The 72,089-nt window shown below is 46.3% G+C and overlaps 1 long non-coding RNA gene across 5 annotated transcripts; it reads right to left on the reverse strand.

Annotated features, from left to right (window-relative positions):
• Positions 1 to 5,055: 5,055 nt before the first annotated feature.
• On the reverse strand, positions 5,056 to 43,192 carry LOC149351731 (uncharacterized). Of its 5 annotated transcripts, none has more exons than XR_016290640.1 (5): positions 43,056 to 43,192; positions 41,167 to 41,321; positions 39,182 to 39,302; positions 33,252 to 33,370; positions 5,056 to 5,226 (listed from the first exon to the last, which is right to left on the reverse strand). It is a non-coding gene; the product is annotated as an uncharacterized LOC149351731 (long non-coding RNA). The 5 variants fall into 5 exon arrangements; XR_016290641.1 differs by having other exon boundaries at positions 33,252 to 33,379; XR_016290643.1 differs by having other exon boundaries at positions 41,095 to 41,321.
• Between the last annotated feature and the right edge of the window lie 28,897 nt (positions 43,193 to 72,089).

The raw sequence follows: 72,089 nt of genomic DNA on the forward strand, positions 1-72,089 counted from the left end.
TACAATACGAGTTTAGTTTCTCATTGCTAATCGATGTTCCACCGCAAACTCGGGAGGAACGGCTCGCAGTGCTGTTCGCATTTCATTCTTTCCTGACAACACCGAGACGACGAGCTCTACTTGTGTTAGCCCCAAGTTCTCGCAACGTAGCTGGTTTACTTGCGGAGCCTCGCTGGGGACTATTGGGCGCTACTGCCATCGGTGTCGCACCAGTGACAGTGCAACGTGTAAGGCGGGGGGAAAATGCGACGAAAGCGCCATCGATGTTGTAAATGTCACTGCAGCCAGCCATGTACAACTTTTATTGCTCGTCCGTAATCCGTACGTTGAATGACCTGACTCAAAGAGAATCAAACAAGAATCACAATTGGGGGATTTTGATAGTTAGTGTAACCACAAAGATGACCTAGGTCGAAGACTGTTAACGCCGCTGAAATCTTGAAAATGAGTATGTCGCCAATTAAAAGCGGTCACAGGGCTCATTTTCCGCAACTATATCCTGAGCTGTGTGGATGACCATCTCGAAGGCCTGTATTAGAAATGAAAATCGTACAAACCGCTGTTCTTGCTCAGGTTTAATGAGCAGAGTGCACTTGTGACAACGAAAATTTATCTGACCGTTCCTGTGGAGTCGCTTTCTACCATTTACTTGGCAATGCGACGTTTTCTGGGCTCTGTGTTCTGGTAAAGTTCGCAGATTCTTTTTCGTTATTTCGAAGAACAGACTCAGACAATCATTAGATGTTCCCCCTGTCCTCCCTTCTGTACGCTAATATCCATATTCAAAGACGGGTCCCTTTCCAAAACGTACATGGAGTCTGAGTCATTACTCTCGTCGTCATCTGTTCAGCAGTTCACGCTCGAAGAGGACGACAAAGGTGCTCTTTGAAGCACTACTTAAACAGAGTGAGCGAAGGCGGAAAGGTATATCCGCCGGCTAAAGTGTCAATAAAAGGCAGTCTTCGTCTGGGCAATCGCTGTTATACACTCGTGAGGATTATGCAGACTGCTTCACTACGAAAGACGTTTTTAAAAATGGCAGTTTCGAGTTAGAAGACCGCTTTCTTCAGGAAAGCGCTGTCAGCGGTGGCGTGCACCTATATACAGCAGGCAAGTTAACTAGCATTAAATAGTTAATCTTTGAACTACTAAATTTAGACTCTGCATTTATCGAGAGGTCTGCATCCAACCGTGAGTAAAGTGGCATTCACACGATCGAGAATTCATCATCAGCTGCAATAAAACTGCAGCTGATGATCATCTGCAATAAAGCGAACAATAAAAACAATCCTAATTAGGGAAGAAATTAACTAAACTTTTGCTAACTACTACAGTATGTGGAGTTTGAAGCCAGGGCAAAACGATGCCTCATTAGTTTTCATGGAGGAAGTAAAGAACTCAGGAGAGGCGGTTGGGTCACAGTTTTCCTAGCAAAAGCGCGTGACTTCCAGCACGTTTTTTGGGGTGCAGCTCGGGTGTAGCGAGGGTGTGGCGTCTACGTGAGTATAGGTGTGCCGACGGGCGGGGGAAGCGCGAGCCCTTATGTCATGATGCAGCGGTGGCGCCGCCGGTGAAATCTCGGTTCGCGGCCGCTTCCTCCGGCCTTTGCTATGCATGTGTGAAGCCGATTAACTTCACTGTTACTATCGATATTACTGCGATGTATGCGATATATATTGAGAGTAAACTGCATAAGGAAAAAAGAGAGAGAGGTGTGCATATTATAGTGCCAGGGATGCAGAGTTTGGACTATCGGAGTTGTTCAGCTCGGCCGTAGGTACAGCATGTTTTCCCCTGACTGCTGTGTTCTGTAAGGCTCTGCCCTGTGTAAAAGTTCAACCGTCATATTATGGCAGTCTTTTGTACAGTTTCCTTCTGAAAATGACAACCGCATCACGTAACCGTAATCCACGTATTTCAACGAAATACATGCTTAGTGCATTTACACGATGAACAGGGATCTAGCAAATTGGAAATGATCGATAGAATATTAGCTTATATTTAAATTCGATACTGAAGCGAATGAGTAAACGAACAAAGTAAAGTAACTCATGAACATAGGAGCGTTTATCAGCACTTGTTTATCAGTTAAGCGCACGTCTCAGCGCTACGTTTCCTCACACTTTAATCACGCGCTGTTTTTACTTTTATTTTTCAAGGAGGGGGGCCTTAGCTATGAATGAAATGAAGGCTTGCGATAGACTGAAGTTTGCTGACACGATTTGTTAGCTGGTCTGATATGCTGCTCACATCCCATCTCATATGGCACATTTGAGCCACGGGCAGTGATTTCCCTACACTCCATCCTCCATCCCCGCCCTTGCCTTCCTGAATTAAGCCACCCGCTTATTTCGCAACCAATTTCTTTTTTTTTTGCACTTTCTCACGAGTGTTAGAGTACGATTAAACGTTACGCGACACATCAACGACACAAATAAAAATAAAAATGACTGCCGCTTCTCCTCTACCTCCAACACTCCCCCTCTCCCCTAATTTCATTTCCTTGGGAAACCCCTCGCCGCGGCAAATAGCTAAGTGGTCAGGCAAACTCGCCTATATACGCTTTGTCACACTAGTCGAGCGAGCGAACGTGCAAGCAGTCGCGAAGGTGTCCATTTGAAGCAGCAGGTGAGAATAGCAGGCTTCCCATTTTCGCGCAGGCTGGCACATGGCCGCGGCCACAACTAGAACGGTAGCGCCGGTCTCAAAAAACGCTCGCATTCCCCATAGCGTCTGTGCTGCATAGCATGCCACGTAGAAAATGATTTTGGTAGACTAAAAGCATTGCCTTCAATGACAAATGTGTTGTCCCGTACGTTCGGTGAACTACTGCTCGGAGTTGCATTCAAGGCGACGTCCAGTACATACAGTTTTGCGCATATCTTCATCGTGAAGACTTCAAAAAGTTTTGTCGCCTCAAAACAGAGCTTGCGCATTATGCTAACTTTTGACTCGTAGCAAGTTTTACAACGGTACTTACTTGATATAGCCGCGAACGATGGAACTCCGTAGTCGTCTGCGCCGAGATCGACGAACTGAAACGCGCGCCAGCGGCGGGTTGCCGCAAAGGGCGACCGTAGCGCCATCAAATGACCTGCGCAGCTTGTAATGCTGACCTCGGCGCCCTTTGCGTTGAGACGCTTTTCTAGGCATACAACAGATGGCGTCACAAACGCCCTTTGAAGAAAAACCAGAGTTGGCTTTTGGTTCGTCGATTTTGAGAGAGACGATTACGTGTTTGCATCATGCGCGGCTGATTCAAATTCTTCAATATTCAATAGAATATCCAAATTCTGTGCGCAGTTTCTGCGTTAAAGAGCCAGCGGTTGAGGCGAGAAAATTTTGTAAAGTCTCACAATACTGTACTTAGCCACATGACGGACAACTCGCATTTTCTAAACAATTTTGGACACCATAGCACCAAAGCAATGGAAATTTAAGCCTCTTACTCACCAGTTTTAAGCTGACTGTAAGTAGGGACCCTACTGTAAGGTTCTTTTTTTGTTTTTACGATAAAGCACCTGGTCTGTTGCGAAGTGCACTGCGCTAGAGCGCTGATGGAAACAGACGAAGATAAAGTAGCGGTTGTCTCTTACTTTTAACGTTTCATTGCCAAATAGTGAATATCTTCTACAGCGATATAGTTAACACAGAAACAGAAAGTTACATTGTAAGCCATAATTGAGGTGAGCGAAAAGCCAAATGCAACCGCGGCGAGTAGCAGCATCGCAGACGATCCGTACCCGAGCGCCGGGTGGAAAGCAGCGGCGCTAGATTTGTTATCACGAAGCGGTGGCGCGCGGAACTACGCTTTATCCCATACCGTTTGGCACACCTACTCTGCCTACTCATCTAGCCACCGTAGCGAGGGCCTCTCCTCAGTTTTCCTTCTTGCATCTCAGTTTTTGCCCCGAAGAAAAAAAATCCATAAAGCTCTGCGGCGCAAAGGAGGTCCAGCGCTTTTTTAAGAACGAAACCGAAACTGAGCGCGTGAGGCGCGCAGAAATCTTGATGTAAATGCCATGTCGTTGACGGCTTCTCTTGCCTACGGTGCCCTATTTGAAGTTCCAGCTGCCTACGCTACTGTAGTGTTCTGGCGAAAGGAAAAGGGCAGTCATCGCTAACTGCGTGGTCGTTATTTATGAGAGCACCGAAACGGAAGAAAGTGCATGTCGGAGTATTCTAGAGCAGGCAGTTCGAATTTGGCGCCTTAGCCATTGCCACACGTCATCAGTGGCGGTGCGCTTTAATCGAGTTTCCTGCGCGCTTGGACATTATATAACAGGCTCTAGAACTTCTAAACTGAAAATTTTCCTCCAGAGTTAACAACAGGTAGATTTAATTGTTCATTTATTTTTGTTTTATTTTTTCTTTATTTCAAGATACCCCTAAAGGCCCTCTTTACGAGGGTATTACATAGGGGGTGGTAAAAATTAGAACTTGAATATATAGAAGGAACATCTAACATGCGTAACAGGGCAATAAAAGAAGCAAGAAAAGAGCAATAACTGGTAGTCAGCAAAAATCGAAATTTGGAGGAACAAGACGCAAAATAAATAAAAAGCAAAAAAAGAAAAAACACAAAGATTACAACCTTTTTGTTATTCAGCCGCAGCTAATCAGTCGCATTTAAATGTATGTGGACTTGGTCAAGATGACTGCCGACAACAGTACTCTAGTCGGGTCCTTGCAGAGTGCACTGTTGTCTTTTAAAGCGAAGCAAAGTTAGGAGAAGCACCCTGTACACTCAATAAAAAAACAACAAAAAAGTGAAGTACTTCAGGGCACAGGACGTTCCAAAATTTTATTTGAATGTAATATGCTTCCATTTCTGTCGCTTCAAAAGTTTTTGCCAAGGAGGCAAAATGTTCCGACTACCTATAGTAACCCCCAGCACTATGTCCTTGAATACAACAGTAGATACCAGTTGTAGAATCAGGGATTGCTTTCGTAATAGACCGCCTCGTCTGGGAATGAACCAATCCATACCTGCAGTTTTAAGAGGTAAAGATTACTGGCATAATAAATGGAAGTGTGAAAAAGAAGAGTTTTATTTCTGTCAGTTGGTGCGTTTATTATGTACCCTTGGAGAGACCGAGCCACTGTGTAGGATCTTGCAGCATGTTGAGGCGTAGCCAGCATCAAGAGAGCGGGGCAACTTCTTTGTCCGCAGGCGTAGCGTGGTGTCGGTGCATGGTGGTAGCAGAACCCGTCACAGTTGGCACACTACAAGTTTAGGACCACACGAAACAAGTTTGTGACAATGATGAAAGCTCAAAAAGGGAATTTCACAGGGATTGGATAGAATGGGTCAATGGAAACTCGAAGACTCTTGAAAATTGTGGAAAAGTTTTGAGAAGCCCACAATTATATTACGCACTTTCTAAATCAGTGGACGGAAATAGTTGAAACTTTGAATAATTCCTCAGCTTCTACAGAACATATCTAGCTATGATGCTACTGAACTTAAATTCTAATATGCCGAGCATGCCTAATATTTTGCTGTGTTTAAAATGAACTCGGAGAAACAGAACCTATATTTTAAAAAAATGCCCAAGAAAAAAGTAACAGGTCTTGATGGTTATTTGAAGAGATTTTTTAAACTTTTGGTGTGATTTTGTGCTGTTTTTAATCATTCTTTTATTGCTTCTAAATATCTTCACATTCTTATGACAACAAAGGTTACACCAGTATACAAGGATGGTGACCGTAGTAATTCCAACAGTTACAGGCAAATTTCTCTTATTAGCATACTTAATAACATTCTAAATAGAATTCTTGGGCAGAGATTTAAAAAGTTTATTGAGAACTATGGTATCCTCTGAGAATAAAAACATGGATTTAGGCCGAATCATTCAACTTCCACTGCAGTGGTATCATTACTCATATAAATAATGCAGTATAACATGACATGATAGCAATAGTGATATTTTTTTATTTAAAGAAGGCATTGTCATTTTATTATCAAAGCAAAATTAAAACACTACAGCTTTGGGTATAACATTTCTCACCTCCTTGCTAGTCATGTTATGCTAGTGAGTGAGTGAGTAGAAACTTTATTGATTGCTAAGATTTAGCCTGCGGTGGAGGTCTTCTTCAAGTCTTCTCTTCAAGTCTTGAGGTTGCCTCCTTAGCCTTGGGTGGTCCCCTAGTCCAGGGCTCCACTGAGTCTGGCCACCTCGCTTGCGTGTGCTATGAGTGCCCTTTGGGCCTCTAGCTCGCAGCTGGTGAGCCGGCTCTCCCATTGCTCCGCACTTGGTGTGTCGTGTTTGTGGAACGATATGTTTCTGTCGCATTCCCATGTTATGTGGTATAGTGTTGGCCTCGCTTCGCACCAAGGGCATGTGGCGCGGTATTGTGTCGGGAACATCTTGCTTAGTATATATAAGTTGGGGAAGGAGCCTGTCTGTAGCTTCCGCCATTTTGCGGCTTCTTCCTTGCTTAGCTCTTTGTGTGGTGGGGGGTATTTGTATCTTAGCCCCCTGTATAAACTTAGTGTTTCAGAGTACCCTGCCCCTAGGCTAGTCCAGAGCTCCTCCGGGGCTTGTGACCCCCCAGCTCGGATAGTAAGCCCTCGAGCTAGTTCGTCCGCCCTTTCGTTGCCCCAGACCCCCGCGTGGCCTGGTATCCAAATTATGTTATGTTTCTCTCTCCTCCCCGAGGGTGTCCCCTCGCTGAGGATCCTGAGTGTCGTTTTGCCTACCCTTCCTTTTGTGTAGTTTCGACACGCTTCTTGTGAGTCTGTTAAGATATTCAAGGGTCTCCCCTTTCTATCCCCCTCCCTCATTGCTAGGGCTATCGCTATCTCCTCCACCTCTGCTACATTTGATGCCCTGGCCGTGAGGCTCGTTATGTGTTCTCCCTGGTGGTTGACGACTACCGCCACCATTTTATTTCCTCGTTCACCATAGTACGGGGAAGCGTCGGTGTATACCGTGCTGTCCCTGTGCCCTATTGTTTTTTCATAGTATTCTGCCCTGGCTCTCCTCCTGCTGGCATGGAGGTTTGGGTCCATGTTGCGGGGGATGGGTTGTACGCTTATGTTTCTTCTTAGTGCGTCTGGTATGTTTGCCCTGTTGTTGTGATGGTTCTCCGTCTCCCGACCCAACCTAGTCAGAAGTGCTCGTCCGGTTCTTGTGTCGCTGAGTCTTTGAAGTTGTGCCTTTATTTGGCATTCACTCAGCTCTTCAAAAGTGTTGTTTAGCCCTAGTTGCATTAGCTTCTCGTTGGATGTGTTCCTTGGTAGATGTAAGGCTATCTTGTACGCTTTGCGAAGGATAGCTTCTGCTTGCTCTCTTTCAGCTTTGATGGTTACGTGGTATGGTAGTGAGTATGTTATTCGACTGACTATCAGGCTGTTCACCAGTCTGATTGTGTCTTCTTCCTTCATGCCATGCCTTTTGCTGGCTACTCTATTTATCATTCGGCCTACTTGCTCCGCCGCTTTGCGTAGTAGGCTGAGTGTGTGGCTGCATTTCCTGCTACCTTGCAGCCACATACCGAGTATTCTTATCATTCTTTGTTCCGGTATGTTCTGCCCTTCTAGTTTCACCTCGAGGTTAGCCTCTGTAGGGTGCCTTCCTACTCTGAGAAGTTCGGACTTTTCGGTGGAACACCTTAGTCCCCTCTTCTTCATGTATCCTTCAATGCAGGTGGCTGCCGCTTGTAGACTTTCTTCTTTGCTTCCTAGCGAGCCTTCGCTGGTCCATATGGTGATGTCATCCGCATACATTGCGTGTCTGATTCCTTGTATCTGGCTGAGCTCTTTGGCTAGGGTGATCATTGATATGTTGAAGAGCACTGGTGATATCACTGAGCCTTGTGGAGTTCCCCTGCATGGTGTTTGAAAGACCTCGCTTCGTAGGTCTCCCAAACCCACCATTGCAGTTCTGTTTGTGAGGAAGCTTCTCACGTAGTCGTGTGTTTTGTTTCCGCAGTTGGTGGCGTTGATGCCTTCCATAATTGCTGCGTGGGATACGTTGTCGAAGGCCCCTTTGATGTCCACGGCCATGACTACGTTTTCCCCTTTGCTTGGCATTGTTTCTAGTACTTCTTCTTTGAGCTGAAGCAGCACGTCTTGGGTCGATAGATGTTCCCTGAAGCCGAACATGGTGTTGGGGTACCATCCTCCGTCTTCTAGGTGTCTTTGTATTCTTTTAGTGATGATTCTTTCGAAAAGCTTGCCCAGACACGATGTTAGCGAGATAGGTCTGAGATTTTCTATCTGCAGTTTTTTGCCTGGTTTGGGTATCATAACGACTTCCGCGTGTTTCCACTCTTTCGGAACCGTTCCCTCTTCCCAGAGTTTGTTTAAGTATTTTGTGAGCTGTTCTACCGCTTCATCGCTGAGATTTCTTATCAACGAGTTCTGGATCTTGTCCGCCCCCGCTGCCGTGTTCTTTGTCGTCGCCCTTATGGCTTGAATAACTTCTTCTCTTGTTATCGGTTTGTCCATGTCCTGGTTTTCTTTCCCTTGGTATTCTCCTTGGTAGGCTTTCACCTGTTCTTTTCCATAGCATTTCTCTTTTACTGCTTGGATTAGCTGCTCCTCCGTCCCTTCGTATTGGTGGATCAGTCTTTGTATCGATTTGTTACTTTCTGCTTGGTTCTTCGATGGGTCCATGAGCTTTCTTAGTATTTGCCACGTTCTGGCCGTGCCTAGGGTGCCATTCAGTGTTGTGCTGAATTGTTGCCATCCCTGTCTAGCCAGTTGTGTTGCGTATTCTTCCGCTCGCTTGGTGATTTCTGCTATCTTCTTTTTTAGTTTCCTGTTAAGCTTCTGTTTCTTCCAGCGTTTGGTTAGGCTTTTCCTTGCCTCCCATAGGCCGAGGAGTTGTTTGTCTACCTCTGGTGCCTGTTCTGTGCGGTTAACTTCTTTGGTATATGTATCTCTTATTTGTTTAAGTTGTTGGCTCCATTCTTCTAAAGACGTGATGTCGCCTTTGATGCTTTTGCAGTGGGTGCGGAAAGCGTCCCAGTCTGTCAGTCTTGCCTTGCCTATTTTCCTTCTGATGCTTTCGGCTTCAATGGCCACTCTGATTATAAAGTGGTCGCTGCCTAGGTTCTCTTGTGTGTTTTCCCACTCTGCTTGTTTAGCTCCTCTGACAAAGGTTAGGTCGGGACACGTGTCTACGCTTACGCTGTTTCCTTGCCTTGTGGGTTGGCTCTCATCCGTAAGTAGCTCGCAGCCTGTGTTTTCTGCTGCTGTACATATGCTCCGCCCTTTTATGTCCTCTTTTTTGCTGCCCCATTGCGGGCTTTTCGCGTTGAAGTCTCCTGCTATAACTAGGGTGTTCTGCCCTGCAAGTTTCTTTGCCTCCGCGAAAAGCTTGGTGAAGTCTCCCCTGTTTTTAGGTGGGCTATATATGTTTATAACAAAGGTGCTTTTTGCTTTCCTTTTCCTTTTGGGAATTATTTCAGTTATCACGTGTTCTAGGTGTGTGTCTGCTATTTCCCCATGATTTATTGCTGTTATTTTGTCGCTAATGAGTGTTGCTGTTTTCCCTTTCTCCTGGCATGAGTAGCCTCTTAGGGTTGGGGTACAGTTTGTTTCTTGTAATAAGATTAGGTCTGGTGGGGTTCCCCTAGTGCTAATGAATTGCTGCAGGAGCCCCTGCTTGCGCCTGTAGCCCCTGCAGTTCCATTGCCAAATCTCTAGTTGTTGTCCTCCTGCCATGTTGCTGTGTTGCAGCTACTATTGTTCCCTTGGGTTTCTGTACCGAACCTCCGCTCATTAAAGAGGCGGTCTCTGTCGTCGTTTAGTGTTCTCTGTGTTGTTTGATTTTTAACGTAATTACGGAAGCTCTGGTCTTGCAAAGCTATCTTCTGGCTTAGTTGTTGCATTTGTTGCTGCATTTGTTGTTGCATTTGCAGCATGAGTGTTTTTAGGTCTTCCCCTGCCGTGTTGGTCCCCCCCATGTTTTGTGGGTTCTCTATAGTTTGTGGTGGTGGTGTTGGCGTTCTCACTGGTGAAAAACCTGTTCTCCGTATCTCCTGTAGTTCTGCGATTAAGTCGCTGATCTGCTTTCTTAGCTGCCTATTCTCCTTTCTTATGTTGTTGATTTCTGCTCTTAGGCTTTCGTTTTCTGCCTTGGTGTCTGTTGTGTTGTTTTCCTCGTGCGGAGCAAAAAGTATTTTGGGAGAGCCGCCTCCCCAGCTTACCTTAACTCCGCCGCTTTTCTTCTGCTGCGTTTGCTGCTGGCTGGCCGTGGTCTGGCTCGCCTCGCCTCGTCCCCGGCTCTGGCTCCGGTCCCGGCTGCGGCTGTTGCTGCGTCCCCTGGACTCGCTTCGGTAGTCAGGTTGTTTCTCCTGGTCCTCGTTCCGGAACCAGCGTGGTCGTCGTCCTCCATTCCTGCCTTGGCTGCGGCCGCGTTGCTGCTGACCCCAGGCTCGTAGCTCTCCGAATGATTTTAGTCGCTGTGTGCATTCCCTTGCTCCTGTGACGTGGGAGCCCTTGCACACGAGGCACTTCGGTACGCATTGGTGTTGCGTCTCCGGATTTGCTTGGCCGCATTGCCTGCACGCCTTGCTTTCCGGGTTTGGGCATACATCTGCTCGATGCCCTTGCTGGTAGCAGTTGTAGCATATCTGCCTCGTTGGTCTGTATGGGTGGCACCACATCTCTCCCCCGTAGAGCAGGACTTGCTTGGGAAGGATTGGGCCACTGAAGGTAATGACTGCTGTGCTGGATCTCCCTAGCATTCGTGCCGCCAAAATCTTCACTCCGTGCGTTCTTGTCCTTAGGTTGGCCTTTAATTCTTCTTCTGGGGTTCCCGGGTCTACCCCATGGATGACTCCCCGTAGCGTTCCCTCCGGCGCCGCCACGTGTGCCGTGACTTGGTAACTTCTTCCACCAAAGTTGAGCTGCGCTATGTTTCTGACTTGTTTGGCTGTCTCTTCCTTATTCGTGCTGACGATTATGATATTTGAGCCGTTGCGCAGTCGGATTATAAGGTCTTCTGCCTTGCTTCCATGCCCGGTGGCTGCAACCACCGCTCGCGCCACTTGGTGTGTTTGCAGCTCTCGCACTGCTAGTCCCTTTGGCCTCAGGATCACCTTTAAATCTTCTTTCGGTAGGGGAGGGAGTCTCCTCTTCGGCGCTCCTTCCCTCTCGCCTTGCTTGGTTGTGCTTTGTTTGTCGCCTGTGCTTTTCCCTCCGCTTGAGGGGCTCGGATCCCCCGTCACGTGGCCTGCCGTCGCTTCCTGGCTCTTCCGTATTTTCTTGTGCCGCCGTTGTGACATGGCTACTGTCCAGTCTGAGTCCGAATCGTATTTGCGACTCGCCTGCGCTGTTTTTGTTAGGGTGCTGCCTCCCGGGATTTGGGTGTTCACCGTCGGGCCCTGTACGTGGGATCCCCCGGCGGTGGCGTCTCGTTGGTCTTCCTCCATTCTTTCTTGGGTCTCCATAATTCGGTTTGCCAAAAATTCATGTCTGGCATGGATGTCTTGCGTCTGGGCCATCTTTCCGCTGCCTCCGTCGCCTGCCGAGGTCGAGGAGTCCGCGGAAGTCGCCGCCCGTGAAGCCTAGTCGCTAGGCCTAGCGTTGGCTTAGCTCATTCATCCACGTGGTTGATCTTCAAGACCGGATAAATCCAAAAAATATTGGGCCCACCGGTTTGAAAATGGTGTCCTCGTGGTCCGCTTCTCTTCCTGCGTCGCCTCCCACCAAAATTTTGGCAGTTCCGCTGAGTTGACCGGGCCAAAAAGCCCAAAAACTGCGGAGCGCATGTGGCGCACGTCCGCTCGTAGTGGTAGAGGAACGCACCTCCATGTTATGCTAATAAAATTTTCCTTCACCGCACTCTCTCTATACAGGAATTCCACAAGGATCCATACTTAGTCTGTGATAGGTGCCCGCATAGTACGGTGCGATGTCAGTGCATGTTAAAGAACCCCAGGTGGTCTACAATAATCTGGAGCTTTCCATTATTGCGTCCCTCGTAGCCTGTGTTGCTTCGAGATTTCAAACGCCATATACCATGCACCATTATATGTTAATAACGAACCATTAGTAGTTGACTATTAAAAAAAATTGATGACATGATGATGACACGTGATGACATGAAGGAATTAGAAGGAAAAGCAAATCAAGAAGTGATGAAGAAGAAAAACTGTATTCAGCAAATAAGCTTACTGTAAGTACAAAAAGCAAAAACAAATGCATGGTATTTAAATGACAAAGACACAACCAGTGTTCAAATAACAGTCCATAACTTGCTGATAGAATGCACGTTCCCATATAAATAAACAGGCATCACGTTGGGCAGCCATTTGCACTAGCACAACCTGACTGATGTGGCTTCCCAGAAAATGGTGTGTGGGTGTCATGCCCTTTGGCAGGTGAGGGAATATTTTGATATACTGGCATTATGTGCGCCCAATTTTGCATTTATTAGCCACCTACCATATTGTATCGAACCTTGGGGTGGGACATACAAAAATTATCTGGATCTCATCATGCAATTGCAAAAGATAGTGCTAAAAATAATAATAATCATCATCATCATCAGCCTGACTACACCCACTGCAGGGCAAAGGCCTCCCATGTCTCTCCAATTAACCCTGTCCTTTCTCAGTTGCCGCCACTGTATTCCCGCAAACTTCTTAATCTCATCCGCCCACCTAACTTTCTGCCGTCCCCTGCTACGTTTGCCTTCTCTTGGAATCCACTCCGTTACCCTTAAGGACCAGCAGTTATCTTGCCTTCGCATTACATGCCCTGCCTAAGCCCATTTCTTCCTCTTGATTTCAACTAAGATGCCATTAACCCGCGTTTGTTCCCTCACCCACTCCGCCCTCTTCCGATCTCTTAGCGTTACACCTATCATTTTCCTTTCCATAGCTCGCTGCGTTGTTCTTAACTTAAGCTGAACCCTCTTTGTTAGCCTCCACGTTTCTGCCCCATAGATGAGTACCGGTAGGATACAGCTGTTGTATACTTTTCTCTTCAGGGATATTGGTAAGCTACCATTCATGATCTGAGAGAACCTGCCATATGCGCTCCACCCCATTCTTATTCTTCCTAGTTATTTCCCTCTCATGATCCGGATCTGCGGTCACTACCTGCCCTAAGTAGACATGTTCTCTTACTACTTCCAGCACCTCGCTACCAACTGCGAACTGCTGTTCCCTTGCTAGGCTGTTGAACATAACTTTGGTTTTCTGCATGTTAATTCTTAGCCCCACCGTTCTGCTCTGCCTGTCTAACTGATTGATCACGCTTTGCAGTTCTTGTCCTGAGTGGCTTACCAAGGCAATGTCATCACCGAAACGCAAATTACTCAGGTATTCTCCATTAACTCTTATCCCCAACTGTTCCCATTCCAGTCCCCGGAATACCTGCTGTAAGCAGGCAGTGAAGAGCATTGGCGAGATCGTGTCTCCCTGCCTGACACCTTTCCGTATTGGAATTTTATTGCTGATTTTATGGAGAACTATAATAGCTGTGCAATCGTTATAAATATCTTCCAATATTTTCACATAACACTCTTCCACACCCTGACTCCGCAATGCCTGCATGACAGCTGAGGTTTCGACTGATTCAAATGCTTTCTCGTAATCAATGAAGGCTGTATATAGGGGTTTGTTATATTCTGCGCATTTCTCTATCACCTGATTGATAGTGTGAATGTGGTCTATTGTCAAGTATCCTTTCCGAAAGCCTGCCTGATCATTTGGTTGACTAAAGTCCAAGGTTGTCCTGACTCTATTAGCGATTACCTTAGTAAACATCTTGTAGGCAACGGACAATAAGCTGATCGGTCTGTAATTCTTCAAGTCCTTGACGTCTCCTTTCTTATGAATTCAGATAATGTTAGCTAAAAATAATAAACAAGGTTAACTATAACGATTTCAACAAGCTGTTAGTTTTCAGCTGATAGGTTTTTCCTTTTCATCTATTACACCATTAAAAAAAAAAAGACGGGCGTTCTAGCATGGTTAAGCCAAATGCAAATTAGGTGCGCTAGCACTGCAGTTTTGGCGCTTGGATCCACTGCGCACGAATGGAAGTTGATGAAGACGATGACACCCAAAGTACAGCACGAGAGACTGGCAGTTCAGCATGTGGTATGTTCAGCTGCGGCAGTGGCATAGATGTCTAATGCAGTGGACAGAGAGGCTGATCTGTTCATGCCGCTGTGTTTTATTTATGGCGCTGTGTGTTTTATTGTAGTTTCATTTTATTTCAGGTCAAACAGGCTTTAGACAAAGATCCTCAAAATCAGTGAGTAGGGGCATTAGTGCTAGCATACTAAAACATTTCTATCGTCACAAATATCATTGCCCTTTCCATGTATCATTTTAGCCCCTCCTTCAGTCCACCACAGGCCTTACCTTAGGAAATTTCCCACCCACACAAAATATCTATGGTAGATGTTTTTTGCAATTTGTGGTAACTAAAATATGAAACATGCCAACTATAGCTCTGAAAAAAAAAATCATGCAGTTTCGCTCGTAAACTGAAGAAATACCTCACAAAATAGTTTATGACGCCTTAACATTTATCTGTTCCTATATTTCTTACTCTCTCTAGAGCAGTGATGCAAAACTTAATATTCAGTGTACATTTGTATCTACTGCATAAGTGCACTTGCTATATTCTGTTATATTCATAGCGAATGCTGTATGTTTAATTGTTAACAACTGCTGTCATTTTTATGTTGCAAAGGGGTCCCAAGCTTGGCCAGGAGGTGCTTTGGGATCAAGCAATTAGTGCCCTCTTTGGCGAGGATTTCAGAAAGCGGGCGCAGCGTTGGTTACATCCCTCCCATCAAATCGATGCTAGCACAAAGATAAATGTTTTGTTTCACGATTTCGACGATGTTGCTTCAATGTACTGTTTTCAGTGCGATTTCAAGAGCTGAGCTGTGTTTTACTGCATTTTCCAAAGGAACAGCAAAGTTTAATAACGTTAAGTGGAGAAAAAAAAGAATGCTCAGTGAATAATAAACATTTATTCAGTGCTGAAGCAAGGACACCGCATTTATTGCCAAGGACATTTAGCATCCACTTGAGATGGAGCTGCTGACAGTGCCTTGCAGGTGCTGACTGTTACCAAAATGGCATAATAATAGCTTTATACGATAATAGACGAACGTAATGAATCTTAAGACCAGAGCGCTACGGTAGCACTAAAAAAAATTCTTCACCACAGCAAAAGCTTTGCTGAACATTAATGATTAGGGATTGCAGAGCTACTTAACATTATTATTATGATGGTTCCTGTGTGCCTGCGCCACGAGTTGGGTGTTATTAAGCACAGGTTTCGGCAACACGTGTCTTCCATCAGCTAGCCATGGAACAACCCGTGCTGACCTACCGCAGCCTACGCGACCTCGCCGACATTCTCCTCATTCAAGCTCTAACATGTGACAGGTACGTGGCTACAAGTGAGAGAAGCAGTGAGGCTGTGCGCAAAAGTGAACGTTCAGGCCACTCCCTCCTGGGCGATGCGGTCCTCTGTCTAGGGACTCTAGGGAATGAGAGGCCTGTTTAACTCGGCTGTGAGTGGCACTCTCAGTTGCTCTTTTTGTAAATCATGTAAATAGCCTGTATAAAGTTTTTCCTCCTGTTCTCTTAAAATCGTCTCCGACTTCCTCGTCCCCTCCTCCGGCCCAACTACACTACCCGATCCCAATAACTAGTTGCCAGCAGTAAGATGGAAGCTGCGTCCCAAACTCTGGAAGGCAGCTATGAGATGTCCACGTCAAGTCACCGGCTCAAACGGACCTCGGCAGCTTCAGGACCGACAGCACCAAGTATTCTTCTGCAAACCGAGAGACGGACAGGTCAGGTCACCAGCTCCAACGGACCCGGCAGCTATGGGACTGACGGCGTCACCTGTATCTCGGGAGGGTGAATGCCCGATGTTTGCCATTCGTTTCGCCAGACCGCACTAGGACAGGCAGATGCTAGTAGTGGGTTTGTGTTTTTTAGAAAATAAATATTTGGCAGGTTTTGTTTTGTTCACTTCAAGCTGAGGCTTTGTGTTTTAGCGGGGATTAGTGGCACGAGGTATGTTCCGCGACGGAGAAGTTCAAGGTAGAGGACCTCCTTGAAATTTTGGAAGAACTGGGCATATCAGTAGACCCCACTAAAACGAGAGAGGCGATTCTGGATGTGATGCGGGCAGAGGAGGTGACAGTCGAGGAGGCAGACGAGGCGTGGGAGACGATTGCGGAACGAAAAGCGAAGAAAAAAACGCGACGGCTTCTCCAGGAGAAAGAGAAGCGAGAGGAGCAGGAAAAGCGAAAACTCTGCGAGGAGAAAGAGAAGAGAGAACTGCTTCAGCAGCAGGAAAGACGAAGGCTCCGCGAGGAGCAAGAAAGAGAATGGCAGGAGCAGACTCGTAAGAGACGGGCTGAGCTAGAGGAACTACGCGAACGAGAGCAGCAGGAGCTCATGCGTAAGATTCAGTTTGTCAAATGGCAAAGGCCCCGAGATCGCCTCAGGAGTTTCCGAAGAGGCGAAAACTTCAAAACTTTCCTCGGAAATTTTGAGCAAATCTGTAGGGAGGAGGAGATAGACCAGGCCGAATGGTCAATGTTGTCCTTCCTGGTGATGTCAGCAGCGTATTGGCGCGCCTGTCCGACGAGGAGGTCGACAGCTATGAAACAGCGAAAAGGACCCTCTTCCGCTTCTTCGGCATCAATGCAGACGTTGGCTCCAAAGGCCGAAGTGATGGCAGCGCGCAACGCTTCGATAAGTGTCAGCGACCACCTTAAGAACCCCGCTTGGTCAGTTATGGACACAACAATCGCTCAGGAGAGCAGTGACAGGGCAGCTTCAAGCTCAGAAATAACTGCCAGTTCGGCAGGAGCAGGGACCGAAAGTGTAGATCTAAAGGCAGACAAAAAGAGTTACAATGCCGCCAGTCATAACGAAAGCACCAAGAATGTTTTGGCAGCAAATGCAGACAGTGAGGAAATCAGTGACAAGGCCAGTTATGGCCCTGAGATAGATGCCGCTATGGCAAATGAGGTGGACGTTCGGCTTCAGAAAATCTGTAGTGAGCTTGTATGCCTCCGCACCGAAATACAGCTTTCCGGAAAAGAGTTTCATGGAGAGCCGCCGAATGGCAACGTTGATGCGCCAAGTCAGAGCGCAGCGTTAGATGAAAAGGACGATGTCGCTCAGATTGTTAATGGAAGCCGGAATGATAATGACTCTGCATCAAAATGCACAATTCAGGATAGCGAACTGTTATGCTCGGTAGAAATTTAAGTGCAGGGAAACGAGCTGTTGTGCTCAGAAGAAACAGCAGACGTCACGGGAGCGAGCGGTTGTGCAGGTGAGCCGGCGCCTGGCATTGTGGGCAAAGCGCAAGTGGCTTCACTGCGCGGCAAGAAAAATTGCAAACATGACGGGCCTTTGGGAGTTCATGGGTCGACTGAGGGAAGGGTCGGCAGCTTAGCACCTGTTGGCAACAGGAAAACTTTTGACATGCAACGAAAGTCAACAGGCGAAGATTCCGGAAGACGGCTACGCATGAAGGCAGCTAATCCGAACACTTCTGCGAGAAAGCAAAAAGTATGGGTGAAGCTTTTACATTTGAGGACCTCGCGTAATTTCTCGAAATTGCCACCGCGGTGCTCAAAAGTTCGCAAGCGTTGCATAAAAGCCCAGCCTACTCATCATGCGCAGTCAGGGCGTAAGCCACCAGCTCCATTGTGGGACTGCAGCACGGGTTATGATGAGGCAGGTGACGCCCGCGGCGGGCTACAGAGGAGGATGCACGGTTGCCGCACAAAAGAGTGCCACAGAGGACCCGCGAGTCAGAGGGGGACGCAACATGCAGGGAGCCAAGATAGGAGAAAGCGCCCCTCTAGCTTTGAGCTTCTCAAGCGCGACCCTGGCTTTGGACACGTCCCGCAGAGGTGGAAGCAATCAGCCCCTCAGATTTTGGGAGACGTTAGCTAGTAGCCCGGCCGTCCGACCGTGACCGCGGAGAGCGCGGCTGAAGAATGGAGAATTCCATGAATAATCATCATTATCATCATCAGCCTGACTACACCCACTGCAGGGCAAAGGCCTCTCCCATGTCTCTCCAATTATCCTATTCCTGTGCCAGTTGCGGCCACCGTATTTCCGCAAATTTCTTAATCTCATCCGCCCACCTAATTTTCTGCCGCCCCCTGCTACGCTTGCCTTCTCTTGGAATCCACTCCGTTACCCATAAGGACTTCTTGTATTTAGTGTTTGCATTTTTATTCATTTACGCAACTGTACAACAATGAAAGCAAACGAAGTTTTGAGCTTTTATACCTGCGTAGAATTTTGTACTTTTAGTTAACTTTCGCTGCAGTTATGTAACTTTGACGACGCTTCTTTTTATGTAACCTATGTATGGCGCAGTTCTTTGCAGCGCAAACAAGTTTTGTGAGACGTGGTCTCATCTGCGTGGTTATTCTGCTAGGTTTTGTTTCTTTTCTTTCATTGCAACAGTTATGTTTAAAGACTAGATGCAAATTGACTCGCAGCGGGTATTCGTTGTACATAGGTTTACCTGCGCTGCGAATTGTGAGAGTGCCCGCTGAGGAACGGATGTACACCGGTCATTCATGAGCCAATTTGGCTTATATTCTCGAGTGGGTGACTCGAGATCACTTCGAGCTTGAAACTTGTTAGGTTTGATATGTTAGTTAGTTAGTTATATGGGGTTTTATGGCGCATAAGCAACTATGGCTATCATGCGCCAAACACAAGGTTAGATGATGTTATGTCAAGTGTACAGAGGTTACATTATAATAGATTTAAAACATTGGCTTTCTTTAGAAACTTACAAACAAGTGAAAACTCGACAAGTGTTTGCTCGCCTAAAAGCAATGCGGGATGAAATGGAATGTGTTCATTGTAAAATACCGTAAAAATTTTTTTTCTAAGTTCTTCGAGATGTGAACAAGAAATTAAAATGTTATTTACTGTGAGCTCCTCACCATACATTTCACACACAGGTTTGTCTTTTTTTGTTAATAAGAAGTTATGGGTGATGTGTGTGTGACCTATGCGTAAACGACATAAAATTACTTCGATAAAACATGATTTCCATTCTTTTAAAATGGGCTTTATGGTATGCAGCTTGTTGTGTCCTTCATTTTCCCAAGAAGCTTGCCACTTGGCTCTTAGTCTGCTATGCAATAACTTCATGTAATCCCTAGGAGGCAAATTCACATGTTTTATTTCCGTGGTTCTGGTTTGTGCAGCACACATGTCGGCTCTCTCATTGTCCCTAATGCCAATGTGACTGGGAACCCAGCAGAATTTTATAACATGTTTTCGTGTTGTGACCTTTACTATATTGTGTGTGATGCTTCCAATCAGTGGTTCTGTGGCATTTTTGGAGTTTAATGCTGTAAGGACGCTCAGTGAATCTGTATAAATGATGCTGTTTTTGATGTTTTCATTTGTTATTTTCTGTACCGCAACACTAATAGCATAACACTCCGCGGTGAAAACTGTAGCACATGAGGGAAGTCGTACTGCATGTTCATTTTTTCCTTGTATTACTGCGCTTCCCACATGAGCATGAGTTTTTGACCCGTCAGTATAAAATGCAGTGTAATTTCTGTATTTTTCTTGTAGTGCTAGATATTCTTGTATTATATGGTCGTGTGGCGTACAGGTTTTACTGAAGCGTGTTAGTGTGACGTCACACACTGTGGGGAGAGTGTACCACGGTGGTAGCGCTTCGTGTCTTGGGGCAATATTTTTAATTTCGTTTAGTATGTCCAGAGCTTGGCACTTTTCTTCGAAGCGCAAGAGCAACGGCTTAATCGCGTGGGGCTTGTTATTGAAGAGTATTCGGGATGGGCATTTCGTCACAATTGGGTAACAGAGATGTTTGGGCTGAGAAAGGATTTTGAGGATGTATGTACAAGTTAGTGCAGTTCTTCGATCTTCTAAGGAAGGTTCATTCGTTTCCACATACAGACTTGCTATTGGTGAAGTTCTGTAAGCACCTGAAGACAACCTTAAACCAAGATTGTGGATAGGATCCAGTCGTTTTATGTAGGATGGTCTTGCTGAGCCATATACGATGGACCCATAGTCTAACTTAGAGCGAACCAGAGAACGATATATATGTAACAGGCATGCCCTATCAGACCCCCAGCGTTTTCTTGACAGTAGTTTCAGTATATTGAGGGCCTGGGAACCTTTTTTCTTTAAGCTATTTATGTGTGGCAAGAAAGTGAGCTTTCTATCGAAAGTTACTCCTAGAAATTTATGCTCTTGTTTGACAGGTAATGGGGTCTGGTTTAGATATAGTGTGGGGTCGGCCTGTAGGCCTCGTCTCAAAGAGAATAGAACCGCTACTGTTTTCTGAGGAGAAAATCTAAATCCGTTTCTATCTGCCCAGGTGGCCAGTTTATTTATTGTTATTTGTATCTGTCGCTCACAGGTAGGTATGCTGGAAGACGTGCATGCTATTTGGAGGTCATCTACGTAAACTGAGTACATTATGGATTTTGGGATTACTTTCCCTATGGAGTTCATTTTGATGACGAATAAGGTCGTGCTGAGGATGCACCCCTGGGGTATGCCAGTTTCTTGTATAAAAGTGTTGGAGAAGGTTGCGCCTAGGCGGACTCGGAACGTGCGGTTGGTTAGGAAGTCGTTCAAACAGCTCAGCATCCTGCCGCGGATACCTAGGTCCGCTAGGTCACGGAGGATACCGAACCTCCACGTGGTATCGTAAGCCTTCTCCAGGTCGAAGAAGACCCCGATACAGTGTTGCTTGTGGATGAACGCTTCCCGGATTGTGTTCTCAAAGCGAACAAGGTGATCGGTTGTGGAACATGTCTTTTTAAACCCGCATTGGTGTATATCTAAAAGTTGCCGGGACTGAAGTATGAAAGTTAGTCTGATGTTTAGAATGCTTTCGAATGATTTTGCTATACAGCTAGTGAGTGCTATTGGCCTGTAACTGGTGGGACTAGTTGGTGGTTTGCCAGGTTTTAGAAAGGGTACTATGATTGCTTCTCTCCATGCTCTGGGGATTTCTCCACTCATCCATATTTTACTGAAAAATTTTAGGAGAGCCTCTATGGCAATCTCAGAGAGGTGAGCAAGCATGGCATAGTGTATATTGTCTGGGCCTGGCGCTGTCTTTTTACCGGATGTTAGTACTGCATTTAGTTCCTGCATTGTAATCAGCTGATTGTAGTCTTCATGTATGCATGTTCTGAAGGGAAGTTTTTGTTTTTCTACTATTGTTTTGTGCTTTTGAAAGGAGTGTGTGTAGTTGGCTGAGCTTGATACTGTAGCAAAATGCTCACCCAATATGTTGGCCTGCTCTTCTAATGTTGTTTGAGTACCGGGTGTTGTTAGCATTGGAAATGTGAAAGGAGTAAAATTTCCAGTGAATTTCCGCACCTGCTCCCACATTTTTTTGGATGTTATTGAGCTGTTTATCGAGGATATGTACTGTTGCCATGATGCCCTTTCTGCGTTGCGTCTGATGTATCGTGCTTTTGCTCTTGCTTTTTTAACCCTTTCGGCCCTGGCGGTGTCAATTGACACCACAACACAAATATTACACTCACGTCTCAGTAACAGAAGAAAATACTATTAATTTTAATACAATAGTTCCTTAGGGATCCCTGCTGCTATCGACATCGCTGTTCACGGACTTCCATTAGCTGCGCGGTGTAAGGAAGATGAAGTAGCAGTATGGGAGGCATGGAGTGAAGAAGCCGAGGTGTAGCAAATTTGTTCATTTTTATCTCACTAACCATTCGTTCTTCTGCGCTCAGATTTTTATATGTTGTGTGAAACGCCTATCCAAGCTCACATCCCCGTCGGAAATATAACTGAATGCGTAAACGCTGCGTTTGACCACATTTTTGACATGTGCGATTTTGACACCATCAGAGCTCAACGGTTGCCAGCGGTGGCCATTGAGTGACGATAGGTCATCTTTGTAGAATAGAATCTGCTAGTATTTTAGCAGATGCACCTATACTAACGGCCTTTTTGGACTGCTGACATGAATGTTCATTACAGAAAATAAACGAAATCTTAAGATTTGCTTTTTGATGAATTGGAAAATGGAAATTTTCGCTATCATACATGATGAATATTCGGATTGAGCCTGGAAATGACCATGCGGATGTCGGCGAACAGCAACCGGATCAAAGGAATAGCGAGAACAAATGTACGCCTGACCTTGCGCTTTTATTCCTTTTTTACCTCTCTCCTCCTCCTGTGAGCTGTGAGCATCGACACTGAGCTGCAAGAAGCGACCGGGGTATTTACACTGAAACTCGCGCTCCACCGCTCGTGCTTCAAGTGTGGCGCGCCCTCGACGCTCGGATCAATGCAGCGTGTTTGGCTGTGTTTTCTTGAGGCAGCGTATTTGGTGTGCTGATAATCAGCTTCTGCTTTCTCCCCGGCCGAGAGATATCCCGAACTCATAAGCCTATGGATGACAGGGAATTTCCTGCAACCTGTAGGGAACAGCATTCGGTCAAGGCACAGACTCGACGAGATTATGTTCCACTTTATGAATTCTTTTATAGCAAACAGCTGGTTTGAAAACAAGTGCAAGCGAGATGCAGTGTGCCGCGCGTAAGCTTAGAACTTAGATTTGCCGACCTTCGCGCTGGGCGCTACGGAAGTGCTTCGTGAAGCTCGATAGAGGAGGGCGTTACAGATTCGAGGAAAGCCTTTATCTTGACCACAGTCGCCTTCCAGGAAGGCTACGCAAGTTTTGAACATGTGAGCTGTTGACGTAACGTACACAAGCTGGAACACAAACCTGGCAGGAACAAGAACGCGCGGAGGTATGATACAAAACGCAAGGTAAACAGGAGCGAGCGAAGTTTTTTGTGGAAACTGCGAGATTATCTACCCCTTAAAAAGTAAAAAAAGCTTCTTCATAGGTCTCCACACTGCAAAGTAAGAAATTTTTCCGTTAATTTCTTTCTTGTCGGTTGCGGTTACCAAAACGGTCCCACTAGCATTTTACACCCATTGAGCCCTGATGTCCGATTTTGACACCATACCTGTAAATCGATTAATACTCGCACCACAAGCGTTAAATTTTTACTGCGTGGTTATGGGGCCTTAGGCATTGTAGAAACGCGGAGCAAAAAAATCTACAGCCGAAATAAAAAATCCAGGGCCGAAAGGGTTAAAGTTTCTGAGATTCTCATGTGTTGGATATCTCCGAAAAATGCCCCAGGCTTTGTTTCTTTTTTGCATCTTTACATTCTTTTGTGTACCAGTATTTGTGATTTTGTTTTACTATTCCAGAGGATTGAGGAATAGCTAAATGTGCGGCAGCTAAGATACAATTCGTGAATTTTTCATTTATCTCATTGATGTCAACATTTTCTAAAACTATTTTCTCTAATGTAGCTTGTGCTGTAAAAAGTTGCCAGTCAGCTAAATGTAGCTTCCAACACCGTGGTTTTGTGGGAATAACTGTTAGTGAGGATGAAAGACTTATTACGACAGGGAGATGATCACTTCCATATGGATTGTCTAAAACACTAAAGTTAAAATCGTTAAAAATAGACGGTGAACTAAAAGACAAATCTAAAACACTCATTTTCCCCGAGGTTGGGGAGCAGTATGTAGGTTTATTAGAGTTGAGTAAACAGACGTCATTGCATAAAATAAAATCCTCTACGAGATGGCCTCTAGCGTCAGTTTTGTAACTTCCCCAAAAATATGAATGTGCGTTAAAATCTCCAACTACCAGGTATGGCTCTGGTAGCTGCTCTAAAAGATCCTCTAAGTCATGTAGTGTTAAATTAAAGTGCGGATCGATATATAGTGAGCACACTGTGATGGTTTTATGGGCAACCAGAGTGGCTGCGGCAGCTTCAAGTCTTGTTTTTAGTTTAAGCTCTCGAGCCGGGACGCCGCTTTTCACTATGATGGCTACGCCTCCCGATAGTCGGCTCGCCTGTTCCCGATCGCGGTGGAAAACAGTGTAATTCTTTAGAAAGTTATTTTTTTGGGGACCTAAATTTGTTTCTTGTAGACATAAGGCGCCAGGAGCGTGTGCTCCTAGTATGTCTTTTATGTCACTGTAATTGTTTAAAAGTCCTCTACAGTTCCATTGTATTATGAAAGCCATCTTAATTTTGTGTTTCTATAGGGTGGAAAGGTAGATCAAGTTGTTGTTGGCCCCGTGACTCGGGGCCTGTCTTTTTTTGATCGATCCAGAGAGCTCCGCCGACCGTCCGACGTGGACGGCGCGGGGCTGCCCGGGGCCGTGTCCATCGCCTCTGCGGAGGCGCTGGACGACCGTGCAGGAGGCACGTTCGCGTTCGAGTTTGACCTCGACCTGTGGGAAGAGGTCTTGAGGCCCGCCGACCCGGGGGTCTGCGCAGCCTCACTTGCAGTTGGCGGAGCAGCGTTAGCTGCTCTGCCTTGGGGCGCGGATGGCACCGCCACAGGTTCACTGCGTGTGACCTGGACGGGTGCCGAAGCCTGGTGTGGTGCGCCGCGCCCACGCACCACATCGGCGAAGTTTTGTTTTGTTGTGAAGGAGAATGGGTTGGTGAGTGCGAAACGCCTTCTCGCTTCTTGAAATGAAATGTTTTCCTTTGTCTTTATGGTGATTATTTCCTTTTCTTTTTTCCAGGACGGACACGTCCTGGAGTATGCTGCATGGTCTCCGTCACAGTTTGCGCAGTGCGGGGCTGCGTCACATTGATCAGAATGATCCTTCGAGGCGCACTTCGCGCACGTTTTCCGACCGCGGCAACTTTGTGAGCCGTGGCCGAACCTTTGGCAGTTGAAACATCGGCGAGGGTTGGGAATGTATGGTCTTACGTTAACTTTCAGATATCCTACTTCGACTGTGTCGGGCAGTGTGCTAGTGTTGAATGTCAGGATCATACGTTTTGTGTCTATATCCTTATTATCCTTCCGGATCTTGATTCTGTGAACGTCTATCACGTCTTGGTCACTCAGACCTTCGAGCATCTCTTTTTCTGTGATGTGGACAAAATCATTTTCGGATATCACGCCCCGGACGGTGTTCAAAGATCGGTGTGAAGTCACGGAGACAGGAATATCTCCAACAGACACAATGTTTACGAGTTTTGAGTGCTGGATGTTGTCTCGCAGTTCGAGCAGTAAGTCACCGCTGGCCATTTTTGATACCTTGTAGCCAATGCCCAAGGCTTCTGTCAAACACTTTGATACTAGGAAGGGAGACAGGATTCTTGCTTGCTTATTTTCTACTTCACTATGGATGACATGGTATTTAGGAAAACTCACTTTTCTTTTTTGGAAAAAAACATCTGCTTCGTTCCGCCCTCTCTTGAGAGAGCGATCAAGTTTGGAAAGTGGGGGAGCCATAAAAAATTGATGTTTTTCGGTCATGGTGCCAGCCACCCACCATGGAGTCCAACAAGGGGACGCGACAGGAACTTGCGAGCAAGTCCTGCCCACGCCAGCTGTACACCTTAACTATAACCTAATATGACTCAACTCAGGGTAGTTGGTCACACACGGTTAACCCTCGCCGCCAGGAAAAAGAGGAACAAACGAAGAAGAGAGGAGGAGACAGGAGAGTTGTAAGAAAGAGATAGGAAAGTGAAAGATAGAGGGGAGGATAGGAAAAGGCGACTGCCGATTTCCCCCGGTCGGGTCAGGCCGGAGGTGCCGTCTACAGGAAGCTGGGGCCAAAGTGGTGTGTTGCCTCCGCCGAGGGGCCTTAAGGGTCCAAACGCTCGGCATCGGCTCAACCACCAGGATCCCCTTTTCCCCGGACACGGCGATGCCATGCACGGCTAAGCGCGGATGCTCGGGTCCGTGGTGATGCATTGTTCACCATCATCCCCCTGCGGGGATGTCCCTGCGGATGCTCGGGTTAACCCCGTGGTGTCGTCGCTCACCAACGTCTGCATGCTGCAGACGCCTCCCTGCGAGGTTTGATATGTGGCTTTGCAAGTAAAGTTAGTTTTAGTATATGTTAGGTGCTAGTGTATGCTGATGCAGAAGCTTGAGTGAAGCCTTTCTTGGCCACTGTAGCTAAGGAAGCTCGCAAGAGCTCATAGGGATGCTGCTTTGTTTGGCCGTACGAGGTTGTGCAGTAGGTTTCTTCTGCAAGGTTTGTTGTGCAAGTTTTGCATGCTTGCGACAGGTGTTGTAGAGCCTGCTACGATGCAGGATGGAAAGTACAGGTGCTTTTTGACAGGTGAGTAAATCATCCATGACTGCAAAATTATCTGAATATCTGGAATTAGTTTGAATAATGAGTCTTCAGAAAGATAGGCAAGCTTTCACTTGGCTTTCATTTCTTGCTTCTACCCTGCACAGAAAAGTTCATCCTTGTTCTGAAAGGCAGCACTTCCCGTTTTTCTGATTTCATTTGTTTGTTTTGTTTCATGGGGTTTAACATCCCAAAGTGACTGAGGCTATGAGGGACACCGAAGAGGAGGGCTCCGAATAATTTCGAACACCCGAGGTTCTTCAACGTGCACCAAAATCGCACAGTACACGGGCCTGTTAGCATTTCGCCTCCACTGAAATGCGACCGCCGCGGCTGGGATCAAACCCACGCTGTTCAGGTCAGCAGCCGAGCACCACAACTACTGAGTCATAACAGTGGCTGCTTTTCTGATTTGAATCCAACAAATATCCGCAAGAGGTATCAGCCAATATGGAACCTCACATGGTCATGAACCTTGTCCCAGAACATCACTTGTGTCCTTGGTAGCATCATGAGTAGGGTTACCCTCAGCCATCGTCTCAGATCCTGTTGGTGCTTCTATTATTTGCAGTTCTGGCTCGCTTACAGATTACATGCCATAATCAGAAGAATCATTTTTAAGCTGCAAAAGAATCTTCAGACTCAGGAATGCTGATAATGAATGCATATCACTAAATGGATAGATGTTACAGCATTCCAAACAAATAAGTTTGGAACTTCCACGCACAGGACACATAGGTCGGCACACTCACTCATGAGTGCACTCACATTGCCTCACTCACACTCACGTCTGAAAGTGCGAGTGGTCACGAGTTTGAGTGAGTGGTTTATTTATTTATTTATTTCGTGTACCCTCAGGGCCAGAGGCATTATAGAGGGGAGTGGTTACAAAAATTTAAGAAAAAAAAATGTACAGTGCAGCAAACTAATTAGTAATACAGAAATGATTGCTCCTAGTTATACATTATTAGCTGTTGGGTTCTTGGTGTGCTGGTTAATAGTATATAATACACAAAATACAGCGCAGCAATACAGTGAAAAACAAACAAACAAAATGCTCGTACAAAAAACAACAAGAATATAGAAATAAAAAAAAAAAGATGATGCTCCTACTTATACAAAGTTTTCTAATGCTGTTTTGAAGCGTTGGTTGTCAGTAATGGTAGCGGTAGATGCAGGAAGGTGATTCCACTCAGCAGCTGTGCGCGGAAGAAATGACTGAAACATGGCATTGGTTTTGCAAAATGGAATTCCGACTTTGTTATTGTGATCTAGCCTTGATGAAATGTATTGGGGAGGGGAGATCAGTTCGTGGCGAAGTGAAGGATGATAAAATATCTTGTGAAAAAGTGAGAGTCTAAGGGCTTTACGGCGAGATGCTAAAGATGGCAGGCTGAGATTTAATTTCATTGCAGAGATGCTGGCAGTTCGATTATAATTACATACAATAAAACGAGCAGAATTATTCTGGACCATTTCTAATGAGTGAATTAGGTTTTGTTGAAAGGGATCCCACACTGCTGCAGCATACTCTAGCTTTGAGCGGACCAGTGTCTTATATAGAAGTAGTTTTAGGGAAGAAGGTGCCTTAGAGAAATTACGTTTTAGATATCCCAGCATGCGATTAGCATTATAATTACGTAAGAAGTGTGAATGGACCAAGTGAGGTTGCTAGTAATATGGATACCAAGATATTTGTAAGAAGAAACAGGATCTAGAGGGACATTATTAAGGTGATAGGAAGGTAGCTGGCCGGATGTTCTTGATACACGCAGAAATTTACATTTTTTGATGTTTAATTCCATTGACCATGATTGGCACCAAATACAGATAGCGTTAAGGTCTGATTGAAGAGAAGATATGTCATCGTCGCAAATTATTTCCCTGTAGATGACGCAATCATCTGCGAATAAATGAATGTTAGAGGAAACACAAGAGGGTAGATCATTAATGTAAATTAAAAAAAGTAGAGGACCAAGTACCGACCCTTGAGGTACGCTGGACTGTACTTTACTTGGCTGCGAGGTTGAGTCATTAGCAGAAACAAATTGCGAACGGTTAAAAAGAAAGCATTCGATCCAAGCAAGCAGTTTGGGATCAATGTTAAGTTGATGTAACTTAAACATTAGAAGGTTATGGCATACTTTATCAAATGCTTTCGAGAAATCTAAAAATATACAGTCGGCAAGTGAACAGCAGTCAAGGATGACGTTTAGCTGATGCGTGAATGATACTAGTTGTGTTTCACATGAATAAGTCTTGCGGAAGCCATGTTGCGATGGTGAGAAAAATGAATTAGATTCGAGAAAGCTAGCTAGATTTGAGGCAAGGACATGTTCTAGAATTTTACATGGGATGCAAGTGAGCGAGATAGGCCGGTTGCGAGTATGAGTGGACGTGAATGTGAATGCACTGAGTGAATGTGAGTGTGGCTGACGATGAGTGTGAGTGAGTGGATGTGAGTGTGAAAGGAGATGAGTGCAAGTATGAGTGAGTGGATGTTTGTGTGAGTAGAGGTGGGTGGCAAGTAGACATGAGTAATGAGTGGATGTGAGTTGACATGAGTGGATGTGAATCGACGTGAGTGGCAAGTGTATGTGAGTAGTGGGTGGACGCGACAACGAAGTTGGTTGTGTGTGTTTCGCGAAGATGGTATTAGCTATTTTCATGTTGTTGACAGCCGATGAAAGCAAACATTCATTGCCAAGGGCGCTCAAGACAGCATAAGGCATAAGGCCGGTGTCTTTGGACAACTGAAGCAGAGGATTGGCGTGGGAACGGCAATCTTTCGTTGCTATTCACTTTTCTAGTTCACCATTGGTATAGGCACAGGCCCTTTGCGGGTGCAATGAGCTGCTACAAGTTGCGTCAGATCCTTTGATCTAATTTCGCATTGCCACTGCTAGAAAGGTAGCTGTCTCTTGTCAAGCCTCCTACACTGCACGCGCTTGTATATGCAGAGTTCCAATGCTTGCGTTGAAACAACAAGCGTCCACTTCTCAGCAGTAACTAGCCTAATGTCGGATCTCGAGTACTGCAGTGACGCATAGGTTTTTTTTTTTTTTGTGCCTGGGTGTGTGCATTGCAGAGCTTCGCTCTTGCCGTAACTTTCTGACTGGGCCAGATCCACGCAGAGAACCTGACCTACTTGGCCCAGCTCTTGAACTGCATGAACTTGGCTCAAGGCGGAAACGACGCGAAAACCAAGCACGCTTTTTGGTCGTGCTAAAGGTTCTTGTTTCTCATGTACTTGAAGGAGCCCACAATCACAAATCGAGCATTTGGTTTTTATTTTTTGTATTCACAGCATCAAACAGGGTGGTGGCTTGACGCCAAGAAGATAGGCGAAGTGGTAGTATTTAATGTTTTAATCTGCACCAGAAATGATTGTTTGTACCTATGGCGATGAAAGGCTGCGGCGATTTTCGGCAGTGGATATCAGGTTGCGGTCTAATTGGCCGCACCCTTATTGATTGGTTCGACATACAATTCGAACTTAATTTTTGCAAACTTGGGAGAAGATCTAAAGTATAACATCTCTGAACAGGGGCGTAGCCAGAAATTTTTTTCGGGGGATGTTATAAGCCGCCAGTAAAAAACAAAAAGAAAGAGAGCCTGCGCCCAAACAATATCTTAGTCATTTTTCTACTGTTTTTTCTACCGGCACTTTGAGCTGCTGGGGGCTGTCCTAGCAAGTCAACAACTGCATACAAGCTTCCGCTGCATGTGTGCAAGGCGCGGTCCTGATTGGTGGTGCCCAATCTTTAGTAGTGGGCGAGTGAAATGGGCTTCTGAAATGCGATTTCGTTTTTATTTCTGTTTTCAATACAGTAAGTGGAATAACTTCTGTTTGCACGCTCTGATTTCAGCAGTTCTACCTGCACTGATATCTGGAGAGCATGAGGAATCCTTTGAACCGGACAATACGATTTCGTCTAAGAATATCTGAATAGGGCTTTTTCCCAGTTACGTCCTGCCATTTCAGAAGGTAATGCACTACACAATCGCTCACTTGTTAGCTGCATACGCATTCTTCCATGACGGACGTTTCCTCGACCCATGATGCGGGGGACCATGGGAGAATAATGAGGCGCAACGTCAGCACCCCCTGCGCCCACGCAGATGCGTACATGGTCTGCGCATGCACCGGCCTCAAGCGAGAACACTGTGCTGGTTTGCAAGGCCTCTTTGAGACAGGGATTATGTGCAACACAGACAACATACTGCATGGCAGACATGTCCACAAATCAGCCGCACATGCCTGCTCTGGCTGGATGAAGCCTGCCTTGCTCTTAACTGTGCCCTAAAGTAAGCCCGATAAGTTTTGCAAGAGGGTTGATAATCGCCCCTCCCCCTAGCATCCTTTTTATGCCGGGCAAACCTGTACTTGTGGCCCATTCCCGCCATCTCTTTCTGTGAGGAACACACTAATCTTTTCAAAAACTCCGTCATAGCCGTGCGCACAGCGGGGGGTGGGGGGGGGCATAGCTTTACGCAATTGGACCTTCTCCGACATTGTTTATAATGCAGTGTTATGGCCATGCAGGTTTTTTTACGATACCGGCAGCCGAAGACCCACGATGTTGTGTCCCAAGAACTGTTTACTTGCCGAGTCACCTTGAGACAATCTTTCCAGGTTCTTTTTTGCAGTTAACAAAAGAGAGATGTGTCGTATTTTCTTTGATTTACAGGTAATGCAAATTCATTCGGAAGCACGTTGTTACACTGATGCCACAGCAGTGCAGGGACTTCCATCCTGTGACGGTACTCACAAAGTGAACAAGGCAAGGGAAAGCCTCATGGTGTTTGCCATCGTTTCAACAAGAGGACTTGTCTTCATGTGGGCGGGGATAAGTACTCTTGTTAAAATGTGGGTGGCACCCTGAGAAACAATCCACCTATACCTCTCTCTACAATATCTATTCCTCTGCCGATGTTACACCTGGAAGTAAAAACTACTGCTCAAAAATATCCTGTATATTTTGCGATTACATTGCACTGAAATAAATGTTTTATAATCATTCCTCATCTCCGCTCTCCGTTTTGGCCTTAGAGGAGGTAGGGGCCTTGGTGAGAGGAGGAGTGGGGGGACTGCGCTGAAGCTTGGCTCCCTTTAATAAAGAACCCTGCACACTCCTATGGACATTGTTCAACAAAACCGTGTCTAAGCATCTTAGCTGTGCTGAAACCGGAGCACATATGCATAACATTGGTTCGGGACACAGAAGAAGCGTGATAAGTCACCACTTTCTTTGAGGATCGAAACTGAAAGTTGGCCAAGGAACACGACAGAGCCCCGGGTGGCTCACAACCACATCTGTGCAACCCAGCCTGTGCCAGGGGAACCACGAGAGTAGTCAGCCGTCGCAGTAAATCTCTCATCCCCTCCGTTGTCCACAAACAAAGAAACAGTGAGTGAACGTGAATGTGAGTGAGTGGACAAGAGCGTGAGTGAGTGGTTGTAAGTCTGAGTAGACATAAGGACGAGTGTGAGTGATGGTTGTGGCTCTGAGAGGACATGAGTGCAAGTGGTCATGAGTGCGAGTGGACATGAATGTGACTGAATGGCTGTGAGTGCGAGTGAACATGAATGCGAGTGTGAGTGAGTGGATGTGAATGCGAGTGGCTGTGAGTGCGAGTGTGATTGAGCCACCTGTAATGGTGCCGAGGTATGACAGCACATGAATACTAGTCCTCTTGGATATGCTTCCTTTTAAAGCTTGTTCTAGAGCATCCTGATTTTTCTCAGGGCGAGCATCACCTCCAGTTCACGTCTTTTTACCCTGCACCCTCTTCTTCCAAAGGCTTTCAAACGCAGCGCTACCAGACTGGCCCTCCTGCCAGAGTGACATGCATACTGGACCCTTTCAACACTTCTCTCAAGCATTCTTACTATTACACTTTATGCCCACACTGTTCTCCACTGTGTTTTTATCCTATGCGAGCTGCATTATCTCCGCAAATCATGCAAAAGTAAAGGGCAAGCACATTTTCTTTGCAACCTGCAACATTTCAAACTTGGCTCAAGTGCAGCATCGCAGCCATGGCACTCCCCCTCATCTGGAGCTGCACTTGTAGCGCTGCACTTGGCGTGGCCCGAACCCTTCTAGTAACACCACTGGTAACTGGTGAGAAAAATGTGCATTTTCCTCAAGAGACGTAATATTTTTCCAAAGGCAGTGCTCATATGGGTGAAATGTTCATAACAGAATGCACATCCAGTCTAACCTAGGTAGCTATAGCCTGACTTGCTTACAATGTATAGGCACTACACTGGACAATTTAGTTCTACTTAGCACTAATTTAGTTCGATTTTTCTGGTTGGTTTCTTGCTATTGTATAACGATGTTAAAATAACCATCTTCTACTTGCTTCTTTTTCCCACCCCAATTATGTAACCCCCCTCACATAATACTCCAGTCAGAGCCCGTGAGGTATTTGAATAAAGAAATAAAATAAATCAATAAACAATGTAGAATGAAATTAGATGAGACTCGAAAGGATGATCAAGACAGAAATACACAACAGGGCCACAAGGGAAGCAAGGGATAGAGTATACACTACCTGTGCCTGTAGTCTGCTTTCTACTATATATATTCTCTGCTGAACCTAATGCACCATATGCAAGCTAGATTTAGGAGGACTAACTAGCCCCTTTCTCTACAAAATAAATATGACTGCACTGCTTTAGAAGATGAAGAGAAGCTCCCACAATCTTCACACTTCTAACGAAGGGTTGAGTCATGACACTCTAATTACGGATTTGTTCCAACGACTGCTGACTCCAAGAACTCTACGCCTCTGCCTCACCGTCATGCAGATGCGCACGAGCACTGCACCAGGTATTTGAGGAGAAAACAAACATGTGGGCACAATGGACACAACCATTTGCTTCAAGCTGCCTGATGACATCGGGATTCGTAGGCCTGAAGGTCCTCTTTAGGTGGGTTTTAACATTTGCACTAATTGCGTTTCAGCTACCCAGACTCTCGATGATTTGACACGTGTGCATTCACACCTGTTTGCTGTGTGTGTCAAATGAGCATAGCTCACATGAAAACAATATCAGCATCATTACCACTGCTGTTTCTTCTGGCAAGAGGTCGCTGACACACTCAGTAGGCAAATGTCGGTGAAGCTCCTTGGGCATGAGTGTCTCCTTATGCTCCTCTTGCTTTCTTTTCTGCCCTCCTGCAACTGCAAAAACTGAAAGTGACAGCAAATTCTGTGTGAAGTGCATTTTTGGTAACTCCGCATGCACTGGCTACACCACCTATCAATGGTTCCATGTTCACTTTGAGTCACTAGCAACCACACTAGCTACCCTAACAGTGATTCTCCCTGTAGCAAGAGTGCAGCTGCAACAAAAGTGAATTTTTATTCTACTGCAACTCAATACTTTTGCATAATAAGCCAGCAAGCTCCAAATAATAGTTACGATAAAAATTGCAGGCATAAGTGACAATGATACTTTAACAAGGACTTTTTTGCATGAAATGGCACACTGCAATCCCCATTGTTTGCACTGTGAGCAAATAAAGCAATGGTGACTTATTTAGGGAGCATCAGTGCTGCTGTGGCCTAAAGCAAGTGCACACCAATCTCTACTGAGGCATCACTGCAATTTATGGATCCCTGCAGTATACTTGATGCTCCATAGCCACTGCCTCCAATTACAGCTGTGTGTCTAAACGCACCATTAACTTTTTCCGGGATTGTCATAGTGCAGTAAAATCTCATAACTCTATATCAGCTGCCTTCAGACTCCTTCACAGTCCACCTTTGTACATGCATGACGCTTGATGGATGTGACCCTCTCGCACTTTCTCATGACCATATTGCACAACTGCAGTCCCATGCTCATGTATATGCATTCACTTTGAATAAACAATTTTGTCCAAGATTCACAGGTTAACAATTTACTAGCAATGAGGATAAGATCACCCCAAGCCTGCAACATAAGATCCCGAATCAACCCAGTATAGCGTTGCTTGTCAATGGCAACACTGATGCTTCTGGAAACAACAAGAAAATTCTTGCCAGCTGAGCCTTTTGTCCTGTTTGCCTATCCAGAATATCCAGTTCTATTTCCAAGCCCATGACACGAGGTCAGGTGAGAACAAATTGGCTACGCTTTGCAGCACATGCAGCCCTGAGAAGTATACTCTGGTGGGCTTGCTCTGCACTCTCAAGGCACCATCAGAGATTTTGTGGTGCAGAAATTGTTACACGTTATGATCGGCAAGCTCAATGTACACTTTTTCAGGAAGCTCTCAGTTACAATAAAATATCCCTGGTTTTAAATACAAGGCCAGCTGCATGATGAATCAGTTCAAGATTACCTCACTGCACTTCAATAATTGCTTTGCCACATCCTTTGAAGATTAGCTTGCCTGCTTTCTCTGCAATGACCTTGCCTGTGGTTTGCATGAAGAGAAAATTCTGCTGTATTTCTGGGCTAAGCCTGATCTATAGTTGTTGAAAGCAGTCCTGCTGGCATGTGCTACTGGAGAAGCTGCTACGATAGAAAACTATACCGCTCAAGGCCAGCTTTCTTCGCTGCATCCCTGACAAGTCAACCATGTTTGATGTTGCACTGATGAGCACGACAGGTATCCCTGATTTCGCTGCACTTTTTGCACTAGATCACAAAACTGCCGTGCCAGTGCAGTGACCATTCTTCCAGCACAAGTGCCGCCTGACAGCACTCTCGGTGCAGCGGCCACATTGAGCACAAAAGTGCAAAAATGTTCATCTGCTGTGGCCATGTGTTGGTGTTGTCATAAAACTTGTTGATTCCGACAGTGATGAAGAACTTGACTCCACCCATTTTGTTGTGTTGTACAAAGTGGTCCAGGTCGACTGCCATCAAGTTTGGAGCGGTAGCAACAAAAAGAGGTACAATGAAATTTCAAAAGGGCATTCAGACTTACGCGAGACCTTTGTGTGCGTGGGTCAGGCTGTTGCCATTCTACCCGAAAAGTGTCTGCGGTCATCCGTCAATTTCAGCAGAAGAGTAGCCTGATAACTTCAAGCATCGACTTATTTGAACAACACAACTTGTGTTCACAGTTGGCGTATGGTGGCGGCACAGTGATTGTCGGAAGCTGTCTGACAGGGAAAGATCTGGGCTGACTAAGAGGTGAAGGCGTGATCTGAGTGGCAATGTCAAAGCCAATCATTACCGTAAGAAGAGGTGCGGATGATGCTGCCATGTGCTAAATCCTGATATGGAAAAACCGAGGCAAAAAAGGAAAGAGTTTACGATCACCCATGTAATAAAAAAACAATACGAATGCCGATACTAAGCCACCTAGGCAAAAAGGCATGAGTGGCAGCGAGTCATCACAAACGTTGCGATCACTCACGCATTAAAAACATCACCTTCAGTCTCTCTCACCAACGCTCCGTTGTGCTGCATGTGGTCGTCTAGCATGGGAAATGTGGCCATTTCAGTGTCATTAACAAACATGGCCATGAGCCGTCTGCTACTTGTCTGCTAGGGAGGGTGCCAAGCACCTCACACAACTTGTGTAGCACTACGTCAAATCAAATGCTGAAGTGCAGGAGGTGCTAGCTGCACTGACATATCGAGTGCTACGCAGCCTGAAGTGATGCAGAAAGTGAAGCCAAATAGAGGAGACCTAATACACACACCTGCTGCGGCCATACCACAACCTGCCACATTTGGACAACAAGGAACATGTTGACAAAACCTTCCAGAAGAAAGCATTTCAGGAGAAAAAAAGCTTTGAGCATAACCTTCAAAAGGTGTGTGGACTAAGGAAGTTGCAGTCTCATGGATGCAGCTGTTACATCTCGAAACTGACTGACTTTGTCAGTATGGTAAACCTTCAACTTAGAAGAGTGCCTTTGAGACATTGGCTAAAGCTGTTGGTGTTGGTTGCACATTGCCAGCTGTCTGTTTTGATGTCACTTTTAAACCTTGCACAGGACTCAGACTAGAGATTACCACACCTAAACAGACAACACAACACTGTCGCTGAGTGCTGTGAGCTAACTAATCCACAAACTGGCCTTCGTGAGAAAGTAATCTGGATATAAGTTATCACCACAGGCATCTTCATTTGTATTACAGCATACTGACAATTTTCAGGACAGAGAGGGAGCACCTCCACTGATACAATATGGTGGCGTTATAAAGGCCAGCGTGACAGCGGAGCGGTAGGCAGTCAATGTGTGCCTAGAAGAGAATTAAAAATCAATGAAATCGATGATGAAGAACATTGCAAAACAAGTGAATGACAAAACTAAAAGCACTGCTCCTGATCCAGCTGTGCGTCAACAGATCAAGGCTTGGCGAGAGATGTGTGTTCTGTCTCACAACTGCAGGTGACGGTGTATGTATCTTGCCACGGAGCTCCATTGTGGAGACACCGTAGCTATAAGTTTGAACTGCAGACACTGCGGTCGCCCCCTTTTCAGCAGGTGTAAAACGGCTGCTTGCCTTCACTGGAGCCGTTCCTCTAGGGTGTGCCTCTGCCCAGTGACAACACATCGAGGCTTTACACACATCTGAACTGTGTTGGCCCAAGGGTGCCACCTTTAGCAGGCTGTGAGGTCATTCGAAACTGGATTGGCTAGCAGGGGGCGAACAGGGTTTACGGAGATTCTTCCAAGTGCACCTCCCCCCCCCCCCCAAAGAATGCTGAAAGCCGGGTGGCAGGCCTGGGGATGCTCCCTTCGCACAGACCATGCACTTTTAGCTTTTTTAACTAGATGGCACCACGGTGTTTTGAATTTCTTGGATGGAGGGGGCAACCACTGCTTACCATAGCTTTCATCGATGAGGCTTAAATTACTGTGCCATAACAGCTTCAGGTATGGAAACTCAAATGGATGCTAATGGATATAATAAATATACCTCATCACTGTCTGGTGGGTGAGATTTATGTTACTTTTTGTCATTGCACTTTTGCTGATGTGCAATCACCATCGCGATCGCTGATCATGGTTTCCAGCATAGGGATACATAAAAACAGGTGTATGCACTGATTTAAAGATTATTGGAAAAAATTTTCTACAGCCTTTAGGTGTACAGTAAAACCATTGGAGAATACAGCACCTTAGACAGCAAGCTTTCCGTTGGGCTGAACAAAAGTAGGTGATTAATTAGGTAGGTCTCTCATAGCCTTAGTCGCTTTGGGACGTTAAACCCCATAAACCAAACCTAAAATTCAGTGTTCTGCCCCTTTAAGCTGAGCGCCTGATGTGGGAAACTATGCTGTCACCATCCTGCAAGCATTCCACTAAAGTGCGAAAACTTCCTGTTCCCATGCTCTCTCTGTGTTGCTAGCTAAGAAAACTTATGCAATGACATTCAGTGGTTTTTCTATTTCGTTAAATTGTGAACATCCATGTAACAGCACTTCTAAGGCATATTTTACAGCAAAGCTTTGACAACAGCAGCGTCTGAACATGCCGGCAGACCACCCAGGCAACAGGGCAAATGACATGGTTCTGAAGAAACAGTTGGAACTAATCAGGCTATTTTTTCCTGTATTCTTCCCAACAAACATAATTAACTCTGAGCACTCCAAGAGCTGCGAGATACAAAATGCTACATCTTTTCATATAATTGTCATGAACAATCCACAAATGGCATGGCGCACCGAGGGACTATTTACCAAATCAGGTATTTCCCTTTTTCTAATTTATTGCTATTATTTTTTCTCATACAATGCCACTGCCATGCGTAGCATATCTGCATCTGTGCTAGACTTGCTTCTTTCGCACGTGCACAATGAAAATGTTCCTTCAACATCAGAGCTACCCATTTGAAACTCACAACAATGTTGAAGCAAAATGTCACTAGCATAGGCGGAACTTCACATAATGATGCCAACAGTATGTCAGTATAGTGCTTGAGCTTCAGGCCTTCATTGCTCCTAATGGATATCCCCAAACTTCTGCCGAGGTGAACCTATGCCTTGGGTAACAAGTGTTAAAAGAGGTTTCAAATAATCAACAATTAAATAAAAACAGTGCCCAGTAATGACTTTATGATGCCTGCGAGTTTCCAGGTGGAGCCTTTAAGTTTTCACAATGGCAAGTTACATTTTTTGAAGCTGCCTTTTTGGGTAGCAATTGGCTCTAACCTATTTTTACAACATCTCCCTAGGGTGTAAAAATCAGGTAAAGTAGGGTCTTACCTAAAAACAAAAATCCTTACACCTTCAGCAACTAACAGGAACTAGTAAGCATGCTTTGAGCCCAATTCAATGCATATGCATTCGGGATCATCAAAAGGCTGCTTTACACACAAAAAGAAACTGGCAGGAGCACAGGCATATAAGAAAAAAAGTGCTGCTGCACATTACAACTTCTATCTCAAGAAAGGAGTCAGACCAGGTCTCAGACATTGGGTTCTCAATATACCTTTGGTTATAGCCTCTAAAGTCACATTTCTTAAGCTCTTCACAAACTGATACAGGTCATTCATACGTTTAGTTTTGATAACCATGTAAAAATTAATAAAACATATATTAGGCTACTTTTTAATTTGAATGCAAAACTCAAGTATTAAAACAAGCCTAGCAGGACCGTATTAAGTCTTACAAAGGCTTACTTCCAGATAGCTCAGTGACCATGGCTGAATTTAGGTAAAATGAATATCCAAATGAAAAGCTGCCAGCTGGTCCCTTCTCCATCATCATCAATTGCAATTGCCTAGTTAGGAAACAAAACTTAAGAGGCAGCTGCTGTTTTCTGCAAGCCCAGAAAAGAAACTACAGCAAATCAGATGTCACATTTTAGGTTCACAAGAAGTCCCGCAGGATAACGGTGCTGCAGGGTATTATGAAGCTGAATGCATCCTTTTGATTCCAAAATGTTATCTGCGATTTGTGCTGCTCTGCTAAAGAGAGCAGAAAGGATACGGAGTTCAAAGAAAGAATGGTGTGGCAAGAAGCATGCATGTTCCGATACGCAGCATCATATTTGTGTGATTTACTGAACATTTTGTACAACGGCAAAGCATATACTCACCAGAAGACAAAATCTGTCAATGAACGCTTAAGGCAACGCGCAGCTTCTTAACAGAACAATGTGAATTCCCACAACGGACAGCAGGGTTGACCAGGTAAGTGTTTGGTAGGGCTTGAATGAGCTGCAAGAGAGAAATGGAAAGCCAAGGTATTGAAGCTAACCAGGAAGAGGTTCCAGCTTGCTACTTTGCAATCATGGGAAAGAGGGGATTAAAAAAAGAAAAGGTAGAGAGATGGATAAAGAAAACATGAAGCACATAAAGTCAGGCGTGGGAAGCACGCAGCAGTGCCACAAACTGTTGTGTTGTGTGAGCAAGATGACCTTGAGAGATGCAGAGCGGTGCCTAGAAAGACTCCAAGGCCGATAACCAATGGTCGCACCATCCCAGGATTTACTGAAGATGGCCCAGTGCACAGCACAGCGCTCGTCTTTCACAGGGTGCAAACAGGAATTTTTATTTATTTATTTATTTATTGGAAATACCTGCAGCGCCCGAAGCCATTATTGCAGGGGGGGTGAGGATACATAACAGAAGAATAGGCCAGAAAAAAAAAAGAGGAAGAAAAAAAAGCAATACAACAAGGCATGACACAGCAAGTACAAAATGAATGAAATATGAAACAACAAAAAGACATGACGAAAAAAAAAAAAAAAAAGCCAACTGCGCACTCATACATCCGACAGCAACGCGCGGAACATTGACTCTGAACGGCACTCAACAATTTCATGGGGCAGGCGATTCCAGTCATGAATGGTAGATGGGAAAAATGCGTTTTGATAAGTGTTAGTTTTGCATTTAATTTCTCTAATCTTCCACCCATGGTCAAGTCTGTTTGACCTGAAATGCGGTGGAAGCAAATAATTTTCTTTATCTATTTTTATTTTTCGGTGAAAGATTTTATACAGCATTTCTAACCGGGAGTTGGTACGGCGTTTCCGTAACAGCTCCCATCCCAGCGTTAGTTTAATGTTAGTAACACTGCTGTTAAAATCATAATTACTTGAGACAAACCGAGCGGCAAAGTTCTGAACACGCTCAAGCATGTCTGTTAAATTTAAAGTAGGGGGGTGCCAAACAACACAAGCATACTCCAATATTGGCCGAATATAGGTGAAATAAAGAAGCTCTTTAACTTTTAGTGGTGCCATTTTAAAATTTCTATTTATAAACTGGGGATCAGACCACCTGTGAGGCAATGAGAGCTTTTTAAACCTGTTACAAGGGTGGCACATGTTGAGCAAACTACTGATCTCTGATTTGGTGGCAAAGAACTAGTAGTATTGCTCAACTCGTAATTACATGGTGAATTTAACTTGTTAGCTCTCAAATGTGCTCATCTTGTTGGTTGCAGTCAGAAGTCTGCTCGTTTAGGCCATGAAAAAAAAAAAAAAGTTTTTGTGCCTAAGTTCTTGAATTCATTTTATGTCTTGCTGTTGCATCCATGTTTTGTACAAAATGAAGTCTTTCAGCCTTAATGAAACCTTTTCTTTTTTACCTGTGATAAGCACAGAGTTCTTTTTCTTTTTGTGTTTGCCTCATGCCACCTGCCTCTAGAATGATACTGTTTTAATTTTCCTATCCAACTCGCTATTTTAACATGCATTATTTGGCAGCGTAGCCTAAAATGTGAAAGATATGCTGCAAAAGTGAACCGAAATGAAAAGACAGCCATGGCAGTAAGGGAGGTGCAGTTTACATTCAGCTGCACAACTGAGCATAACACATAATCTGCTTTGTCAGTGCAAGTTAGCCACGTCCATGCCATAGGTGTCCTGCACTAAAATATGCACAGGTGGTACTCACACGTGTACGCCTCAATACGGATGTCATGGTGATACCATGCACCGCCTATGAAGAGAAAGTGCAGCTGCTGTTTCAAAACCCATGTTACACTGCTCACACACATACTGGCCTTGGTCCTCTTAGTGCTTTATCCTGTAGTGGTTACTTGACCCATCAAGACTGGAGAAAACTTGCTACTCACTGTACACTTGTAAGGTGCAGTGTGTGATGGAAGACGGTTCCACAAGTGGCGTCAACTGCGCAGCCTAGTTGGGAAGACCATGTTGTAAATGCCGCAAACAAATTTGTCATCTGTCAGAGCCACTCAGTGGCTTGCGTCAGCAGAATTTCCAAGAGCTGCACAAAATGTGATAAGATGTGATCAACATGACATTTACAGAGAAACTCAGGATAGGAGAGCACATTAAAAAATGAATTTCATAAACTGCAGCAACTCTTACATAGTTGTGAAAACCTGAAAGAGATGGCAGCCCCAAAGATTCATTGAGTTTTATCCTATGAATCCAGATATTTTAGTTCACAATCATGAACCCACACAGAGGGGGTGCTGATGCACGAGTCCCAACTCTGCCTAAGCATGCCCTGTGTATGTGTTCATGATTATGAACTAAAATATCTGGATTCATATGACCGAAGTTATCAGTTAGTCTTTTGGTGTTGGACATACACTCCTGGTTGTGAAGAGAGTATATTTTGTATTTCTTTCTAATAAACTGCAGTTGTTAGTCAGTGCCAGTCCTGTCTGCTTCCTTTGTAACCTGTCTCTGCACTGTTATTCACAGTGAATACGTACCAACTAGCTCAACTTACTGTCTTACTGAAGTGAACAGAGCTCTAACAACATTCTTAAATTCAGTTCAAATGATTTTTCACTCCACTCTGACTAGACCTATGCCATTACTGGAGAATATAAGCAAACTACTTTATTTTTTCAATTTCACAAATAAACGAACGAAAACAGATGGGCAGCACAGACGCTGCATGTATTTTGATAGCGTCATTAAGAATGCTTCAATACACTCTCTCTCATGGCTTTTAAAAATATTGGTAAAGCAGTACTGGGTTGAAAAATGTGTACACGTTTACTGTGTGGCCTTTAAAAGCCTTTTGTGGCCTTTAAAAGCCCACAAAAAAATTAACATGTTTTCAATGAAGACATGCATTTTACAGGGCGCAACAGTCATGAACATCCTGGCTGAAAATCTCTGCAATACACACTGTGAGAAGCCTGCAAATTGAACAGATAACTGGAAATGCCTTGTCACCAATGGCCCTATATATCAAAATGATTCAACAGTGTTTAATAAAGTCACCTTGACCATTCAGTTACCTATGAAATGCTATCTTGGATGCTAACTTGCCAAATATTTATGCTGTGATCACTGCAATGTGGGTAGGCCATAATATTAGTCTTTTGGTCCCATTTCAATAATCATGACAAAAAAACAGATCTACCCAAGCCATGACTATCATTCTGCACCACGTCACCTGCATGTTGCCACATGAAGCACAATGCGTAGGCGATTCTTAGCGCGTGGTTCATTTAAGACAGCAGCAAAAAAAAAAACAGACAAAACTGCCCCAATTCAATTACTGAAGAATGTCCACGCACAAGAGAACGAGAGGGCACGTTGTGATTGCTCCCTTCAATCAAACTGTGCCCAATGTGACCTGAAAGCCACAACATATGTTCGACATCTGACAAGTGTTTAAACTGCCATGCACTTTACACAGTTCGTTCAGAAAGCTATGACACTGCACCAAAAGAAAGCAGCATCTGATACAAGGTGATCTTCTTTGATTATGGCATGGCATAAGTGCAACCGAGGCTTCGCTAGCTGCTGCTTGAGGTGGTCGAACTCACAGGTACGCGTGTGACATATACCTAATCTCTGTTTGGGCACGCTCTTGGCCAACGTTTTTTTGGCGGCGTCGGGGTCCTGGTAACATTTACGTATTTGACGCCGAAAAATCACCCACGAACACAGAAACAATACCACTGGCAAGATCGGCTCCAAAAAGCATCTGTCATGACGTTTACGCAGTCAGCTCGCCGGTTACTTCTCTCACCACGTTTGATCTTTCGGACTCAAATGATGACATGCACGTAGAAACGATGAAAAATAAACGCCAAAGGTGAACTTTCAATACAGTTTGATTGGCGCCAGTCAACCGCGGATCTCCTTGGATTATGTTCTCGGGCTTCGGCTAGCGCTGATGATGGTGATCATAGAGCTAATATACCAACTCAATGGTAATGGCGTAGTAGTAGTCGGTACGACTGTAGCAAAATACAAAGAAGGAGAAACAGTTTGTTTTGCACATTTTTATTTGTACATAGTGTACATTGTCGCCTTCCCTTTATCTCTTTTTGCTATCGCTCCTCACTTTCTTTCTCCCTATCCACAACCTGTCCTTTCGGTCACGCTAGCCGCACCAAAGGTGCTTCAGGTTTCGACGGTAGATGCCGCAGCTAGCCACATCTTTTCCTTCCTTTGTTATTTTATTAATAATGTGTTAAAAATTTTGAGCGCTTAAGCTTCGCCTTTAAGAATGGAACGCGACAGGTTCTTGCACCGCGGCCATGGAGTACATGCATCAGCGCGACGCCTTGCCCGTTGGACAAATCGAAAATTGTTTTTTCGAGGAAAGGAAATCACGTAGTTACAGTGTCACTTGTCTTGGTGGACACCCGAACCACGCATGATAAGCAGGAGCTAGGCTCTAAGTAAGTTTATGCTGCACGTAGCGTTTAATCGCCGCCGCGGTGGCTCAGTGTTTCTGGCGCCCGGCTGCTGACCCAATTAAAAGACGCAGGTTCGATCCCGGTCGCGGCGGCTAGAATTTCTTTGGAGGAGAAATTTTAGAGGCCCGTGTACTGTGCGATGTCAGTGCGCGTTAAAGAACCCCAGGTGGTCGAAATTTCCGGAGACCTTCACTACGGCGTCTCTCATAACCTGAGTCGCTTTGGGACGTTAAACGCCATAAACCAAACGAAACGCTTAATCGCATCAGGTCATCCGAAAGTCTGCCGCAAACGGTTGGCATGATACGATTTTCTCCTACGCGTGGTGCCGACAGCCAATAAGAAGGCTGAAGGCTTTTCCACCGAACAAGCTGTGTACGCTGTCGCGTAATGAAACAGTTCGCTCTCCGTCGCATTCACTGCGCTGTCAAAAACCACGTGTTGGCTTTTCCACGATTTAGAGGTACCGTTTCTTTCCTTCATGGCCGAAACCTCCTACAATACGCTCATGTACCAAGTAAGCTGCTCAAGAGTGCCGAGAACACGAAAAAAAAAAAATAAAACCTCGTGGGACCATGGAGTTTCATTTGAGAATCAGCGCCACCGTCTTCTAATCTGAAGATGGTCACAGGATGCAGCCAGGTTTTGATTCGGATTTCTTTGTTCAGGCGGACAAGCGTCTTAGCACATATATGAACACAATCTTGATCAATGAAGGCATCACTCAAAATGTTATGCGAACCATGCTAGAAGGTAGTGGTTTTTGAGACTAGTATCTGGATGCTTACTGAATTCTCCGACCTTTTTCGTAAGAGTTCACTGGTTTTGTTTTTATGGGGTTTGACTAACGTTTCAAAGCGACTCAGGCTATGAGAGACGCCGTAGTGAAGGGCTCCAGATAATTTCGGCCACCTGGGCATCTTTAACGTGGACCGACATCGTAGAGTACACGCGCCTCTAGCATTTCGCCTCCATCGAAAAGCTACAGCCGCGGCCGGGATCGAACCCGTATCTTTCGGGTCTCTGAGGTACCGTTTGCTTATTTCGGCTGATCTGAAAGTGTTTCGCAAGTGTAAGGGAGGAGACAGCGCAAACGCACGACTCAAGAAGAAAGAAAAAATATATAACAGATCTTTCCCTCGTGCAGGACTCAGGATTGTTTCGCGGGCCGCCATCGTCACCACCGCCACCACCACAGGCGGCTGGGCCACAATGCTGCTGTGTCCACACTGTGGGCAACGCTGCATGCCACTGAACGCGATGGTCATTCATCCTGCAGGCCATTTTGTCAGCGCACCTGCAGCGAAAGCGGCGAGGAGTGTGCCAATGCCAGACGTGCGGAAGACCACCACCTCGTTCGCCACAGTGCACAGGACTTGGCAAGCATCCTGTGCGGGAACTGGTTTCATAGACCTCGGCGAGGCTGCAGCATGACCACCGTCTCCAGCCAAGACCTCCCCTTTGTCTTTCCAGCAATTACGCTATAAGTGCTAGCTGGAAGGTATACGGTATTCTAAACCTGTTCACCTGTCAAACCTCCAGCGCAGAGCCGGTGTTCCGCGTGCTAATAAACGGTTGTTATTATTGGAGCAAAGTGGAAGTTTGTTCTCGTCGGTAAGTCCTTGTTTCGCTCGCGCTAAGACCCTATCCCGATAAAAAAAAAAACAAAAAAAAACGTCATCATTGAGGGACCGCCGAGGGACCACTGAGGGACCGCCGCAGATTTTCCGTCTCTGCGCTGGTGTTCTTTTTTGGTGTTGCACGCTACAATATCGTGTTTATACACTGACTACTCGTTTCCTTTGATATAGAATGTCTCGACCAGTTCACGAGCTATCTTGTACTTACGCCTGTTTAAGATCTTATAGTTTCTTGCAGCCTCGCTTTCCACATGCTGTCGTCTTTTTCACTGCAGCCATGGGCGTCCGGAGGGGGGGGCAAGGGGGGGCGGCTGCACCCCCCTGGAAAATCACTCACTCGAACCGTGAGTGATGGCCGCACGCCAGGGGCGGTGGTGCGCTCAGCCAAAAGGGTAAAAGCAGCCCCGCTTCGACGCTTGGTCACATCTGCGAAATGCCGCGTCCGGGCGCGCGTCGTTCCGCCGTTTTCAAACCACGCCACCGCCAGCTCTGCTGAAGGACGACCTGTTGCAGACATGCAGCGGCACCGGCGAGCATGTGCTTCGAGCCGTCTTGAGATGGGTGTCTGTTTCTTTGATCTATAGAGAGATAGCGACACGGAGGCAGACAGTGCACAGGGCACAGGCCGCTCGCTATAATCATGATACGTTCGTACGCCGGCCACCGATGAATTCTTGAGGGGGGAAGGACAAATCAGCCGTGTCCACCCCCGCTTTGTCGGACTGCTCAGGGGCAAGCGGGCGACGAGTTGGCGCCGCCGCCGCGCGCTGTCTCCTCCGATCCACGGGAGAGCTCGGTGCGGTAGAAGCGCCGCTTTCAGAACCTTCGGCAAAGGGGATTAGCTGCTTTTGTTCACGGCGACGCAGTCTCCAGAGGCGCCCCCACACCAGCGTTCCTTGCGTCTTCTCCGAAAACCAGCGCCTTTGGTCAACGCAGCCCGATGGCGCCTGCCTGGCTCGCCTGTCACCTCTGGCTGGGCCTCAAATCACAACAGCGCCCATGTACTGTGCGTGTCAGTGCATGGTAAAGAGACCCAGGTGGTCGACATTATCCGAAACTCTGTACTACTCCGTCCCTCATAGCCTGAGTCGTTTTGGGGCTCTGAACCCCATAAAAGCACAAAAACAAATTTTCCGGCCGAATTAGTTGCGGGTGTCCCTTCCCCTCGGAAGTCGCGCGGCGTTCCTTACACCCCAAAAGTGCGCATTCGTGGATATTGTGGCAAGTAAGCCCTTGCACGTGTGCGCGCCTCTGTGTTTGTGCTTCGGTGTTTTTAGTGGCGGGTTGTCAACGAAGGTGAGAACAACCAAGACAGCGGACGAGAAAACGACGAGCGGCGAGCAGTGTGTGTGCGGTTGCTCGACTGTGCGGATGCGCGAGCAAGATGGAGCGAGGTGTATGAAGCTGCGAGCGTGCATTTATCTTGTAAATAAGTTTTCGTTGTATATATAGTCATCTTTTGTTTTCAACGTACTCGTTCAACCATTTTTCCAATCAATATATATGATGACTGTGCACTGAGAGCGTGTAATGAAGCACAGAAATGAATTTACCACCCGTGTAACTACGCAATTCGCCCAGAAAAATCCGAGGCGCCTACAGTTGCTGTTCAAAGAAGACTGACTGAGTGACTGTAGTTGCGTGTTTGTGAACATATTGCGCTGTGTGCTGGTCATCAATTCGGGCGAGTCGAGAACCCGTATGCAGTAAGACTGAGCACTTCGAGTATTGATAGTATCTTTTTGCATTTTTATTAATTTTAATTGTTTCTTTGTTGATAAACTCCAATGTATCTCTACAATCCGCGCTTTAATTTGCTGCTTGTAATTTTCTTTCATATGTGTATTTTACTTATTTTTTATTTATATATAAATAAATAAATTTACTCCGCAAATAGTGCCTTTTCGCTACGAATATACCCCCCCCCCCTCTGGCGCCAACAACCAATGGGCCCCCCCCTGCAAAAAATTCTGCGGACGCCCTTGCTGCAGGCTTTACAATAATGCGGAAAATGGCGAACCCTACAGTGATGTGTGGTTGCTCCTCTCCCTCTTGATTCTTCGCCTTATATTCACTCGCATCCGCTGTGTCTTTTTACTTAAATATGCACTACCTAGCCCACAGCAAGTATTAATAAACGCTTGTTAACCAAGCAAAATTGACGATTATGGGACATTTTGCGCACGTTCGCTCGGGCGCCTTCACTTCCACTTCGCTCATGTGGCATTTCTCATTCGTTTTTAAAAATCTTCCGCGAGCTGCACCGTACCGTCCACGTGCCGCGCACCGCCGGCGTCGTTCGCTCGTGCCGTTCACGTGCCGCCATTCGTCCTCCCCACCAATCTCGCTGACCACTGCAAAGCTCCGAGTTGTGCCCTCATCGCCAGAGAGGACAAAAGACAGACATGGACCAGCGTAGTACCGCCGCGGTTTCCATCGACGAGCAGCCTTCTTGGGCCGAGGCTGCAGCCACGCACAAGGAGGCCCGCGACAATTTCGACTGGGATGTCTCCCCAGAAAAGGTAAGTCCCGGCTCTCTATCTCGGCAGCCATCAGCAGCCATCAGAACGTGAAGGTCCCATTCGGTCGCTAAGCGTGTGTTTAGCTTCGGAAAACAAAGTTTCAAACTAATCGCGCCCGTTCGTACGATAGGACTAGTTCTTTGCAATCACTCCGCACGAAGGGAAGACTGCAGTTTGAGCATGGACGAATCTCGCTCAAGTAAGGGAAGATGAATGCAGTGTTCAACCCATTCATGTATACACGCTCCATTCTCCTGTCATGGCGCGTGCGGAATTCGGCGTAATTAACGGATGATCATTAAGTATATATAACACAGATAGAGAGGAAAGCAGCAAAAAAAAACTAATTATTTATGTGTAGTAGCAACATCGCTTCCACGACCGGCCGCTGCTGAAAGACGACGAAGCGGCGCCCTGGCTCAGCTCGAAGCTCGCGCTTGCTGCACGCGCACAGAGCGAGCTGGTTGGCCAAGACCTGCTGTTCAAGGCGCATCTGTGCTTGTTCTCCGGTAACATGTCGGTGTTTTACCAATACAACCACCTTTGTTTCATGGTCTCGCGTCCCTGTTGATACTACCATCAGGAAAAGCGGAAGACGCGCTTTGAATGAAACGTCTTGGCAGACCACCTCGCTCTGTGCTCGCGCGCCGGGCACGAGCTTCGAGCTGAGCCAGGGCGCCCCTTCATCGCATTTCAGCCGCGGCCGATAGCGGTGCCGATGTTTCACCCCCACAAGCAGTTGACCCTTTTCTCTGTATAGATACTTGAGATATCTATCATACTTATTCCGATTCAGCGTATGACTGATCAACGAGAATCACTCTGCACGCTTGATAAGGTTGCAGCGCGCGTTGCCCTGACGGCTGACCGTATTCAACCGCACGATGACCAAGCGTAGGTTACCTAGAAATACTTGCTAGTATAGCGCACGCCGGCGGCGGCGGAGGCTGCTGCTGAATGATCGCCGCAGGGGCGGTCGAGCAAACGGTGTGCCATGCCACCCAAGGTGTCTGCAGTAGACGCGCGCGTTTTAAGGCGAAAGCCTTTTATGGCTCATACTCGCGGTGTCCGTCCGTGCGCAAGAATCGTGCCAACTGTGGCCTCTCCCCAGCGCAGCGGCGCAACCTCCTTTCCTCCTCAGCAACCGGCGCGCCGGTGGTGGGCGCAGCTGTGCACAGCAACCATGACGTCACACAGTAGCGGTAGAACGAGAGCTCGCGCGTCGGCGGTGGCAGCTGCACCGCCGCTGCTTCGCCAGACGTCTCGTTGCAGCCGAGTAAGTGAGACGCATAGCTCCGAAGCGGCCTAGTGATTCCGCGCCAAGCGTTTCGGGGAAGCGGCAGCGGACGCCCGATTCCCCAAACACCAAACGTCAGAAGAACAACGAGCGAATGTGTATGCGCCGACTGAACATGTCACCTGATGCGTAAGCAAGAGAGGCAGAACAGGCGAGGCTTTCGCCAGCACACTTTAGAATTTCCAGAGTGTCTTCGGTAATTTTTTGCTTAGCGAAACGAATTCGCTGAGCGTTAGCGCATGCCTTGCGCATGCGAGTGCACTTTTTTTTATCTAATTTTAGATGAGTCGTGGTATATTAATGCCCACTTCAGTTATCGTCGTAGCGACGCAAATGTTTTTTTTTTTCTTGGGAACAAATTTTGTGCGCGTACACCCGAGCCGATGGCGAAAAGAACCCGCTTATTATTGTGCCCTACTCTCCTCCCGGAATACTGCTGCAGTGTAGTTTTGTACTATCGTTTTCTGAGGAATTTAAATAAATAAAAATGCCCTTGCATCAAGAACCTTACCCTACAATACTTCACCCGACGACCGTGCGTGTGCAACAGAGCGCTACTGACAGCGGCATTTTCATTGGTGCTATTAATATCTCAACTTCTACGCGGTTTGAATGAAGTTAGAATACAGATTGAACCCTGGAAACTTCTAGATGCACGCAGAATTAAAGCACGCAAGGTGAGAACCTGAACCCCATAAATCACAACGTGATTGAGGCAAACTGCGGACACGCATTCCTTACTACTTAGGCGACCGAGTTACCGACGTAAAGAACACAAAATGCATTCCATGTAGTTTCTTTGCATTCCGCGCTTGGTAAAATAGCATTATTAGCGCATTCACTGTAGATCCCACCTGCTGTCAGGGAAAATATACCGAAGGACAAGGATCACTAATGCATGCAACCAAACAAAAACGGTTGTTAAACAATGACTCTGCACTCGGTGTCAAGCTGCCCAAATCTGCTGGCACCACCCACTGGCATCACCACATCTCTAACAGCTTCAGCTGCTCCTTCTTGGAAGCCCTCTCAACGTTGATTGAATTCGCGTAGAAGCATAGCCGAAGAAGAATATAGAATATGATAATGCCGTTAGCAATTTCACGTCCACTTTTCACGCAGGGCAGCGACAGAAAATGTACATGTGTAAAAAATCAGCGAGATTAATAATGCTCTCCTCGTGCAACTTATTCAGACTAAAATAAGTCGTGAGGCTGTCTTCAAGGACGATGATAATTTTCTTCAAGGGGCCAGGGGGATACATTAAGTCACCATTAACAAAGATTGCAGTGACAGCTGCAGCTTGACCATTTTCTGTAGCCGCTGCTTTTTCAGCCGTCAAAGCTGATGCACAGTGTATGCACTGGCTTTTTTCAGTGCTTTTCTAGCTATGTAGTCCGAGATGTAACAAATCAGTATCTCGCAGCTTTTCTCTCTCACACAAGCACTGTGGTCAGACGGAATACTTGTACGTGCAGCTCAAGAGACCAATTCAATTTCTGCATCATTGAGAGCTCCTGTATCAGTAAGACTATCGAGAATAGCTAAGATATTCTCACTGCATGGCTCTTTCTTGGGTATCGAAACTAATGAAGTGACCACTTCTGGTGCAGTTTCACGATGGGGGTGGTTTGGTAAGATATTAAAACGCGAGAGCATTAACAGTAACCAAAAACTGAGCAGCATTAAGATGGTCATTAGTTCCTGACGACTGCCGAACGATACTAAATACGCTTTCAAGCCTGTCTTGGCTAAAGTTTGCCGTCAGATACTTAAAATCAAGTGCGCCGAGATATGCAACAAAACTAAGTGTGCTCTCGATTGAACCACGGAGTCCCTCTGCTGTGCTGGAGCTCAAACCCATCGACTGTGGCCTTTGCGTCATCTTCCCGCTCGGCTAGGTGTTCCAGGAACTCTTTTAGAAATGTAAAGTTTGGTGACTGCGGCTATAACGCTGCTTTTGGCACACACGCAGTCATTGTCCTGATTAGCTTATTCATTCTTTTTACAAAAGATTCACTTGCTTCCACGAAGCGATAACAGCGCCCTAACTGGGTGCGATGAATAAAAAGACCTCCAATTACACCACCACTAAATAGCTGGAATGCTGGAGCGACTCTCATTTTCTCAAATGAATTAGGATTCAGGTGCGTGCTGGTGACTTTTGGCACGGGTTTAAGCGAAACACTCTGGCTGTCCATTTTCCAAGCTTCTCGGATCGGTTAAACGTGCACCCGAACCTTAGGTGTGTTAAAACCTTTGCCTACAAATGCACCAGATGGGGAAAATCTGATAGAAAGTGCAGATGACGCGTAGAGCTTGCAGGCTGTGGCGCCTTGCACCGTGTGCCTGTGCCCGCACCTGCAAGGCAATGAGGCAACGCTTAAAGTGAATGCTTTGGACAACCATAACCGCCCGAATGACCTTAAGACAAAAATTTGCAATTATATTCAGTACAGAAGTTACATCGAATGCCAAAAGGCTTCCACATTGATATATTCCAGCTTGCTTCATCCTACTTGACATAGTCAATGAAGAATCCAGTCCTCTCGCAAAGAATTGTCGCCTCAGTGAGGATCTTTGCTAAGGTATCCGCCTTGAAATTGCCACGTGATAAAATCCCAAGGATTTGTGTCCACTTGCCTAGAAAGATAACACAGCAGATTCACTTTTTCCACAAGCACAGTGCTTTACCAGTAATGCGACCAACCCAACCAATATGTCAGAAAAATAAATTACCCTGGGAAGGCTGGAACAGGACTATCATGCGATGGTCAGAGAGTTGGTCCTTTTGGGAATCAGAGGGGAACTGAGCAAGATCAACGAATCCTTCTAGCTCACCTGTAGAAATACAAGTAAAGTACAGTACACAAAAACAGAGTCGCCACATATTTCATTTAAAGCTTGCTTAAAAACAACTTGCCAGTTGGTTTCACATCAAGGTGCTCCGAGATTTTAATTTCAGTTTAGTTTAGTTTATTGGGGTTTAACGTCCCAAAGCGACTAAGGCTATGAGAGACGCCGTAGTGGAGGGCTCCGGAAATTTCGACCACCTGGGGTTCTTTAACGTGCACTGATATCGCACAGTACACGGGCCTCTAGAATTTCTCCTCCAAAAAAATTCTAGCTGCCGCGGCCGGGATCGAACCCGCGTCTTTCGGGTCAGCCGCCGAGCACCATAGCCACTGAGCCACCGCAGTGGCTGAGATTTTAATTTCATCAAAAACGATGCTTCCTTTGCGTGAGAACTCATCCATATGTTTATACTTCTCGGATAAAGCATAAACATATTTGGGTTAAAACCAAATCCAGTCTTGAAGATGTGCATCCACTTTTGTAAGCATGTTCGACCTGGAAGAGCCAGGGTGTTGTGTCGTCGTGTATGTTCATACAGATTAGGTCTATTCATTCGCATCAGAATACATTCAAATAGTCACTCATTAGAATATGCCATCCCTTTCGCTGACTTGCGTTTGGCTGCCTCAAAACAAGTTCTGACAGCCAGCTGCTCTTAGGAGGAAGGCCACTAACCCTTCTTTCAAACTCTGGTCTTGAAAGCAGTCCATTTTCATTTTTCATTGAATCTAGAGCTTTTAGCAGCTTTGCCGCGTTATACTTCATTCGACGCACTCTCGGAGATTTTGAAGTCTTCGTCTTCTTTACACACGGCACACTTGATTTCTTCCTCCTTGACACGGTGTTTTGAGTTAAATTTCGCAAGTATTTGCAAGCTATGTATGCTGCATTTGAAGATGTAAAGGATTTCCTGATGGGCTTCAATGGGCAGCCAGCGCACAAGCTGAGTTTCGCAATGTTCTGAAGATTTATTGCCTCTTCTATGGACATGACGTATCGCTCCTTCAATTTCTTTCCTCGAATATACACAGTAGCCTTCATGGCAGTGACATCTGAATCACTGCGACGGAGCAGAACTCGTAGACTTACGTATAACGCGTCCTGAGAGCCGTCCCCCTTTGAGTGGCACTGTGCGAATGTTACTTGCTGAGCATCCGAAAGGTCAATATTCGTCCAAGGTGGTGGTGGCTGCAGCTCTCTGCATTCCCGGAGCTGAATCAGTTCACCCGATCAACCGCCGATAGGTTCTTCAACCACCTCCACTGGTGCTTCAGGATCGATGCGCTTTTTTTTTTCTCAGGTGGTAATCTGACTCCCGGCGACTGTTTCTGCTCGCAGAAGTTTCTTTCCTTCCTCTTCCGAGTCAGGGGTTTCGAGATATACTTTGGGGCGTGAAGAAACAGCGTGGGAACAGCATCCTTCGCGAGTTGCGGCGCATCCCGGGGAATTTCAACTACCTTACCCTGAATCACAGTCTTAAAACTTCACTCAATAAAGCAGGGTTCGAAGTGTCGCTCGCAAACGACACTAGCCTCGTCGAGCACTCTGTCGCCACGCTTGATGTTGTCTCTTCTCTGCATTCTTTGGTGTCCTGAACAGAGAACATATCACCTTGCAGGAAGAGTAGCCGCTCTTGCATCCCGACACGAAACACGTGCTGTCGCACTTGTCACGTTGTGTTGACATGACGCGATAACACATCTATAAGAACACACACACCAACGCACACACAAGTCAACATTCACGGATTTGACAAAAAACACCAGTGTTCCGGGATCGCGACGAAGAAGCAGCGCGCAACAATTGCGTAGCCACAGCAGGCATAGCACGACCACCGCTGCAGGCACACCGTTCCGAATGCGTGCCGTGCCCCCTGCGCATTCATCCAAGGCGCAGCCAAGTGGTTCTGAAGGTATGCTCCGCGCGGACGGCAGGATATTTCTGAGGGCCCTGCAAGCGCGTCTTGATGTTTTTCGCTAAAAGCTTCTCGTTAATAATTATTAACGGCCTACCCTTGTTGCACAGGCTCACTTCTGATGAGGCCGGGTTCACTTTCCGAGTGCGGAATTATGGGCTGCATTCATTATATCAACAATTGCGCTTCTCGAACTGTGATTGCGTTTTGTTCTTTTTTTTTTTCACGTAGTCTGTGTAGAGGCTATGCACAAGCCGCGGCTCGTTCTGTAGTTCACAAAGAATGAAACTGTATTGCGGACTCGACAAGCCTCGTGAATTGTTTTCACCTATGTTCTATACAACGGCTGGAAGCAGTATTCCGATGGGTGGCTACTGGCTAGTCCTTTAGAGTGTCTAGGAGAACTTAGCGCAAAAAAGGATTGGATGTTTCCAGGCGTTTATCCTTGTTTGTCGTCGTTTGTCATCTTTTTTTTCACCTTCCATGTTTTTGTAATTATGCACCACCAACTAGCCCAGCAGCGTGCTTTGCTTAAGCTTTACAACATACTTATTGAATAGACATTTCATTAAGAGTCCTACTTCGGCGCTTTGATGTACGACATCCTTTGCACGGTTAACCTTAGTGTTTTGAAGATACTTCATCATGGGCGTCCACGTTGCCGATGTAAAAGCGGGAAAAACTGCACATAGACGCTCAGAACAGTGGGTGCAACTTTCTGCAGAAGCGTGCCCCCAACGATTGCCCTTGCGAAGTCCCTGCATTCTGTCGAGGCTCTCTTCTTCGTCTGCTCCTTCGGCATCTTCCTAATCTAGCATGTTCACCTGGACGCAAAACGAATAACCTCTTCTCCAACCTGCGCGGACATGCATGCAGTGTATAATCCATGGAAAGAAAGGCATGATTTAAAGAAATGGATGGTCTCTATTGTTATTCGGGAATGCTCGTTCCTGGAATATTAGCCAGGCGACCTGTCATGTGCTGCCGCAAAAGCGTTGCCGCGAGTGTGGACGCCGCAGTAGTGGTGCGCTGAGCTGGAACAAATACGTGAGTACACCTGGCGTGCAGGTTCTGGATCAGATTTACGTATTAAAAAGGGCATAGGCTACAGCGGTTGCCTCGTATGGCCTCGAGGGAGGACCGTTCTTCTGGGCCTTTTCACGCCTGGATATGCGCAGAGCAGATGCCGGAGGCAGGTTTCCGAACACTTTGCTTGAAGAAGTTATGCGAAGGCTTAAGTATCGATTTATTATAAAGACAACATAGGAAAGTGGTGTCCGGTAACTGCACAGTTACAGGGTCCTGGGAGCCGGTTTTAAGGAGAAAACAGTATATTTCAAGAAAAAAAGCTTGGAATAGTTCGAATCCACTGTGTATTCATTAAAGTGGCACGACGATCGAGTATAAGAGGTCCCAGGTCATGACGCAGTGATGGAAATGGTTGTTGCCGCGAGTACGGCAAAGATATTTCCGTCACTGCGTCATAACCTGACACCTGCCACAGTCGATCGTCGTGCCACTTTACGAGGGAAAAAGGGCTGGTACGCTTAAAGGCGTGAAACGGACCTGCAACCTATAGTCACATACAACTCAGGAATGAAGCGGCAGGTTTGCCTCTCAAAGCAGACCATTCAGCCAATGGCGTCGACCGATTGTCATGAGGTCGAGATTAACACCAGTCGTCCTGCTAGAGTGACATCGCAGGGGGTGTCAGCTGAAAGAAGATTCGCCAGGGCTGAATCGGATGAACCGCAGCGTCACGGAAAACGGTGGACGCCATTGGCTGGAGGGCCTCATTTGAGGGACATCTGCCGCATCGTTCTTGAGTTGTATCCAACTATAGTACCTGTGTGAACTGCGGTAGGCGGCCTTGAGTGGCCACGAATAAAAGCAACCCTGGAGACCGTACGACTAATCAACCGTATTTCTTCTCCATGCAGGGACAACGAATATTTGTGGAGGGGGAGCCATCTCTTCATCAATGCCGCATATGCCAACGAAGGTTCAACCTTAAAAGTAGACTGCTGGCCCATGCCGTGTTTTGGCACGGTGCCGAAAACATTCTTTCGACCGATGCCTTGTGCCGCATGTGTCCGCATCGCTGGAGGAGCCAGAGTACCATGGCTCTCCACATTGGTACTCACCTCGGGGAGCGCCTATGCTCAGAGTGCGGCGCAGAGTTCGCCAGTGCGGCAGCTGCAACAGCACACAAGACCTTCCACCGCACTGGCGGCAATTTTGAATGCGGCTTCTGTGGTGTACTCTTCGTCCATAAGAGTGACCGCGATGAACATGTCCGCGTGGAGCACTCCCGGCAGCGACGTATAAGGCGTCCGCGCTTTCCGACCACTGTGTAGAGCATAACGCCATGCGGTGGCAGTCACGATGTAGTTTTGAACTGGTGGCATGGAGTAAAAGGTTGGCAACTGTGGATGTTGTGGTTTCTATTTCTTTGACGGGGCTTTCAGGAATGTGAGATGAAGAAACAGGAGGTGTTCTGAGTGTCTGCTATAGAGAGACAAAACCATTCAAATCCTCCTGTTTTACATTTATATAAGCACTGCCATTAACAATGCAGAAACGTGGTGGAAAATTAACGGGCAACACGAAAGTTCGAAGTGAATGTGGGACACAAGCACAGCATTTGGGTCTCGCATCTTTACGGAAGACGCGAAGTACGAGTTCATAATCTCGCAGTGCGACAAAGAGTCACAATGTCACAAACTGCGAAAGAGGACGAGGACAAGAGGTAAATAAAGGAATGCTGCGTCCGTGGTGCCGTGTTCGTTTCTTTACCTCCTGTTCTGGTTTCGTTGCGCAGTTACTAACCTTTCGCGAAAATGAACCAACTCGCCCGAAAAAACGCCCGACGGTGAGTACATCGACCATTACTAAAACTCATAATGTCAAATTCTTGACGTACTGGCTGTTAGACCTTATCTGCCCCTGTTTCACGCCCGTCCGCCGAGAGGGTACTTGTGCCTAGCTCTGCTTTGTCGCCGTTTAGCGGGGCGCGCTTCTCCGACCGCAGTCACAAACCCACATGTAAATGCAGCCCGCACCTTGTGCTAGCTTTCACATCATCAGATGGGTCGCGTGGTCGTAACATGCCCCGGCGTAACGCCTCGAAATGCCTCTCAGAAAAAATACCCTGTAATTCATCACCCCCTCGCCTCCCTCTTCCATTGCTTTTCGCCAGTCCTCCTTGCGGGCGACTTCAGCGTCGGCGTCAGGAAGCACTAGCAGTTAGTCGTCAACTTGCCATCAGAGGACCTCGCTCACAGCACGAATCCAACGCATTCGAGAGCATGAAAAATCTGCATAGATCTGGAATTCAGCAGGCGCTTACGCCCACATGCACGCATTCCCTGACCACAACGCATGCATAATCAAAATTAGAGAAACGGAACATGAACTGAGCCAATATACGCTGTGACTGAATTGACAGCGTATACAAATTATTAATTTGATAGTCAACCATTCAGGAATCCACTGTCACCATCACAGCAACCATCACGAAAGTAGTTATACATAAGGTTATCATTCCTTCAATCATTTTCTGAACCAGCTAGCGCTGATAAAACGCCTAGCAGTTGGACTAAATGTTAGTTTTTTTTTTTAGAATTTTGGGTTGACAGCACGTTGAGCTGCTCTAGTGTGCATAGAGCGAGGAACCCAAGTTTTTGTGCGCGACAGATGCATAAACATTTCTTTGAAAGATAATGTATTGTTTTATACTGTGAGTTTGGGACTTTACCGAGCCATTCCTTCATCATGTGTGAGGTTTTTGCTATCTAGGAGGCCTGATGTAGAAGAAAAAAAGGATATAACGATATATACAGCATCTACGAGCTGTGGTAACTTCGTTGTGGGTATGTGCCATGCCACCAAGGCAACAACAACAACAACAACTTCGTTGTTTTTGAAGGTGAGAACAATAAAATGGGAACAGGTTTATCGTTTGGTTTATGGTTTATGGGTATTTACCGTCCCAAAGTTACTGAGGCTATGAGGGACGCCGTAGTGAAGGGGTCCGGAAATTTCGGCCACCTGGGGTTCTTTAACGTGCTCAAACAACATGAATCATAGCTTGTTGCTGAGCGACTGCGCACAATAGGCTGTCCCGAAGGGACTGTCTCGACTGCTTGCGGTCATCGTCTCCCGCAACTAAACATGCAGCGGGCTACAAACAGGGACTTTCGGGTCCATAATAAAATTGCCGATGGTCGTTGGATGGCAACACGGCTTACCTCTTTGGGTGACACACCGGAGGCGACACCTTCATGTGGAGACTTGCGCCTGGCTTCCATCTCGGCCGGCGTAGAAAGTCTGGCGGTCAGGAGCGGCACGGCGGTCTGCGGGTCCTTGGCTCCGGGCTGCTTGCGAAGCTGTGGAAGTCACGACGCAGCAGCGATGGATACAGAGGTGCAACCGCTAAGCCACAACGGTCGCCGAGGCTGGTGCTTTGATTCAGAGGCGCGCAGCTACGCGCGAGCGATGTGACGTAACTCACGAGCGATCCAAAGGAAGAAGAGATGCCACGAAGGCGAAGAGGGAGAGAGAGAACTAAATGAACTGCTGGACTTGGATGCGCGGGTACCTCATCTGAATTCGCGGATTCTGCTTTTCACTGTGTGGATGCTTCTAAGGCCTCTGGAGCCTGTTCCTGGATTGGCTAAACCCATCATTATTACGAACCCAACTCTCTTCTTTGGCACTATTTGGCCTAGGTTTAAGCTCCCTTAGGTTATGTTCATTAATCTCCTGCTGAAAAAACATTCTATACGAATAAATATTTAGTACAAGTTATTCACCGGTGGGCTGATACGGTAGCCTCTTTTGACGACCCCCTCCGAAGGAATGCTAATAATCTGCCTGCCAATATGTTAAATAGGTTTATAAAGGATTATCTACAGAATTTTCCTAAACATATTGCCGTTCTTAGAGACGCCTTCTAGCAAAATGAAAAGGCAGCCATTGGCGATTACTCAACGGTTCTTGTTTGTAGTTATTAATTTTTGCCCCTGACAATACCCCTATTCTGTCGCCGGGTTTCTGGCCATATAGTTAGCCTGAATAAGCATTCTCTGCGGTATCTGACAGGTTATAATAATTACAGAGAGCCCTTCCCTCTTGACAGCGCCCGAAAGATTGAGGAATACCCCATCAGCCGTTCCCATCAATCTGTTTTCACACCAAATATTATAGAGGTATGCTTTCACTAGGTCCTTGGGCACTATGGCATTGCTTCTAATGACAGGGCTGATTTTTTAGGAAAGTCCGCCCTTGGTGGACTTATGGTTCCGTTCGTCCCAAATACTGTCTACTTGACTATAGCATGCTTTCAGAGTTTTCAGCGTGTCCACTACTTCAACCATGAGCCTCTCCTTGCTGCAGCGAATTTTCAACACTTGTCATTTCCTCGGAGTGTGCGGATGTGCAGTTCAAAGCAATGTGAGCCGTCCATGACCCTCTTGCGCTGCAGAATACCGTGGCTAAATCTTTATTTACGTCGATCGGGGTTATCTGTGACCAACCTTTGTTGGTCTGAAGCAGGGCAGAAAGTTGGGCAAGTTGGTAAACATTCATGATGGTTTCAAAGCGCGACAAGACGGAGACGAGAGGAAAAGAACAGACACGACAAGCGCTTACTAGCAACAAAAAACGTTTATTGCAACGCTGGGAATAAATAGGGGTCACAGAAAACATAAAGAGCTATAAAATAACAAGACAGAAAAAGAGATTAGCCGTTACTATATAAAAACGCTCGTTCCTTCTGTCGTTTTGTTGGTCTTGTGGCGAGATTGATTCCGTAGATCACTGTTTCCTTTCATGCCGGCGGTTAGCTGCTCTCCATAAAATTTACTTCGAGGCCCTTCACTCGACTAGGGCGTCCTCTATGTATTCCGATTCTCCTCTCCTTGGGGGAAGCGCCTAGGGATATGCCCTGCAAGCAGTGTGCGATTATATTCAGGACCATATAATTACATCAGGTAGACTCCTCTGGCAGAATAAGAATTCACTGCTTTTCTTTTGCGTTGTTGTTCTTCCCATTTTTTTCCCTACAAATTCTAGTCTAAGACACAAAGATATCGAAATACTCCACTCCTCGCACTTGAGTGCGTTTGTATCCGCTATGCACCCTGGCCAATTCCCCGCCGTGGGTATGCGGCATTTAGCCTCCTGAGGACATCATATGCGCACAAAACGTTCACTGTATTTGCTTTTGCTCGTTGACAAGCGCCGTCAGTATTTGCTACTGCCTTGAGTCCAATATACTGTGTAAAGATGACTGCAAAACAAATGCTTGGAATTTAGCTACCCTCCTGCATTATTCCTGATGCATCCTGTCAAACCGTGCAATGTGTGCACAAGGGGAGATCTGGTTTGGTTTATTGAGGTTTAGCGCCCCAAAGAAACTCAGGCTATCAGGGACGCCGTAGTGAAAGGATCCGGCAATTTCGAACACCTGGGGCTCTCTAATGGGCACTGACATCGCACAGTACATGGGCCTCTAGAATTTCGCCTCCATCAAAATTCGGCCGCCGCGGCCGGGATCGAACCCGTGTCTTTTGGGCCAGCAGCCGAGCGCCGTAACCACTGAGCTGCCGCGGTGGGGCCAAGGGGGCATCTGGAGTAGACGATATCCGGCTGACACTTTAACTCTTAACCTTTTGTGTTATGGGGCAAACTGAACAAGCCCATTTTTTTCTGCTATTGTTCAGCTAATCCAAGCTCTACGGAAGGTTCTGTAAAAAAAAAATAGAGGGCAAGCGGATAGCTGCAGAAGTTGCGCAGATGTGGTTCACCAGGAAAACAATAATTTATTATATGGCCACCTACCAGTACAATAAAAAAAAATAGGTGTTGCACGATGTGCGCACAAAAGCGACCAAGTAAACTGAGTCTTTCTACGACGAGCAAGTTTCGTGATTCCAAACATTCAACATTTTTTCAAATGAAGAGGCGTGAAATTCAGCAGCTTAGTCTAGGGGTAGCGGCTCAACAACGAGGGTGCGAATTGGCGACTATTGTCCGTGTTCTTAGCGGTGTTGGTGATGTTCTCGTTGTGTGCTCTGTCGTCACTGTCACTCTTATGTAATAGTTCTTGCTTGCTGTTGTACCGTTTCTGATGGTGATGTTGGTGCTGTCATTTTTAGTAGTGATGTGGTTGCAGTCCTTTTAATTAATTTGTTTTGTGAAGGAGCACGCTTCTGTTCCTTACCTTTCGTTAAAGGTGCACTGAAGAGGAATTTGAACTGGTACTTTTACTGCTGGAACTCTATCTACATGTTCCGAGCGTTCATGGAAACTGCGAATTTTTGCGCTGGGCGGCCAATTTTTCTAATTTAAATCAGATTGAACGTCCCGGCTCCCGCCTTTTTTTTTAATTCCCCACAGACGGTGGGAAGAGTCGATCAACCTTTCAACCAGTCCCGTGGCGGCTTGCCGCTCTTCCATCGGCGGAGTGATACGTAGTGATCGGCGAAAGCAAAAAGTCCACGGGTATTTTTGTCTCCGTGGGCCTAATTTGCAGCTACATGTAGTCTCTGATTAGATCTTGTTGTTCGCGGAAACAAAAAAAAACATAATAACAGCGAAAGCAAAGCCGCCACGCGGCTGCCTGAAAGATACTCCATGCGTTGGTCGCCTCCTCCCACCGTATGCGGGGAAATAAAAAAAAAGGGGTGGAGCCAAGCGTAAATTGGATTTAAATTAGGGAAATTAGCCGCACAAGGCGATAATTTGAAGGTTCAAAGAACGCTCGGAACGTGTAGATAGAGTTCCAGGGGTAAAAATACAAGTTCAGATTCCTCTTCAGTGCACTTTAAAGATCACAGGTCCACGTACTCAAACTTCGCACGGACGCATTTGCCTGTCCGCCTGTCCGAGATCTCGTGAATGTGCAGAAAAATGGAGTGTCCACCTGACTGGGTTCGCTACTGGTTTCAACTACCCTTTCACCAAAGTGAAACCCAGTCTGGTCGATCTTCAAACCACATGAACCATAGCTTGTTGCTGAGCGACTGCACTCAATAGGCAATCCCGAAGGGACAGTCTCGACTGCTTCCGGTCCTCGTCTCCCGCAACTAAACATGCAGCGGGCTACAAACAGGGACTTCCGGGTCCTTAATAAGATAGCCGATGGTCGTTGGACGGCAATACGGCTTACCTTTTTGGGTGACACACTGGAGGTGACACCTTCATATGGAGACTTGCGCCTGGCTTCCATCTCGTCCAGCATAGGAAACGTGGTGGTCAGGAGCGACGCGGCGGTCCGCGGATCAGTGTCTCCGGGCTGCTTGCGAAGCTGTGGAAGTCACGACGCAGCAGCGGTGGATACAGAGGTGCAACCGCTAAGCCACAACAGTAACCGAGGCTGGTGCTTTCATTCAGAGGCGCGCAGCTACGCGCGAACGATGTGACGTAACTCACGAGCGATGCAAAGGAAGAAGAGATGCCACGAAGGCGAAGAGGGAGAGACAGAACTAAGATAACTGCTGGACTTGTATGCGCGGGTACCTCATCTGAATTCGCGGTTTCTGCTTCTCACTGTGCGGATGCTTCTAAGGCCTCTGGAGCCTGTTCCTGGATTGGCTAAACCCATCATTATTACGAACCCAACTCTCTTCTTTGGCACTATTTGGCCTAGGTTTAAGCTCCCTTAGGTTATGTTCATTAATCCCCTGCTGTAAAAAAAATTCTGTTTGAATAAATATTTAGTACAAATTATTCACCGGTGGGCTGATACGGTAGTCTCTTTTGACGACCCTCTCCCAAGGAATGCTAAGAATCTGCCTGCCAATATGTTAAATACGTTTATAAAATAGTATCTAGAGAATTGTCCTAACCATATAGCCGTTCAGAGACGCCTTCTAGCAAAATGAAAACGCAGCCATTGGCGATTACTCAACGGTTCTTGTTTGTAGTTATTAATTTTTGCCCCTGACAATACCCTTATACTGTCGCTGGGTTTCTGGCCTTTTAGTTAGCCTGAATAAGCATTCTCTGCGATATTTGACAGGTTATGATAATTTAAGAGAGCCCTTCCGTCTTGACAGCGCCCGAAAGATTGAGGAATACCCCATCAGCCGTTCCCTTTAATCTTTTCTTCCACCACATATTATAGAGGTGTGCTTTCACTAGGACCCTGGGCACTGTGGCATTGCTTCTAATGAGAGGGCTGATTTTTTAGCAAAGTCCGCCCTTGGTGGACTTATGGTTCCGTTCGCCCTAAATACTGTCGTCTACTTGACTTTAGCATGCTTTCAGCGTTTCCAGCGTCTCCACTTCTTCAACCATGAGCCTCTCCTTGCTGCACCGGATTTTCAACACTTGTCATTTGCTCGGAGTGTGCAGATGATCACTTCAATGCAATGTGATTCGTCCAGGACCCTCTTGCGCTGCAGAATACTGTGGCTAAATCTTTATTTACGTCGATCGGGGTTATCTGTGACCAACATTTGATTCCGGCGAGATTGATTCCGTAGATCACTGTTTCCTCTCATGCCGGCGGTTCGCTGCTCTCCATAAAATTTACTTCGAGACCCCTTCACTCGACTAGGGCGTCCTCTGTCTATTCCGATTCTCCTGTCCTTGGGGGAAGCGCCTAGGGATACGCCCTGAAACCAGTGTGCGATTATATTCACGACTATATAATTACATCAGGTAGACTCCTCTGGCAGAATAAGAATTCACTGCTTTTTCTTTTGCGTTGCTGTTCTTCCCATTTTTTTCCTAAAAAATTGTAGTCTAAGACACAAAATTATCCAAATACCCAACTCCTTGCACATGAGTGCGTTTGTATCCGCTATGCACCCTGGCCAATTCCCCGCAGTGGGTATGCGGCATTTAGCCTCCTGAGGACATCATACGCGCAAAAAAGTTCACTGTATTTGCTTTTGCTCGTTGACAAGCGCCGTCAGTATTTGCTACTGCCTTGAGTCGAATGTACCGGGTAAAGATTATTCTAAAACAAATGCTTGAAATTTTGCCACCGTCCTCCGTTATTGCTGATGCTTCCTGTCAAACCGTGCAATGTGTACACAAGGGGAGATCTGGTTTTGTTTCGTTTAGTTTATTGAGGTTTAGCACCCCAAAGCGACTCAGGCATTCAGGGACGCCGCAGTGAAAGGCTCCGGCAATTTCGACCACCTGGGCTTCTTTAACACGGGCACTGACATCGCACAGTACATGGGCCTGCAGAATTTTGCCTCCACTGAAATCAGACCACTGTGGCCGGGATCGAACCCGCATCTTTCAAGTCAGGAGCCGAGCGCCGTAACCACTGAGCTGCCGCGGTGGGGCCAAGGGGGCATCTGGAGTAGACGATATCCGTCTGACACTGTTACTGTTAACCTTTTTTGTTATGGACTAAACTGAACAAGCCCATTCTTTTCTGCTATTGTTGAGCTAATCCCAAGCTGTACGGAAGGCTCTGTAAAAAAAAAAGAGAGATAGAGAGCAAGCGGATAGCTGCACAAGTTGCGCAGATATGGTTCCCCACGAAAACAATAATTTATTATATGGCCACCTACCAGTACAATAAAAAAAAGGTATTGCACGAAGTGCGCACAAAGCGACAAAGTAAACTGAGTCTTTCTACGACGAGAAAGTTTTGTGATTCCAAATATTCAACATTTTTTAAAATGAAGAGGCATGAAATTCAGCAGCTTAGTCTAGGGGTAGCGGCTTCAACAACGAGGGGGCGATGGCTTGACTGTTGTCGGTGTTCTTAGCGGTGTTGGTGACGTTCTCGTTGTTTTCTCTGTCGTTGCTGTCACTGTTATGTCCTAGTTCTTGCTTGCTGTTGTACCGTTTGTGATGGTGATGTTGGTGCTGTCATTTTTGGTAGTGATGCGGTTGCAGTCCCTTTAATGATTGTGTTTTGTGAAGGAGCACGCTTCTGTTCCTTACCGCTCGTTAAAGGTGCACTGAAGACGAATCTGAACTGGTACTTTTACTGCTGGAACTCTATCTACACGTTCCGAGCGTTCATGGAAATTGCGAATTATTGCGCTGTGCGACCAGTTTCTTTAATTTAAACTTGATTAAATATCCCGGCTCCAGCCTTTTTTTTTTTTAATTCCCCACAGACGGTGGAAAGAGTCGATCAACCTTTTAACCAGTCCCGTGGCTGCTTGCCGCTCTTCCATCGGCGGAGTGATACGTAGGGATCGGCGAAAGCAAAACGTCCACGGATATTTTTGTCTCCGTGGGCCTAATTTGCACCTACGTGTAGTCTCTGATTAGATCTTCTTCTTCACGGAAACAAAAAAAACAAAATAAAAGCAAACGGAAAGCCGCCACGCGACTGCCTGAAAGACACTCCATGCGTTGGTGGGCTCCTCCCACCGTATGCGGGGAAATAAAAAAAAGGGGTGCAGCCGGACGTAAATCGGACTTAAATTAGGGAAAGTGGCCGCACAAGGCTATAATTCGAAGATTCTAAGAACGCTCGGAAGGTGTACATACAGTCCCAGGGGTAATACTGCCCATCCGTTATCACTGGCTTACTAATGAAACTAAAGGACAAAGTGGGTGTAAGCTTCGATTCTGTAGTGCATAAATTCAGACCAGCCACAGAAGAATTAACCTGAAATTGAGCACATTACTAGAGTAAAGGGATTTCTGAGTTTTGTCTTTCTCTTTTACATCTCCTCGTCCCTCTCCTCCAGTGCAGGATAGCGAACCGCAACACCCTTCTGGTCAGTCTCCCTGCTTCTCCTTTTCTTAGTTCTTTCATAATATTTTTTCTGTCCCATAAAAGTGATGTACAGTAAGGGTACGCACACTTTCTTTTGAAGCACGCCAGACTTACCAATACGCATTCACTCATAAACTCTTTAGCAATTCTTGGCTGATTTCAACACGCCTTTAAAAACAAAGTTGAGCATATCAATGTATCGTATAAAAGAATAAATAAGCAGAAAACACGCATGAGCCTGTGTTGAGCTTTTTAGTGGTCCAGTTTTGTGAGGACGCTGCGGCATGAAAACGAATTGCATGACCTACGCCTCTTAAAGTATCATTTTATTCAAGACATCTGCAGATTTGCTAAAATAAATTCCGTCCTCGATGGTCTTGTGTTTAAGCGCACTCTCGACATAAAAGTGCTTAGAGAAGCTGAAAGCAGGACAGACCTGAAGCGGTTAGGAAAACCAGGAAATGTGCCCGCAACCGTGGATACGCAAACTAAAGTTATAAAATGAGACGGAATTCTAGAGCTGCGAGAGCTGCATAAAGTTGCCGCAACTCTTCGCTAGAGTTGAGGTTTCTCCTGGCACAGTGCCCACCGCTGGATGACCCTAAGCGGCTAGCACCAATTTGTGGCTTATTTAACTGTGCCAAACACCCTGTAGATCCCGCTAGGCCTTTTCATATTGCTGCGAAGCATTCGGTTGATATTCGAACCGCGTACAGAAAAGAGCACATGTGGCGATTTTCATGAAGCGGCGTGTAGTTGGGACTAGCGTACTTTCTTTGTTTGTGTAATATTTTGTTCTGAACAGGCGTAAAAAGCAAGGGACACGAAGAAAGAGTGGAATACACTTTCCGAGAGCCATAAACAGTATGCGAAATTGCCGTTTCACTCTTTTTGCATGGTGCTTAATTTCGTAGGAGTGATGAGGACACCTTGGTGCACTCAGTCGCCAAACGTCTATTCTCTATATTTTTTTTCTCTCTCTCACTGATACAAAAGAATACGTTCGCTGATAGATAACTAATGACTCTCAAAGCTTCGGACTTTCGGAAAATAAAATTTGTTGCTCCTTCCGACCCTTACGGCAAAATCCTTGTCACTGATAAATGCTCCTCCCAATCCCTATTGTTAGTAAGGTTGTGCTTCACCACACGCCTCTGGGCACAAAGTATAGTTACATTTTCAATGAAGTAAGCGCCCAATATTTTGCCATTAAAAGGAAAATTGACAGCACGAAACCTGATGCGAGAAATGTGCGCAGTTGGATTCACCACCGAATATTACTTTGGTGACTTTACTCTAACGAATGTTTTACTCTAGCGGCAGAACTCTCCTGAAGGGTGAACTAGGACGTAGCAGGTCGGCGCTTGTGGAGGTTGGAAGTCGTGCGCGGTGGTGGTTCGAAGGTGGTCATGTGTGGGTGGGCAGCCTTCTTACTACGGAGGAGGGAAGGTGGGTGGTGCTTTTGGAGGGCAGCTGTCTCATTGCTCACTGATATATTCGATACCGACGAGTCTACGCTAGTCGGATATATACAGGCTTTCGCCTTTGTCCATTTCCGTCAATGCCGCAACGCCTACTGGTGATCTGCTAATTAGGCCGAGCTCTCGTGAATGAGCAGAAAAAAGGAGCGTCCACCTTACTGGGCTCGGTACTGATCTCAACTACCCTTTCACCAAAGTGAAACCCAGTCCGGTCGATGTTCAAACAACATGAACCATAGATTGTTGCTGAGCGACTGGACACAATAGACACTCCCGAAGGGACAGTCTCGACTGCTTCCGGTCCTCGTCTCCCGCAACTAAACATGCAGCGGGCTACAAACAGGGACTTCCGGGTCCGTAATAAGATTGCCGATGGTCGTTGGATGGCAACACGGCTTACCTTTTTCGATGACACACCGGAGGCGACACCTTCTTCGGGAGACTTGCGCCTGGCTTCCATCTCGGCCAGCATAGGAAACCTGGTGGTCAGGAGCGACGCGGCGGTCTGCGGGTCCGTGTCTCCGGACTGCTTGCGAAGCTGTGGAAGTCACGACGCAGCAGCGGTGGATACAGAGGTGCAACCGCTAAGCCACAACAGTCATCGAGGCTGGTGCTTTCATTCAGAGGCGCGCAGCTACGCGCGAACGATGTGACGTAACTCACGAGCGATACAAATTGGAAGAAGAGATGCCACGAAGGCGAAGAGGGAGAGACAGAACTAAGATAACTGCTGGACTTGTATGCGCGGGTACCTCATCTGAATTCGCGGTTTCTGCTTCTCACTGTGCGGATGCTTCTAAGTCCTCTGGAGCCTGTTCCTGGATTGGCTAGACCCATCATTATTACGAACCCAACTCTCTTCTTTGGCACTATTTGGCCTAGGTCTAAGCTCCCTTAGGTTATGTTCATTAATCCTCTGCTGTAAAAAAAATTCTGTATGAATAAATATTTAGTACAAATTATTCACCGGTGGGCTGATACGGTAGTCTCTTTTGACGACCCCCTCCCAAGGAATACAAAGAATCTGCCTGCGAATATGTTAAATAGGTTTATAAAGGAGTATCTAGATAATTTTTCTAACCATATTGCCGTTCTTAGAGACGCCTTCTAGCAAAATGTAAAGGCAGCCATTGGCGATTACTGAAAAGTTCTTGATTGGAGTTATTAATTTCTGGCCCCTGACAACACCCCTATTCTGTCACTGAGTGTCTGGCCATTTAGTTAGCCTTAATAAGAATTCTCTGCGCTATTTGACAGGTTGTGACAATTTTAGAGAGCCCTTCCGTCTTGAAAGCGCCCGAAAGATTGAGGGATACGCCATCAGCCGTTCCCTTCAATCTTTTCTTTCACCACATATTATAGAGGTATGCTTTCACTAGGTCCCTGGGCATGGTGGCATTGTTTCTAATGAGAGGGCTCATTTTTTAGCAAAGTCCGCCATTGCTGGACTTATGGTTCTGTTCGTCCTGAATACTGTCTACTTGACTATAGCATGCTTTCAGCGTTTCCAGCGTCTCCACTTCTTCAACCATGAGCCTCTCCTTGCTGGACCGGATTTTCAACACTTGTCATTTCCTCAGAGTGTGCGGATGATCAGTTCAAAGCAATATGAGTCGTCCATGACTCTCTTGCGCTGCAGAATACCGTGGCTAAATCTTTATTTACGTCGATCGGGGTTATCTGTGACCAACCTTTGTTGGTCTTGTGGCGAGATTGATTCCGTAGATCACTTTTTCCTGTCATGCCGGCGGTTCGTTTCTCTCCAAAAAATTTACTTCGAGACCCCTGCACTCGACTAGGGCGTCCTCTGCCTATTCCGATTCTCCTCTCCTTGGGGTAAGCGCCTAGGGATACGCCCTGAAACCAGTGTGCGATTATATTCACGACTATATAATTACATCCGGTAGACTCCTCTGGCAGAATAAGAAATCACTGCTTTTTCTTTTGCGTTCTTCTTCTTCCCAATTTTTTCGTACAAATTGTAGTCTAAGACACAAAATTATCCAAATACTCCACTCCTTGCACATGAGTGCGTTTGTATCCGCTATGCACCCTGGCCAATCCCCAGCCGTGGGTACTCGTATGCGGCATTCAGCCTCCTTGGGACATCATATGCGCACAAAACGTTCACTGTATTTGCTTTTGCTCGTTGACAAGCGCCGTCAGTATTTGCTACTGCCTTGATTCGAATATACTGGGTAGAGATGATTCTAAAACAAATGCTTGGAATTTAGCTACCGTCCTCCGTTATTGCTGATGCTTCCTGTCAAACCGTGCAATGTGTGCACAAGGGGGGATCTGGTTTGGTTTCGTTTAGTAGAGTTTAACGTTCAAAAGCGACTCAGGCATTGAGGGACGCCGTAGTGAAAGGCTCTGGCAATTTCGACCAAATGGGGTTCTTTAACAGGCACTGACATCGCACAGTACATGGGCCTCTAGAATTTCGCCTCCATCAAAATTCGGCCGCCGCGGCCGGGATCGAACCCGTTTCTTTTGGGCCAGCAGCCGAGCGCCGTAACCACTGAGCTACCGCGGCGGGGCCAATGGGGCATCTGGAGTAGACGATATCCGGCTGACACTGTTACTTTTATCCTTTGGTGTTATGGAGCAAACAGAACAAGCCCATTCTTTTCTGCTATTGTTGAGCTAATCCCAAGCTGTACGGAAGGCTCTGTAAAAAAAAATAGAGAGCAAGCGCATAGCTGCACAAGTTGCGCAGATGTGGTTCACCAGGAAAACTATAATTTATTATATGGCTTCTACCAGTACAATAAAAAAATAGGTATTGCACGATGTGCGCACAAAAGCGACAAAGTAAGCTGAGACTTTCTACGACGAGCAAGTTTCGTGATTCCAAAGCTTCAACATTTTTTAAAATGAAGAGGCATCAAATTCAGCAGCTTAGTCTAGGGGTAGCGGCTTCAACAACGAGGGGCGAAGGCGCGACTGTTATCGGTGTTCTTAGCGGTGTTGGTGACGTTCTCGCTGTGTTCTCTGTGGTTTCTGTCACTGTTATGTGGTAATTCCTGCTTGCTCTTGTATTGTTTGTGATGGTGATTCGGTGCTGTCATTTTTGGTAGTTATGTTGTTGCAGTCCCTTTAATTATTTTGTTTTGTGAAGGAGCACGATTCTGTTCCTTACCTCTCGTTAAAGGTGCCCTGAAGAGGAATCTGAACTGGTGCTTTTACTGCTGGAACTCTATCTACACGTTTCAAGCGTTCTTAGAACCTGCGAATTATTGCGCTATGCGGCCAATTTCTCTACTTTAAATCTTATTAAACATCCCGGCTCCAGACTTTCTTTTTAATTCCCCACAGACGGTGGGAAGAGTCGATCAACCTTTCAACCAGTCCCGTGGCTGCTTGCCGCTCTTCCATCGGTGGAGTGATACGTAGTGATGGGCGAAATCAAGAATTCCACGGGTATTTATGTCTCCGTGGGCCTAATTTGCAGCTATATGTAGTCTCTGATTAGATCTTCTTGTTCACGGAAAGCAAAAAAGAAAATAAAGGCGAAAGCAAAGCCGCCACGCGACTGCCTGAAAGACACTCCAAGCGTTGGTCGACTCCTCCCACCGTATGCGGAGAAATAAAAAAAGAGGTGGAACCGGACGTAAATCGGATTTAATTTAGGGAAATTGGCCGCACAGGGCGATAATTCGAAGATTCTAGGAACGCTCGGAGCGTGTAGATAGAGTTCGAGGGGTAAAAATACAACTTCAGATTCCACTTCAGAGCACCTTTAAAGATCACATGTCCACGTAGTCAACCTTCGCACGGACGCATTCGCCGGCCGACCGACCGACCGACAAAAATAAAAAAAAGCAAAAAACAAAATAAAAGCGAGATCAAAGCCGTCACGCGACTGCCTGAAAGACACTCCATGCGTTGGTCGACTCCTCCCACCGTATGCGGAGAAAAAAAAAAGGGTGGAACCGGACGTAAATCGGAGTCAATTTAGGGAAATTGGCCGCACAAGGCGATAATTCGAAGATTCTAGGAACGCTCGGAACGTGTAGATAGAGTTCCAGGGGTAAAAATACAACTTCGGATTCCTCTTCAGGGCAGCTTTAAAGATCACATGTCCACGTAGTCAAGCTTCGCACGGACGCATTCGCCGGCCGACCGACCGACCGACCGACCGACAAAAATCAAAAACAAAAAAAGCAAAAAACAAAATAAAAGCGAAATCAAAGCCGCCACGCGACTGCCTGAAAGACACTCCATGCGTTGGTGGACTCCTCCCACCGTATGCGGAGAAAAAAAGAAGGGTGGAACCGGACGTAAATCGGAGTTAATTTAGGGAAATTGGCCGTACAAGGCGATAATTCGAAGATTCTAAGAACGCTCGGAACGTGTAGATAGAGTTCCAAGGGTAAAAATACAACTTCAGATTCCTCTCAGACCGACCGACCGACCCGACCCGACCCGACCCGACCCGATCCGATCCGATCCGATCCGACCCGACCCGACCCGACCCGTCCCGTCCCGACCCAACCGACCGACCGACCGACCGACCGACCGACCGACCGACCGACCGACCGACCGACCGTCCGTCCGTCCGTCCGTCCGTCCGTCCGTCCGTCCGTCCGTCCGTCCGTCCGTCCGTCCGTGCGAAGCTTGAAATTGTCAGTTTTTCTGCGTGCGTTCAGGAAAAACTTTTCGCCGTGATGAGAGTTATATATTGCCAACAATGCAATTCTCCCTTGAAGTGGGTGTAAGCTTCGATTCTGTAGTACATAAATTCAGTTCAGCCACAGTAGAATTAAACTGAAATTGAGCACATTACTAGAGTAAAGGGATTTATGAGTTTTCTCTTTCTCTTTTACATCTTCTCATCCCTCTCCTCCAGTGCAGGATAGCGAACCGGAAAACCCCTCTGGTCAGTCTCCCTGCTTCTCCTCTTCCTAGTTTTTTCATACAATTTTTTTTCTTTCTCA

This window comes from Amblyomma mixtum, chromosome 3 (genome assembly GCF_055824585.1).
Source record: "Amblyomma mixtum isolate Tamu chromosome 3, ASM5582458v1, whole genome shotgun sequence".
NCBI lineage: Eukaryota > Metazoa > Arthropoda > Arachnida > Ixodida > Ixodidae > Amblyomma > Amblyomma mixtum.